The sequence below is a fragment of the Oreochromis aureus genome, linkage group 3 (assembly GCF_013358895.1).
Source record: "Oreochromis aureus strain Israel breed Guangdong linkage group 3, ZZ_aureus, whole genome shotgun sequence".
Taxonomy (NCBI): Eukaryota; Metazoa; Chordata; class Actinopteri; order Cichliformes; family Cichlidae; genus Oreochromis; species Oreochromis aureus.
In genome coordinates this window covers 19,767,072-19,822,897 of record NC_052944.1, presented here as the reverse complement: position 1 = coordinate 19,822,897, position 55,826 = coordinate 19,767,072, and the positions used below count along the sequence as shown (strand labels likewise).

The 55,826-nt window shown below is 38.1% G+C and overlaps 1 protein-coding gene and 2 long non-coding RNA genes across 5 annotated transcripts; 2 read left to right on the top strand and 1 right to left on the bottom strand.

The window, feature by feature from the left end:
- Nucleotides 1–9,663: 9,663 nt before the first annotated feature.
- LOC120438934 lies at nt 9,664–12,021 on the top strand. The gene is made up of 4 exons (XR_005612263.1): nt 9,664–9,893; nt 11,239–11,319; nt 11,487–11,549; nt 11,707–12,021. It is a non-coding gene; the product is annotated as an uncharacterized LOC120438934 (long non-coding RNA).
- An 8,308-nt stretch (nt 12,022–20,329) lies between these two features.
- Nucleotides 20,330–25,806, top strand: LOC120438930. Of its 2 annotated transcripts, none has more exons than XR_005612258.1 (5): nt 20,330–20,459; nt 22,552–22,663; nt 23,431–23,581; nt 24,017–24,074; nt 25,069–25,806. It is a non-coding gene; the product is annotated as an uncharacterized LOC120438930 (long non-coding RNA). The 2 variants fall into 2 exon arrangements; XR_005612259.1 differs by lacking the exon at nt 20,330–20,459 and adding an exon at nt 22,349–22,465.
- A 16,857-nt stretch (nt 25,807–42,663) lies between these two features.
- Nucleotides 42,664–50,913, bottom strand: LOC116313895 (mucin-2-like). Of its 2 annotated transcripts, XM_039609534.1 has the most exons (7): nt 50,809–50,913; nt 50,492–50,551; nt 47,287–48,822; nt 44,852–46,281; nt 43,808–43,872; nt 43,569–43,717; nt 42,664–43,477 (listed from the first exon to the last, which is right to left on the bottom strand). In XM_039609534.1, exons 2-7 carry the CDS (start codon nt 50,532–50,534, stop codon nt 43,335–43,337), a joined length of 3,366 nt encoding a protein of 1,121 aa, XP_039465468.1. In that variant the 5' UTR covers nt 50,535–50,551; nt 50,809–50,913; the 3' UTR covers nt 42,664–43,334. The 2 variants fall into 2 exon arrangements, with proteins under 2 accessions (XP_039465468.1, XP_039465467.1); XM_039609533.1 differs by having other exon boundaries at nt 44,852–48,822.
- Between the last annotated feature and the right edge of the window lie 4,913 nt (nt 50,914–55,826).

Below are 55,826 nucleotides of genomic sequence, written 5' to 3'. Positions count from 1 at the left end.
TTTAAATACACTGGGAGGTAACGAGGAGAATGAGACACAGAAGGAGAGCACAGCTGGGAGAAATCAGGACTGACGAGACAAGGAAGCAAAGCAGGACACATTCACATAAGACATGGACCTTCAAAGTAAAACAGGAAGTATGACACAGAGACACGAACTTGGCACAGTGGAGACAGCAACTAAGAAACACAGAGACATAAACCATAAGACAGAGGACTCTAAGAACCGAAAGACACAGAGGGAAACTCAACATGCAGACAGACTACACAGAACAGAGGGGACACAGAGAAACACAAAGGGCAAGGGATCGAAACTAGAAATGATACAACTCACAAGAACAATACTACAAAAATCATAAAGAATTAAACATGCTGGGTCAGGGGACCCAGGACCCTGACAGTTAGAGGAGGAAAATACCTAAAATTGTAATATAAAGATAAGAGCTCAGGTCAGAGCATTTGTTGTCTTGTTGTGCAGTAATGACAGTTAAAGGTGGGACATTGCCAGTATTGTACAATGTGAAGCAAAAACCAATGTTTCATATTCTTTTAAGATACTTGTGAGTGGAACTTAAGGAATGTGTCTGGTACATGTTTTCTTAATTGAAAGCTGACAACAAGACACGAACATTTTTTTCCTTGCCATTTTCCTTGCCTCGAGCAGAGGTGGAGTTCAGCCACACGCGGGCAGATGTTCCTTATCTGAAACAGGAGAGGAATTTCTCTTCCGGAATGGAAACCACGCCGGCCAGAAGAACAAGGAGGGGTCTCCTGTCGCAGACCTGTCTCCTCCTGACAGCGCGTCACCGCACAGTCCCGCCCCACTCCACACCAACTCGTAGCACCGCCAGATGCAGGCAGAGGGGCACCCCTGCCCTGCTGTGAATTGCGGCCATCGCCATCCACTGTTGCTGTTACTGCCGTTGGGACTGGATCATCGAACGACTAGTGGCACCCCACAGTCAGGCAGCAGGTCCTCCAACACATGTGCGGGCTTACACGCATTTCTTTTTCTCCAGCTCACACTTCGTGCGTCTCTCCTCTTGTCTCTGCGCTCACTATCCCCTTTAACAGGTCAGTCTGGGGAACGCCCCCACCTCACAGGTGCCTACAATTGTCTGCTTAGTCCACAGTGGATTAGAAGAATATTGTGCAACAATACTAAAATACACAATATAAATATGAGGATAAAACCATGCAATATAAATATCAATAAACAAACATGCAATATAAATATCACAATAAAATCATGCAAATATAATCAACACTGTGTACCAATACACAGATTGATAAAACATAAAAACACAAATTTCCACTGCGTGATATCAACAATATATATTTTTGAATTGTATAGCTCTTGGGACTTATAAGAAGTATCCACTGTACTTGTAAATCAAATGTGTAGTTGTGAACTGAGTTTTGTAACCTTGTAAACCAAAATATCAGAAAATTTTATGTTTGTGCATCTATAGATGAGACTTGGTGTGTGTGTGTGTGTGTGTGTGTGTGTGTGTGTGTGTGTGTGTGTGTGTGTGTAAAAAAAGATGTGTTTGTAAAAAATATTTAAAGTTACAAATTTTATTTGTTAAGATCTGGTTACAGATAAAACGCAAAAAACTATTTGTAAAACTCTGTGCTTAATTTCCCTAGCTGTGTGTGAATTTCAACTTGCAAGTATGAATTTTGACCCAATTTTTCTTCCTTTCAGCTGATTGGTCAATGTCATGTCAATCATAAATTTATAATTCCAATCAGAGAACAGATGGGTTTAGCTGTCAGAGGGGTGCTTTACTTGACTCTTCAAGTGGGGTGATCGAGCAGAGGTGGAGGTTGTTACGACCCTAGCTCCTCCCCTGAAGTTACCCTTGTGTGTGTGTGTGACCTGCCATATCCTGCCTTAGGTGTCACATTTTTGTATAGCTGACTCCAATCACCAATTAGAACTACTTAACAGGGAAAGGGGGGCACAGAGAAATACTTTTCTTTCTTATTCTCATTTAAAATGTCTCGCTTTTAAAAAAATAATTATCTGAGTCTTACAACAAACGATTGATAGATTGATACATATATACCATCAGAACAGTGTACATCACTGTCACAACAGTGTTTATTTTCATTCAAAGGCTTTATGATTTTTCCTATAATGGTGGGCCGGTCTCTAGTCAAAATGCCTGGGACGATTTTTTTGTCCCAGTCCAGCCCTGGATGCAGCTCATCTGCAGTCTGGTGTTACCTACATCTTCCTATTCAGAAGGCAGAATTTCCAAGTTCTGAGTACAATCGAAAGCACAACGACTGCAGTTTTTGTGTTGGATGTAAAAAGCAGGCTAGAATCATGGGGCGGTCAACGACGGTCCAGGCGTGGGATTTCTCTCGTGGAAATGTGTACATTATTTTTTCCTTTCTATTGGTAGGTGGCACAGTGCACTTGTGGCAAGTAAGCAAGCTAGAAGACTGGCAGTCTGGCTGGGTATCCAGTTAGGGAAGCAACACATTAACAAGAGAATTCTGAGTAAAACCAAAGTTACTTTCCCTAGTAACTAGTTACTCTGAAAGTAACGAGTAACTTGAAGTAACTGAGTTACTTTTGATAGAAGTAACTAGTAATGTAACTAAGTTACTAATTTAAAGTAACTTACCCAACACTGGTCATAACACCACTTACAGTTGATCGTGTAAATATCGTGTTATATAAATAAAACTGTATTGTATTCTTTCAAAAATATTTTTTATAAGCACACTGGATGGCTAGGTACTTGATTTTATATACCTGTTGCAATGGGATCGAAAACATTTGAACTGATGTCGGCCAACAGTGAGATCAGTTGATCTGAAAGGATTGCAGCTGAGTCAGTTTGCCAGACCTGCTGGAAATAATTTAGTTCTTGATTGGTGGCTTCAGTATTTCATAACATCTGTTCCACTGTTGCAGACTGAGTTACTGAACCTCATTATGTGGGTTTGAATTAGCCAAGGAATGGACAAATTATGGTATCACCAATCAAAGCTTGCATAAACTATCTAACAATAAGGTTCAGGAATGATTGAATAGCATAAACACTTGAACATAAACCTAAAGAAAGGCCTTTTTCTTGGATAAAACAAATCATCCTTTATTAACAGGTACTATTGATTCATGAATGATGTTTGAGATCTAGTATGCCATGTAAGAAGCTGTTTTTGCATTTATTTTTAGAATCGAGCAGATACGCAAAGCGCCACTTTCATTATTGTTTATAACAAGGTGCGGTTCTTTCTTGTGAAACAGCTTCATACCAGTGAACAATCATGAAGTTGAATGGCATCTACCACATTGTTTTCACACCATTTATAATTCATTCAGATCAATTGCTCACCTTTTAGCATGTTATTTAGGGACAGCTGACATATAATAAAATTTCCTACAAAGAATTGTGTTAATTAGAAATATTGCTACATGTACACTTTAACTAAATCCACTCTACTGCTGGAATGGAGAAACTTTTTGACATATGAAAAAGAATTCTTGTGAAATATTAAAAATATGAGTGAAAAATTATTGAAAATATCATTTGAGAAACAAATTCTAAACATTCATAACAACATTTTGAGAAACAAACAAATACTATTTATTACTATTATTTTCTATGGCAACAGAAACATAAGTGTTGTAAGGTGATTGATGTCACATTCTCAGACTATTTTTCACAGCAACATCTGTAAAAGACTAATAATAAAACAGGAAGCCTCTATCAGTACAGGTCTTTTGAAGATGAAAAATGCACGAGGAGTGTCCAGCACACCTACGTATTTTGACCAAGTGTGTTTTGAAGGGCAACAAAGGGGAAAATGTCATCACACCCAACTGTGATTGAGTGAAATTTTCAGTCTGTTGAAATTCTAAGCACACCAACAGTCAGTGATACCACACAGTAATCCCTATGCACTTTGCAATCAATTAATATTGATGGACATTTTAATCTCTGACTTTTTAAAATGAAGTTATTCTGTATTATCTGCGGAACATATGACAAAAACTATTTTAAAAAAAATAAACAGCTACTTTTTCACTTTTTTAATTTGCATGGTGCAGAATTTCTCAAATTAACATGTTAATAACTTTTCAAATAAACACCTTGAGTTTGCTGACATGAAACAAAAATTTATGCATATACAAAACTAAACCTAATAAACTAATGTTGTTTACAAGATTACAGTTACAATTTGTTCGAAACACAAATGTCTTAACTCTTCTATGTTTTCTGATGTGCTATAAATATACTACTCACCATAAACTGGACTATATGGATTTAGAGCTTTGTGACCAATGTTTTGCCACAGAAATGGTAAAACAAACAAACACAACATCCTTTTAATACTTTGACTTTCTCATTTAGCCACAATGAAATACACACACACACACACACACACACACACACACACACACACACACACACACACACACACACCCCTTCTCTTATAGTATTGCTTGCACAATTGATGTGTGGTGCTTCAGCTATTAATCTTGTACAAACACAGAACAAAACACTAACAAAAACATAAATGCTGTAAAGGTCATTGTCCTTGTCAATGCACATTCTGGAATGCTGTTTCAAAATAAGTCATTACACAACAGGTTTATTAATCTGAGCTGTTTAATGTTGAACATCATTCAGTCTACAACTTTTAGCTTTATTTTCTACAGAATGTATGAAAAAAAGCTATGAAGATAATTTACACTTTGTCACAGGTTTGTTGCACAGTTTTCAGAATTGAATTTTATGCCTTTTTAAGAAAGTAAAAACATGTCAACAACATATGTGAGAGATTATGAGAGACAGCCCCAAGAATGCAATGAAGCACAAAATACTCTCTCTCTTACTCAGGTTCCTGCCAGTAAATAAATATCACAATAACAGAAAGTTGATGCTCTGCGTCTGCTGAGTTCATCTCTAGTGCTGCAGCTCACCCTGCTGGATAATGCAACACCTGTCAAATGGATTTTTACAATCACACTGTTCCCTATCAGTATTTTTGTCAGTATTCTTTCATGTGTACGGGGGCTTTGGCCCAGAATCAAATATCTCAAACAGTGTTGTTAATGTTTGTTAATGACAAAAAAAAAAAATCTCCACAGTATGTTTTCAAGTGAAATATTTTAGCAGTTCAAGAATGGATTTCCACTGAGTTTGACAGCTAATGAATTCTACAACTGACATACAAAATAGACTGGTATAATGCTTAAATACATACACCATCTCTACTATCCTAAGTATACTGCCTAAGCAAAAAAACAGTAGCATTTAGACTCTTAGGGTCAATTTTTGTAACGTAAAAAGTGCAGGGGCAGCACTTGGACTGATTTTTTGGACTTCATATGGAAGACATTATTGCATTTTCATGATAAAATAATAATTTTGGAGCAGGAAAGAAAACACAATGTGAATTCACTAAATAGAATATAATTTTTAGGGATTAAATTTCAATTTTACGTTCTTTCCAAACAAGTGCTTGCAGGAACCTTCAGCATAAGCAGGCCACTCTGGCGGATGCTGTAAACAGTTGGAGGTGAGTGGAGGAAGACAGGACAAATGGACAGGACATGTGGAAGAGAGCCAGAGATTAATAATAACTAACATTAAATGCAGAGGTGTGTAAACACATAGTGAGTGAAGAAGAAATACTAAAGTGCAAATAATAAAGTACATCATGGAAATCGCACAGGAGCCTGGACCTATTGCAATGTAACTAAGGGAGGATTCAGGGTCACCTGATCCAGTCCTAACTATGCTTTAGCAAAAAGGAAAGCCTAATCTTAAAAGTAGAGACAGTGTCCGTCTCTAAAATCCAAACTGGAAGCTGGTTCCATAGAAGAGGGGCCTGAAAACTGAAGGCTCTGCCTGCCATTGTACTTTTAAATACTCTAGGACAGGCATGTCCAAAGTCCAGCCGGCAGGTTCAAATTTGCCTCTGTCATAAAATCAATAATATGCGACCCATCAGCACTGCTGACCGTGCAAAAAAACTATATTCCTCCAGAACATGGCAGTAGACTTATGGCTACACTATCGACATGTGACCTTTGACACTTTTTCAGGCTGTTTCTAAAATGGCAAGTGTAACTACAAAATGGAAAGTTGACAACGAGGGCCACCACCTCCAGGACAAGTGGAAATTGTTGTATTTTTTCACTAAAATATGAAACAGCTGTGTCTGCCTAATTTGCCAAGAGACTGTGGCTGTTTTCAAAGAGTTCAATATTAAGAAGCACTACCAAACAAAACATGCTAACTACAACAAGCTAACTAGGAAGGAACGTGATGAAAAATTGAAGCAACTGGAGCAGCGCTTTTTCACAAGAGGTTGTGAGTCAAATGAAAATGCCACAAAGGCAAGCTACGAGGTGGCAATGCTGATTGCCAAGCACTGCAAACCTTTTTCTGAGGGTGAATGTATTAAAGACTGTGTGATGAAAATGGTGAGAAATTTTGTCCTGAGAAGAAGCAAGAGTTTGCCAATGTTTGCCTGGCTCGTAACACTGTGGTGTGAAGAACTGAAAACGTTTCATCTAATATTAACAGAGAGTTAGAAGCAAAAAGAGTCGAGTTTTTTTTTTTTCGTTAGCCTGCGACGAAAGTACAGATGCATCTGCCACTGCTCAGTTACTGATTTTTGAGAGGAATGAAATGAATGTAAGTGAAGAGCTACTTGACCTCTACAGCCTTAAGGACTAAACAAAAGGAAGAGATTTATTTGCTGCTGATTGTTCTCCCGTAGATGACATGAAACTATTGTGAAATAAAGTCACTGGTATTATTACAGATGGCACACCTGCCATGGCTGGGGAGCGAAATGGATTAACAACCCTAGTCTGCAACAAAGTCAGCAAAGAAGGAGGCAAAGCTATAAAACTTCACTGTATTATTCACCAACAAGGACTCTGTGCTAAACATATGAAATAGGATCATGTTATGAAACTGGTGGCTATTAATTATATCCGCTCCAAAGCCCTGTGCCACCGACAGTTTCAACAGTTTCTATTTAACATCCAGGCTGAATATGGAGATGTTGTGTACAGCACGTCATGTGCACAATGACGTGAGATAGCTGAGTTGGGGGTCTGCATTGCAGCACTTCTACTCTCTTAAGGAGGAAATTGGACAATTCTTAGGACAACCAATGCCAAAACTATCTGATCATGTTTGGCTGGCTGATTTAGGATTTTTAGTAGACATAACATGACATCTGAACCAAGGTTATTATCATTAACTAAAACTAACGAAATAACGAAAACTAGAAGTGAAAAAACATTTTCGTTAACGGAAATAAAACTAAAAACGAAAAAAGGAAAACTAACTAAAACTGTAATGAGTGTTCACAAAACTAACTAAAATTAACTGAATTTATAGCAAAAATGTGTTTAGTTTTCGTTGATGTGTGCGTGTCACACAATAGTCAAGGGTGAAAATGAAGTGTAGTTTCCAGGTTTTTTTCTTGCTGTGTCTCATTATGCCAGCAGGTGGCAGTACATTAGTCGAGTGTCTGTCTTGGTGCTCCGTCCACGCGCAGAATCATGTCAGAAAAAGTCTGGAGAAAGCGCCAGAGTCCAATTTGGGATTACTTTGAATATGACTGTGTTTTGGATAAAGCAAGTGTCTTGTAGTGGAACGAGACAAATTATGAGGGACATTTCTAAAGGGAAGAAAATCCCACAAACCTTAAAGTGCACTTGAAAAGCTCACACAAGAAGGCTAACCTAGCTTACCTTGAGAAGGTAAGGGAGCACACTCCACCCTCATCCCCAGAAACAGAAGCTAACACCAGGCAAGGCAGCGTGATGCATCCCGAGACAACAGGACTGGGATATCTACATAACTGTGTGAGTCAATTGCCTTCAAAAGGTTTATCAATTCACTTGAACCAAAATTACGAACACCCGGTGCTGCAAGAGTTAATAGTCTCATTGCGGCCAAGATATACATTTTATAGTTGCCTGGTATCAATGGTTGTTCATCTGCCCTAATTTATTTATTTATTTATTTAAAGAACCCATAGGTGGGAATGTGAGTTGTCTGTCTCTGCGTGTTAACCCTGCGACAGAGAGGCGACCTGTCCAGGGTGCAGGGTATGGTAGCTGGAATAGCAACATCCCTAAGGATAAGCAGAAGAGAATGACTGATATGATGAAACTGGGATTTTGTTACACTTAATTATTGCAAACACAACTAAAACTATAACTGAAACTAATCAAAACTAAACGGAAACTAAGGATTTTCAAAAAAATAAAAACTAAACTAAACTAGCAAACAATTGGTAAAAACTAATTAAAACTAATATAAAATTGAAAATCTGAAGTCAAAACTAAATACAAATGAAAACTAATGAAAATTGCAAAACTATTGAAACCCTGATCTGAACGTGCTGAACACGAGCCTTCAGGGGCAAAATGCAGTCGTAAGCCAACTACTGTATATTCACACATCAAAGCCTTGGGGACCAAACTGCTACTTTTCCAAAGGCACCTGTCACAAACGCAGCCCAATACTACACATTTCCCATCGCTGCAGGAAATAATGACAGGTAAATGAGGAGGTATGCAGCAGACATCTCTTCTCTGGCTGAGGAGTTTCAACAGCGCTTTTGGGATTTTGCAGCTATTGAAAAGGAGATCATGCTTTTTTCCTCTCCTTTGTCCGTGGACCCTGATGATGCTCCTGACCATCTGACATCAAGTATCACAGTCAGCACCAACAGTTCCCTCTTGTTGACTTTTACTGCCAGCTGGATAAAAGCAGATACCAGGAGATTCGAGCTAAGAAAATGCTGAGCTTGTTTGGCTCAATATACTTGTGCGAGAAGACATTCAATTCAATTCAATTCAAATCAATTCAATTTAATTCAATTCAATTTTATTTATATAGCCCCAAATCACAACAACAGTCGACCTCAAGGCGCTTTATATTGCTTTATATTGTACAGTAGATAACTCAATGCATTATGGGAATCCCCCGGCAGCCTACGTCCATTGCAGTATAACTAAGGGAGGATTCAGGGTCACCTGGTCCAACACTAACTATATGCTTTAGCAAAAAGGAATGTTTTAAGCCTAATCATAAAAGTAGAGATATTGTCTGTCTCCCGAATACAAACGGGAAGCCGGAAGTTCCAAGGAAGAGGGGCCTGAAAACTGAAGGCTCTCCCTCCCATTCTACCTTTAAATACTCTAGAAACAACAAATAAGCCTGCAGTCTGAGAGTGAAGTGCTCTAATAGGGTGATATGGTACTATAAGGTCATTAAGATGAGATGGGGCCTGATTATTCAAGACCTTGGATGTGAGGAGCAGGATTTGAAATTGTGGATTTAACAGGGAGCCAATGAAGAGAAGCCAAAATACACTGCATTCCAAATGATTATGTAAATATTATTTAAGTGTCATAAAGATTAAATATGTTGTTTTTAAATGAAACTCATGGATGGCATTGTGTCTCAAGGTTCTTTGGATCACTGAAATCAATCTCGGACACGGACTGTGATAATTAGTTTGCCAGGTGAGCCCAATTAAACGAAAAACTACTAAAGAAGGATGGTCCACATTATTAAGCAGACCACCATTTCCAGGCAATATGGAAAAGAAAAAGGATCTCTCTGCTGCTGAAAAGTTTGAAATGGTTAAATGTCTTGGACAAGGAATGAAAACCTTAGATATATCACAGAAACTTCATCGTACTGGTAAAAGATTTGTGGCTGAGTCACAGCACACACGGGTTACATGCAGATAAAGGCACAATGAGGAAGGTTTCTGCCACACAAATATATCGGATTAGGAGCCACATGAACGTCAAGGTGTGGAATCCTCCAGAGACTTGGAGTTATGCATATGCATATGCATATGTGCCATTCTTTTTTAAGATCGGTGAGCAAAGTGTTTTAATTTTTCATTGTTTATCTTCACTTTTCATGAGTTCATTGTAAGCAAAACATTCCAGTATTTATTGGGAAATTGTTTACAATGTTTTGTGGAAAACTTTATTTTATTTACTGGAAAAGAAAACATTTGAAACCGACGCACAGATTATTATGTGTTTTACTGTTATTTTCAGTTTGTAACATGGGTAACATTACAAATAGTACATCTTAGGTGATAGCGAATTGTGAACTGTGATTAAATGGGAACTTAATATGTTCTATGACACTGTTGTTGACAGGTCAGGGTTTTGTTTTTTTTTCCTTTGATGCATTTGAATGGGTCTAATATGGCAAGCCAATCCCACTGATGGACCAGTAGATTTTGTTCCTGTGCTGCATGGCAGAATGTGGTAGGCCAGCTGCAACAAAAAAAAACCACGCCAATTTGAACTTGCTGTCCCCTTGCACACACTCCCCTGGACTTTTGGATGTTGTACTATGAGGACTTTTACAGACTCTAGACATCATCCATACACAGGAAGTGGCAAGTTGGACTTGTTCCTCCAATTTATGGGTTTTGGTACAATCAGTTAACAAAGTCTACGCAATGTCAAATGGATGTTGTCCTTTGGACTTTTGTCATTGAAATTGTATTTCATTTTGAATTGGAAACCTGAATTGTGCATTTAGAAGGGTGCACCCAGGCAAGATTTTTAAGGTGATTACTGTGATTGTGCTACAAGGTTGTCCCTTAGAAGAAACAGTGGTACCAAAAAGAGAAACTTATTTGAAATATTTTTATTGGTTGTTTTGTTACAAATTTTCTTTTCTTTTAATGAGGAAAATATACAAGCCGGCATTTCCAAAAATTCATAGCTGTCCGAGTCTCATTCACTTCACTTCTTCTATACGTAGCCGAACCTTCTGGTCCAAATCATTTGAGCTTCTTTGCCTCAGATTTTGGTGAAGCACATCTTGACCTAAGGGTCTTTTTAGTGTCGAGAGGGTTACATGTCCTTTTATTAACTCCACAAGTAGAGCTGGTCATTAGACGCACCCTAACTGGGTAAGGGTGTCATAGGTCTGTAGTGCTGTCCTCCGTTTTAGGGAACATATTACGTTTTAAAGTAAGTTACAGGGCTTTTCCCTGCCTTTCTGGATGACTTATATTTTACTAAAAACTATCTGTTATACATATCCACACAATTATGGATTGTTATTACAATATGATGAAAAAACTGTGTATTTAAAAAAAAAAATACATAAAGAAACAGATTATATTAGATTTAGATTTGATTTTTTATGTGTATATAATTTTTTTTAATTATTACTCATTATATAACATTGTCTAGACATGCCCTGTAAGGACATGAAGAGGAAACGGTGACAAAAGGAGCTATGCGCCTCACACAGCTGGATTAAAAAGAGCACAGGTAAGAATAACACATGTACCAGTTGGTGCAAGTATAAAAACAATAATAAATGCAATGTTTTTGTTCTATAACATTTTTCTATTATTACTTTACTATGGATTAGGTGCAAGAGTTGAGTATGGATAATTAAATACTTAATACAATAGCAAATTGTGCCTTTTTCTCAGATGGACAGCAAGTGGAGAGTGATAGATGAGATGAGGAGATGGAAGCAGGAAGACAGGCAAAGAGTGAGTCACAGGCAGAGCCTTGTTCATTTCCCACAGTTTTTTTTAATCTGTGCCTTACGGCTCCAAGTGCTGTCACCAATCGTTGCATTTTATTATTATCTCATAACACTTCTTTAATAAGCTACATTCTCTCCTATGGACTTTTTAATGTGTACAGTCTCAGATCAACACAGCCCTGCCCTCCAGCATTCTCAGCAGCAGGAGCAGCAGTGACCACTCAACAGCAACATTGTACCCCATCAGGTAAAACGTAGGCTGTGTTTGCTTCACATTGTCCCCACCTGATGACAGTAATGAAGACTGTGTCCAAATTCATTTGAAGGATGCTTCAAATGCCGTATTTGTCACAGCGACGCGACAAAGCCTGTCCAAATTCGAAGAGTCCTCCAAATGTGGTGACAAATGCGTCCTTCATTTCCTCGAATTTTAAAGATGGGTAGGCTGTATCCTTCGTGTTCTACCATATCCCAGGATTCATTGCAGGCCATACAGGAGATTTTTGTCTGATAACGATGGCGGACGAAGTGTGAGTTAATGCGGCAAAGGCAAACAAATGTAAGTATATGAAAATCTGGTGGTACAAAAGTTAAATTTTATATAGCGGTTGTGTTGTTAAGCTTTGGGCATCTACATAGACATGTTTTCTTTTATTAAATTAATTTTAAACTAGCTTGTATGGTGGGTCCTGCATTTTTTTTATGTATTGATGCTTACATACAGGATATAAAGGAAGACACAGTAACAGTTTTCATCAACCAAACTTATTAATCATAAACTGAAAAAAGTATAGATGCTAACCTATAACCAACATTTTACATAATTAGGATTGACTATAACACGAGTAGAAAGAAAACCAAGTTGGTTGCCTGAAAATGAACCAGCCTTCCAGGAAGAAAGAGGGCCTTCTTTGAAGGAAAGCATCTTATATAGGTTCTCCAACAGGCATGTTCTTTATGAGATGGGAGGAGCTGTGAATTAGCACCTGAAAAGGAGGATGCAAGACAGGTCCACTAACCAACACTAACAAGACCAGAGTCTTCACATTAGATTCAGTCACAGAAAACCATCTTTATGCGTTTTAGGGGTTAGAAAAATGCCTAAATAACCAAAACAATAAAACATAACCAAGCCTGACATATTTAGGTTGTGAGACGTTATTGCAAAAAGTTAATTAAGGAAATGACACAATGGAGACCAGTATTGCTTTTGCTTTTGTTACAGCTCCTGACTTCAAAGTTCCCTTTCTCTTTACCCACCCGTACTGTTAAACATCACAGGAGACATTGTTAATTTCTCATAAATTTTGTATTTTTGTAACTTATCTTGTCATTGTAACTTATCTTACAGAAAATGTGCAAATTAAAAGTGAGAACAAGGTGCATCTACTAAAAATCGTGAATACATTCAAATCTCAGTGACGACCTCAAAGTCAAGGTCAGAGGTCAGGTTTTCTGATAATCTTGTGAATGCAATAACTTGAAAAAGAAGTCACCTGGCATTTTCAAATTGATACAATAGGTACATCTACTAAAAATCTCAGATGTGACCTACCACTTTGTGGCAGAATTGCTGTTGTTCCTAGTTACTTCTATTACGTTACAAGCAACTACCGGGACCACACTGACATGAGCGACCTATTCTTTCACAAATGTTTAGAGAAGCAGTCTGCATACCTAGGGGCTTGAATTTTATATATTTGTTGCCATGGAAGTGACTGGAACAACTGAAATGTGGCATCAGAATGAAATTTGTTCCACTTCTGCAGGTTCAATTATCAAACCTAATTACAAAGGTCTGAATCAGGCAGGGAATGAACAAATTAAGAGATCACCAATCAAAGCTTACATAAACTACCTAACAATAGCATAAACACTTGAACAAACAGAATGAAAGTGCTTTTGTCTGGATAAAACTAATCATCCTTTATTAATAGGCACTATTTATCTATGAATGATGTTTGAGATCTAGTATGTAATGTAAGCTGCCGTTTTCACATTTACTTATAGATGTATGCGTCATTTTCTATTTATAAAACATGTGACATAACATCATACCAGCGAGCAGTCATGTAGTCGAAGGGCATCCACTGCACTGTTTTCACACCATTTCTTATCCACTCAGATTAAATGTTGACCTTTCAGTGTGTTACTTGAAAACAGCTGACATATATTGTTAGAAGGATACTGATGAAAGGTATTAATTTTTACTTACCAGTCTTCCAGGTTGTGTGTGTGGAAATATTCTGCAAGCAAACATGCAAGTTTTTGTTTATTACCAGTGTGGTTATAGTTATAGTGTATCAATTAGCATTTGATACACTAATTAATTAATTACACTTAATTCCTTACATGTAGAGTGTTTTAGTCAAAGCACAGTACTTTGAAATCTGAGACAAATCTGAGAAATCTGGAGACAAGCATGCCTTTGAACATGAAGAAAATGTCTCTAAGATTGAATTATTGCTGCATCACAGTCATAACAAATATTTATTCTGAACCATCACTAATGTAACAAGTGATAAATCTTCATTCTCTGTTATTATTTTTCTTTTTCTTTTTTTTTTAAAGAACAAAAGAATTGTTGCAAAATAATACAAATATGAGGGAAAATTTGAAGAAAACAGTTTTTGGAAACCTAACTGTAAATAATAATGTTAAAAACTTCTAAAAGTAAATAAATACTTATCAGTGTGGAAAATCTTCACTTGTAACAGAAGCGTAAAGGTCATTGTCTGCATCAACGTACATGCCACTGAGGCCACATTCCTAGACTGCTTTTCAAAGTGGCTTCATTAAGAGACTAATAATGCAACAGGAAACCTCCATACATACATTCATGAACTGGCTGTGAAGCAGGCAGGATTGGACCCAAATGCAGATTTACAGACAGGACTTGAACTCGAAAACAAAGATTTATTGCAGAAAACACTAAACTAAACTAAACTGGAATACAGGAACCTAAACTGAGCATACAGAGAAACACACAGGGAAAAACACCCATTAGGGAGAACCTGACGGAGGACAGGGGGAGACACAGACATAAATACACACAAGGGCAAACGAGGGATAAAACTACAGGAGGGAACACAGCTGAATGTGATCTAACTAACAAGACGGGGAAACAAAACTGATAGTCTCCTGTCTGGTGTGCATCATGTTCAAAGTAAAACAGGAAGCACTAAAACGCAGACTCATTAACACAACATGAAACAGGAGCTGTGAGGAAATAATGAGGGGGACGCGGAAACAGCTAAGGGAGTTGAGACACAGAGAGAGAGAAAGAGAGCAAGGGAGCAAGGAACTGAGAAGGCGAGATAGCAAAAGAGAGAGAGTGACATGACGGGCTGGGAAAACATGGATAAACATGACAGACAGGGGAGACAGAATGAACAGGAGAAGGGGGAACATGGGAACAGAAAAGGGAAACAAGACAGAAGGACACACACACGCACACAAACACACAGAGAGACATACAGAGGACAAAAACACAAGGGGCGACTAAATGGACAAGAAACTAAACAGGGAATATAAGAAACTCAAAATAGACTAAATGTAAGACTACTAATGAACCTAAACTAAACCACCAAAGGTCAACGGAATTATACAAAAGGTAAATAATAACAGAAAACTCTTAAGTACAAAGAAACTAAACTATACCAATGGAGTCTGGGAAACATAAATCACTCCTCAAGATCAAAACAATAATAAGTAAGCAAGATTCAAAAGTCCACAAACACAAAACACTGGGTCAATGATCCACAGTCATGACATTTAGAAGCAAAATAATTTGTTTTTATAACAGGTGACTAAAAGAAAGCAGCATTAAAAACATTAATAATGTCATAAAATATTAACCTTCCCTTTTTGAACTAATCTTTTTTTTTTAAGTCTTTCTATTCTGTCATGAACTTTCAGTATTTAAACTATTTGTTTCCAAAAGAGGTGAACAAGACAAAGAGATATAAAGAAAACAATTACTGTTGAAATTAAAAATATGATTGAGAATGTAATGCAACCAGTATTATTCAATAATACATAACATTTTCTGTGGTAACAAAAACATAAAAGGTCATTGTCTATGTCACTAGATGTCAGTGATGCCACAGTCTCAGACTGTTTTCAAACCATTTTAGTAAAAGACTAATTTTCATGGTCCTGTATGTGGCCCAGTGTTTTGTGTTTAATTTATCTTTCTTTATTATTTGTTATTCATGGTTTTTAGTTCTCTTGAGGTTAGATTTTGTTGTTCTAGCTTCTAGTTTCAGTCAGTGTGCCTTCCCTGTGTCCGTGTTATGTCTTCTCTTTGCCTTTTTTTCCTGTTCCACAGTTCATGCCTCTGTCAAGTCCGCGTCTCTTTGTTAGACTTCCTGTTTTACTTTGACAGTGTGTCTGTTGACATTGTATTCCTGTTTGCTTCCTTTGTCTTGTTAGTTCTGATTAACTCTCAGCTGTGCTGTCCACCTGTGTCTCATTCCCTCGTTATCCCTCTGTGTTTATAAGCCCTGTGTTTTCCTCTGCTCTTTGTCACGTCGTACCCTCACCGTGCTGTGTTTTCGCCTCCGTGTTTCTGGTAACGTTCTAGTTCTCTGCTTAGTTTTGTTTTCTAGTTTCCCCAGTTTTTCTAGTCAGTGCTACATGCTTTAGTTTCCTTGTTTTCATGTTCAAATTCTCCAGTAAATAAAGCTGCGCTTTGAGTTTCATTTTTCCGTCTGTGAGTCCTGCATTTGGGTCCTGTCTCCTGCCTGCCACACAGCACACCCTGACACTAATAATAGAACAGAAAGCCTCTATCAGTATCTAAATAGCTTTTGCGTGTCCTGTACATGTTACGCATGTTTTGAAGGTCATCAAAGGGAAAAAGTCATGATTGTTGGTGTGATTAGAATTGCAGAATACTAATACTGCACTACTGTTCCTGCAGAAATAACAAGAAAGGCTATGAAAATAAACACTTAAAAAGAAAGTTAAGACACTGTACTACTGATAGTTTAAGACAGAGGTTCCCAAAGTGTGGGGCGCAGAGCCATTGCAGGGGGGGCGTGGTATGAAAAGAAAAAAAAAAAAAAAAGAAAGCTTGGACACTGCTAACATAATGGACAGGTTTTTGACGGGGCTCCCACACAAACGCAAAGCAGGAGATGAAGCATCGCTGAATATGTTTCCAAACCACTTCCTTCCAAGCCAAAGACTAGAAAATATGGTGAAGCATATCTTCCCTTTGGCTTCACCTGCACAAGTGCCAAGGTAGGTCTCCCCTGCAAAATTAGTTTTCCCTGCGTCGAACATTTTTCTTGTAAAACAAAGGGGGGCCTGGCAAAAAAAGTTTGGGAACTACTGGTTTAAGATGTCTGATATAGAACAAATGTTTCACATATATTGTACAAACAAACCTTAAACAGAAGCACTCTTTTTAGAGCAGCTCCCTCTCTGGGCAGTATTTACTTTTTGTGTCATTCGCGAATGAGCCGGCTTTAAGAGCCAATTCTTTGTGGAATCGAGAAGAGCTGACTCCTGTCAGGAAAGGGCCGGCGTTCTTCTAAGAATGCATGCAGGTAGGGCCAATATTTTATTTTAGTGGACATTATGTGAAAGATTGTGGGTGGCAGATGCTACAAAGACAGCAAGTGGCCACCCACCATCCATATATGACTTCCATAATGGGAGGACTTAGCATCTAGCATCTAGACATTGCTTGAGGCTGTGAACACTGCTATTCTCTTGTGATGTGAAGCAGTTAAGAATGATTCCTCGAGTAAAACTTGAGGAACATGACATGCATCTGTTTAAAGAGACATCTATGAATAGATACCAATGAAAAGCAGAAGTATTCAAAAGAGAAAAAACACAGGTCTTTAAAAATTAATTGCTCATTTTAAAGACTGCACTATTTTAATAGTTTAACTGAATAACATGTCAAAAAAGCTCAATCCCAATATATATATCAAAATCAAATATATGAAAAAAAAGCTCAGTCCTCTTATTGCATTTACAAATCATATGAAAATCATAAATGTTTTAAAGAAAACAAGCATAAAGAAGTAAATTGTCCAAGTGTAGTGTGGTCAAGTAAAGTGAGGTACACATCAGGGGCGTGCAGAGATGTTTAAAGGGGTGGGTGCTCAAAGTTAATTAGAACTAGGCTGAATAACAACAACTCACATTCATCAGGAATCTAATATGGAATCACATCATACTATATCACTGTCATTAGGTGGGGACGATGCAAAGCAAACACAGCCAATGTTTTACCTGATGGGTACAATGTTGCTGTTGAAGGGTTGCTGCTGCTCCTGCAGCTGAGATTGCTGGAGGGCAGGACTGTGTTGATCTGGACTGTAGACATTAAAAAGTCCATAGGAGAGATGGTAGCTCATCAAAGAATTGTTATGAGATAATAACAAATTGCAAAGATTGGTGACAGCACTTGGAACCGTAAGACATGTCTGTGGGAAATAAACTAGGCTCTGCCTGTTCCTCCTTCCATCTCCTCATCTCATCTCTCACTCTCCACCTGCTGTTCATCTGAGAACAAGGCACAATCTGCTACTGCGTTAATCTATTATTTAATTATCCACACTTAACAACTCTTGCACCTAATCCGTAATAAAGTAATGATATAAAAATGTTATAAAACCAAAATTGTGTTTATTATTATTTTTATACTTGAATCCCTGTGCAATGCAACAACTGGTACATGTGTTATTGTTACCTGTGCTCTTTTTAATCCAGCTGGTGAGGGATCCACTGCCTTTAACAGCCTCACCCAGTTCCTTTTGCCACTGTTTCCTCCTCGTGCCCTTACAGGGCATGTCTGGACAATGTTATATCATGAGTAATAATTTTTTAAAAATCCATACACGTAAGACACACACACATGCACATACAGTGACATTTTATACCTTTTCCAGAATACTGTATATACTATGGCTATGCTGATCCAGAATCCTTCCCTTATTATTTATTCCTAGTGCTATAATAATAAAGTAATCAGAATAAAAAATAAAGTAATAAATACAAAATAATGTATTTTATGATGATTCTGTAGAGATACAATAATTTTGCTGCTGTAAAATCTGCATTTTGTCATATTTGAAATATAGATATAATCTGTTTAATGTGTTTTCTTTAAAACACAGTGTGGTTTTTTTTTAAATATCGTAATTATAATAATCAGTTATGTATAAATGCATATTAGATAGTTTTTACTTGTGGAGTTAATAAAAGGAGAAGTAATGTTTTGTCGTGCTGTTGCACACACAGCATGCTCATTTGTTTCAATTCGTCAGTTGCCACAATACAACTTACCAATGTTTATATAATAGCCTAACACATCAGGAAAGGGGCAGGTGCTCAAGGCTACTTAATAGCACCCTCTATGAGTGAATTCATATCTCCTACCTGAAGAAAGAAATAATGGTAATCAACTTATTTCAGATCAAGATTCAAATCAGAGTAAAGTTAGGATTAACCAGGGAAAGGACAAAATAACAAGTTCATATACCAAGCGAACATAAACTGCCTAACAATTTAAGTACAAGAAAGATTCAATTACATAATACATACTTAAACAAAACATGTTAATGTGTGTTTCACATGCATGTGACTAATGGTTGAAAACAGGGTGTTAAAAAAACTTCAAAACAGAAATCAATTATTAATCAAATGGCATCCACAACATTGTATTTATAGATTTACTAATCCACTTTAATTTCACCAGATACCATGTCTGTCTACTTGTCAGCACATTTTCACAATAAACTCCTCATAATTGCAATCCCTGTGAAGTTCATGCAGAAAATCTGACTTGAATCTCCAGTTGGCCACTCCCAAGTGAAATACAGCACAGCTTATAACTTTTGTTTTGTTTTGTTTTTGTGACCTGTTGTCACCTACCGCCCTAACTGTCTCCGTTTAGGAATGAAACTCTGCCAGCTCCACCCTACAAACTCGACGTCCCAGAAGTTCTTCTTTTATTTTTGCACTGCTTATTAGAAAAAGTCCATCACTGTGAGTTTACAAGAAAGTGTTATATAATGGCCTTTGCAATCCAGGTGGACACAGTGAAGGAGAATAAAACAGCAGTGTTTAAGTGTTCGGACACAACACTTTCAATTTAGATAGTGTAACTGAGGCATTAACACTTTATATGACTAAAATTTTACAAATATTTATAACTTTTATAAAACCTACAAGGTTGTGATTTTTTGTAAATATTTATGAGATTTAGTATGATTTCAAACGTAGTATGATTTCAAACAATATGTAAAGCATTCTCTTTTATGTTCATGTTTGTTTTTGTTTATTTATTTATTTATGCCAGGAAACCACAATAGCTGCATATTCAACACATTCTCACTCGCAACTCGTCAAATGTGTGACGCATGGTGAGGCTCCCTCTGCTTCACTTATCGACGTGCAAGGTACCCCCCTCGCGTCAAGAATTGACGTGCAGGGTCCTCTTATTGAATTCTACAGAGCTCCCTAAACGTTGTTTATTGACGACGAGAGATTGCCACGAAAGAGCCTGTTGTCCGTATACAATCACATTGTAGTGACGTATACAGAAATTATATAATGTAAACAACTACCTGAGAAACAGCAAATACAGCATATAAATTAATTATAGGCCATTACTTTTGTATCGTTTATTGCATTTATGGAGGGAGTGATGTATGCTGGGTAATGACACAGCTAGCCACTGGGTGACTTTATTCGCCTGCTTCAAATGTTATCAGTCCATACAATGGGCGTTATTAGCAGAAATCAGTCCCATAGATATGTGCCATCTCCACCTGCTAGATTGTTCAGAAGGTTGTTATCATCCATCCAGATGGAGGATCACTGACAGGAGCGTGGAAAGACTCCAGAATCCACTCTGGCTGGAATCCGGTGAATACAGCAGTGTTTACAGGTAAGGCCATTTAAAAGGACAGCATTTATAGAATGACTATTAAAAGTCAGCGAGTGTCAATAATGTTAATGTGGTTATGTTAGTAATACACCGAGTGCTAATATAACAGCTTTAAGATGCATTTGTAGATATTATTACGCATTTTACCGTCTTTATGGTGCTAGCTTAAAGTTACGGTGTAAACGTTAGCTTATATTGTAGTAAAGTTGTTACTGTTTAAACGATGTTAGGACAGAAAAATTAGCTTCTGTCATGACTAATGAAGTTACTAGTCAATAAAGTTTCCAGTAAAGTGATTAATCGCAGCCACAGATTGACAGTAAATATCTCGATTAGCTTCAATGCATCTGTAATAAATATGTGCAAATTTCAGTGCTTCGTTTAAAATGTATGATACTTATACTGACCCAGGGTCAGTGTAAAATACAGTCCTAGCTGTGTGAACAAAGTCTGGCTCCTTTAATCCTGCATGACAAGCCTCAGGTTATTATTACTCTTTCCTGCTGACACACCTGTCACACCTGAGAGTCAGCTAGAAACTTACAGAGACGTGGACATCATGCAAAGACTGCCAGACTCTGTAATACTGACTCAGGTTAACACTAAACTTTAAACAGTACCTCTGTGTCTCTGTGTGTGCTGAACATCTAAAATCAGCATTTCAGTCAGGCTGCATTGAGTGTGGGACTTTTCTCTGTTAAAAACAGGTTGAAGATGGCTCAGAAACATTTGAAGATTAAAATTTAGCATTATGGCTGCTGGTGGTTTGTAAAGCCTCTACTCAGCTGTAATTTTGTTACTAATTTATGTTTGTTGTTGTTTAACACAGATTTCAGAAGAGCAAAGATGAGCACTGTTGGTTAATCCTTAATAGTTTATCTGGATTGGAAATCAAAAAAATCCAGATTCTTCTTCCACAGAAGTTTCATTTGTCAGTGTGGGACTGCTGAGTCACCTGAAGAACTCATTCATTCTTGAGAGGAATAGAAATATTTTACTGCTATTATTTGCTGCTATTTTTATAATCATCATTACCATTTCATGTTAATAGTGATGTTGCATTTAGATGCATTTAGATGTTCAAATATATGGTTATAGCCTTTATTACAGGTCCAAAGAAGAACCATTTTAAATGGTTGAGTTGAATCTATAATTTAAATGTTATTAATGCTTTTATGATCTCTGTGTAGAGGGCAGAGACAGGAAAATACACTCTGTGCCAAAATGAGACAGGAAACGAAACGCGTCTGCAGAGCATACTTTTGCAGAAGTGAAACTGAAGCCAGAGTTTAAGTGCAAGGGTGTTTAGTATGCACACTGCGGATTAAGCCTTAGGCAGTTGTGGTAGATTGAAACAGTTGTTTATATATTTCACATATAAGTCAAGATCATTACACACAGGATGGCCTTAGCCTGGTTGGTTGCTTAAGTTGAGGTCAACTAAGGTTCAGAAAGCAGATGCAAACTCTGCACGTACAGACAGACAAAATAGTGAGAGGTCATGACACGTACGCAGTACACAGCATGCACGCGCCCTCGCACGTGTACGCACACACACATACACACCATGGTAGATCTACTTTGGTAGGGCAGAAATGCAGAATTGTGCCGACGTACTTAGAGGAAGTGCACCAGAGGGAAGCGACGGCGAAGACGAGCTGAGGGGAAGCACCTGGCGTTGACCCGAAGAAGATGTTCTGTTTTAGACTATGCTAAAGTTCATGGAACATGTTGTGGTTTAAGTGACGTAAGCTGTACTATTGTCTGTTTTGCAAAAGAGGGGGCGGTACTATTTTAACCCCATAAAACAGTTGTCTGAATATGATAAAGACAGTTCAACACTGATTGGGTTGTTGAACTCACACATGTGTTTATTAAAATGCCGTCTAATTGCACACGCCTGGATCTGTGGTTATTTATGGATTCTTCTCTCAACATTGAACCCTAACATTCTCCACGATGTTCATTTACAGAAATGTTTCACAGGAACTGATTCCTCCCAAAGGGTGAACTAGTGTGTTTCCATAGATTACCTCTGTATGAGTGTACTTTCTTAAATGAAGGCAAGTGTTTGTCCTCTTTTGTTCCTCAGGTACAGTACGTGATATTAAGGGCAGGTGGTCAACACTGGGGGAAGAAAAGAAGCAGAAGTCCTTCCAAGAGGGAGCTGCAGTGAGGACACAGCCTGGTCACTGAGGTCAGAGGTCAGAATCTGAAACAGCTCAGGTTTATATTCTAGGGGTTATAAAAAAACAGTCGAAATGTATTTATAAAGAAACCTTTAAATAATATTTTACATAATAGTCATAATTATGATTATTATTAGAAATTATTATTATTATTAGATTATTATATTATTAGAAATATCAAACATTTAAGTGGATTTTCTGTTACACGTATCATGTTAGCCCTGTTATAAACTGGCAGCCTCTCCTGTCTTTGTCCTGTATCAGTTTGGATAGGCTTCATCCTCCCACGACGCTGTATTGGATACATTGTATTCCAATTATGTAATCTGATCATTTACAAATTCAAGGTATCTAATCAAAATGTAAGTAATAATGATAACAATGGGAAACCAGAAATAAGTGTGACATAAATGTAAGTGTGTTAGCTGACATAGAGGACCTTTGTCTTTTGACCTTTGTTGTCAAGTTTGCAGGTATATCAGCACGAGACATTCTTACATAGAAGAGACTGTTAAAGTCTCTAACTCAGTGAAGCAGTATCGATCCAGTCTGCTTGGATAAATATAGTAAGCTGATGTATGTGCATTTATTGACACATTTTCTTAAGTGCTTATCCAGTTCAGGTTCACAGTGGAGCTGCAGCTGGATATGTTCAATAAATAAACCTTACAAAAGTTAACAATAAACCTGCATCTCTGTACTTTGTTGTCCACAGGATGAGAAAATCAAACTGGAAGACTGTGGAACATGTTAATAAATGTTTATGCCTGTGTCTTTCACAGGAGGCGCTGAAAGGTTTCCCTAATAGTTCCTGGTGAATCAAAGCAGAACCATAAAGGACTGCATGATGGCCTTACCCCTGAGCAGTCATCCTGTTAAAGGAGGAACCAGTTAGAAGCTGTTTTCAAAGTAGCTGAGCAGATTTCATCTCAAGTAAGCGATTAACTGTTTGTTCGTTTGTTCTGCCACTTAAAGGACATTTAAAGACGCCTTTTGAGTGTCCAGTTGAATTAATTCTACTGGCTTTCATGGTCATTTGTGATTATGGGCATATTTTTCATGTTCATCCAGCTATTTAGTAAATTCTATCTATTTAGAATTATCTGTCAGCTATAACATATAATATAAATATAAAAATATCTAAATATCTCCTGCCCTTTATATTTTAATGATGTAAGACCAGACGTCTGTTATCGTATTACATAAGCATTCCTGACATACCAATGAGATGCTGTACAGTACAATCCTACTGACACAGCAGAGGGATAACGACGTCTATTCAACATCGTTACATGACACATTCGAGCTGCATGATGCAGACAAAGTGACTAAATATATCTTTTTTGTGGTTTATTGTCTTCAAACCAGCAGACAAAGCCGATGGCAGAAGATGTCGGAGAAGAACTTCAGGCCGTGGACTGACAAGGTATTTTTTTTTTCTTATTATCAAAAGACATTTGGAGTTACGGCTTCTACAACTGGTTGTGCTGAAGTAAAGCTTACAGTTTAAGAAATCACAGTGTTGATATTCAGCACAAGAGAAAAGCTCACTTGTTTGAGTTTATTTACAATCATAGTTTTTATAAATTCTGACTGTAAACAGCTTTTACAGCTTTGATATTTTTTGACACTCGATATCAGGTGATGGGATTTAATTGAAAGGTTTCTGTGTCCCAATGAGCCATTTACACTGACCAGTGTTTCACTTTAACTTTAACACATTCATTATTTAGATCCAACATTTCTAAGAGAAATAACTGAATGTAAAAAATGGCAGCCCTCAGGCCAAGTTTAATTGATAGAGATAAATGCATGCATTATGAAATTTATGTATCCCAGATAATTGTTATTCATCTAGTCATGGCAGAACCACCCCTTCCTCCCAAGTTAACTGCAACCCAAAATAACTAGTGGGGCTATTTACACTCTCGCAACCAGTGTGGGGTAGAAAGAGCAACCAAAAACCTATCAGCCTGCACAGCCACAGATGTGCTAGAAGCTATAAGAGTTAGAAGCTCTGCTTATGGAGAAACCATTGGAGAAACTTTCTAAGCCTAACAGGGGACACGTACTCCTGCCCAAATAACATGATATAACCCCACATACAGCCCAGACATAAAGTGAACCAAGTCATTTAGTTAAAGACAGCACCGCACCAGATGCATGTAATCAGCCTGCTCCAACCTGACGTTTCTTCCTCCTGAATTAAATGAATGAATGGATGAAAGTTAAATGACTACAAACCTAAAGCCACTAGTTCCCACACTGGAGTTCCCCGACACTGTGTGTTAACTGTATTTAGCTTGTATCAACAGTTGTAACAGGCTAAGCTACCTGAGACACTGCATTGAATTATTGTTTCTATCCTAATGATTTCAGCTGACTGGTTTCAGCTCAGATGTTCTGGTTTTTCCTTTCAGTAGATCAAAGCAGCTTGTGCTCTTTCTGCTTCCATTTTGATGGCAAGAAGAAGAAGAAGAAGAATGCTTCAGTGAAGTGGCGCTCATGGTCTCAGTGAACAGTCATGCTCACACACTGGTTTTAAAAGCAACAGGTCTGTTCACCACAACAATCGAGATGTGTAATATTAGTGCATGGTATGGTTCGTTCTTGAACATCAGTTCTGTTTTCTACTTTGACCACTTAGACCAAAAATGTGTTGTTTTCAGATTCTGTCTTTTAAATCTATAAAGCACCTGTTCATTTTTTATTAAAATTAGTTTAACATAAATGTTAGTGTTTCCTTTTTGATCTTTTAATGCTTACACTACACTGTACACGTCTACATAAGAGACATTTCTGTTACCTATTTATGAGACTGGGCTGCTTGACCACGATTTGGAAGTGGATGCAAAATCACACGGAGCGTGCTATCGTTTCTTTTTTAATGTGATGGACTGAACACAGGTGGTGTCTGACTAAGCAAAGATTAATCTGATCCCATTTCTACCCGTCTCTACTGTTTCAACTGACATTTGCTCAACTGTAATTGTCAGGATATATATTTATTCCAGCTCTCATAGGGTAAAGGAATGACTCAGACTTGTCAAATGTTCTTTGATTAGATACTGTTGCGGGTCCGAAATTGAGGACGAGAGTAAAACAATGATGGTCCAGAAGAGGTCAGTCAAACAATTGATTTTAATGAATGCACGCAGCGTGGGGAGATGTAAACTGCAAACCATCAGTTGTAAATCCCCAACCCAAAATACACTTCAGATTGTTTTTATATTGTCAGGGTATTATAACGCCCCCTCTTGCGTTTACAAGCACATAATTTGCATCTTAAGAACATTCTTTGCCCCTTGTACAGACAATGATCTATTCTAAGAGATAAATGCAGACACAGAAGTTCCCCTTTCTGGCATCCTCTTTCAAATATGGTGATGATCTCAGGCCTTTGAGGTCCCCATGGACTTGTCCTCCTCTTTGCGTCACCTGTTGCTAGGCAAACTCAAATGCAACAAGAAGCTGAAGACATTCAGGCCTTTGCTCAGCTACTATTTTACTGTAGCAATATACTCAGCATATAAGGTTTTAAGATTATAGATTTAACTCAACGATTTAAAGTGGTTATAACTGCACCTGTAATAAACATGTTAATATTTGATTATGATAACCCCTGTAATACAAATTATAACATAATGCCAGCAACTTCAATAAATGCTTGGATGAAATGATAATTAATGCAATGATAAAGATGATGGTTATGTAAAATAATCCCTGTAATTCCACAATACACAATATGAAGTTCATAATTTTCTTACAAATAAACCTATAATCACAAACATGAACAGCTGTGCTTATTTCTGAGACATGAATGTTTGTAAACAACTTTGTTTTTTTAATGTGTTCATATTTAGACAGTTTACATTTGTAGGCTGAAACTGTAATGGTGAACCTGAGGTGATGGTCAACAGAAGGCAAATATATATAAATATAAAACAATATTGAAGTAATGTCTTTACCCTCTGCAGCGTGTGGACGCTGTGCACGCAATCACCTTATTCACTGTAGTAAACGTGCACCGCTAGCTCACGTGACTGACTGTCTCCATGGTTACATCGTATATTATTAGCTATGTAAACAGCTTCCAAAGATACCGCCATAGCTCTCCGCAGCTGTAACACTTTCACGTTTTTGATAGCTATGAATAAAGAATATGTTTTTAAGGTCATGCTAGGCGATTGCTCTGGTGCTCGCTGTGGACTGAGGTGGACCGCGCGTCCGATTCCTGTCATTAGCTGTCCGCCGTAGGAATGCTGCGTTCCATTTAGAAGTAGCGACAGTCTGCTGTTACTCGAACTCAAACCCCGCTTTGTTCTTTAATTATAGGGCTTAATAGCCGTTCATGACACGCAAGCACACAAACACATAAAACACTTTGCCTCACCATGACAATGCAACTTTACTAAAATCTCTAAAGTATATGATATAAGATAGAAAAATGAAGCAACCAGAGATTTAATGGTGAAGACTCTGTGTTCTGTAGTTCACGTTTTACAGTCCTGAATGACTCTCTGCACATCCAAATAATTTATTGAAGAGGAGTTTAGAATGCACTTTACATTTACACTGTTGCTGTTTAATTTTTTACATTGATACCGTGTTATGTCATGAACAAGGTTTACCTGCTGGGGGTTTGATGGATCAGCTGGACAATACAGTCCAAATACAGACAAACCTAATTCATCATATGCAAGAATCCTAGTTGGATTTTTGTTTTCACTCATATTTTGAACCAAATATTGAAAACAACTCTGACAGACTGGATACCTGGTCAGGGTGTACATTACCTTTCACTCAAGCATCCCAGGACAGAGCTCTGCTCCACCATGAGCCTGGGTGGATACGTAGTTATAATATAAAATGACTGATACTGAATGTGAATATTTCATGAAAATTGAATTATAATACGAATTCCTAGGTGTTTGTTATATCCAGCAAGAGTAATATTGATTACATATGTCTGAATCCCTATCCCTAACCCTAACCCTAGCTCAACAGACCACAATGCCCTGGACTGTCAGCATTATTATATGCTGTGAACATAAGTAACTTTGATCACAGTTTATGTTGTAAAAGAGAAGGAATATTGAAAAAAGATCAACATTGTGATATTATTTCTTCCAAACTGACCAGAAACATGCTTGACAGACTCTCACAGCACAGGATCAGACTCACTGTGCATGACGGCTCGAGCCAATAATGTTTGTTAGATTGTCAGTTGTTTAGTATGCTTCTGTACAGTTAGGGTCACCATCTCTATTTCAGTATAATTAATATGTGGAAAACACTAAAAGTTGTCTTCCAATATTGTAACATAATTAGAAAACTTTGACTTTGTAAGTACATATTGTTACAGTCCTAATGCCAATATGATTCTTCATAACTCCTGCTTTGAAATACTGAACTTCAAAATTTACCTCATGAAAGATAATTTACAGTGGCACTCTGTCAGGATAATTCCGGCTATAAGATCACTGTATTAATCTGAATCCTTCTGAAATGTGGTGTGAATGAATGCTGATGCAACTCACTGTGGGAAAGCTGTTAATAAAATGAATCTGTGACACATGAAACACATTCACAGAGGAAGAGGACACAAAGGGAGGACACGCAGAGGCTGTGTTAAAGTCAGAAATCCAAATCTTTAGTCAAAAACAGGCGGCGGTTACAAACAGGAAGACAAGCAGTCCATTAAACAGTCTACAGGGTCAAACATACAGTGAATTCAAACAGCAGTAAAAAATAACTGGACAATGAAGAACTTAAAGCAATGTGTAACACAATCAAAGGAAGCAACGCAGTATATTTACTGAATTATCATCAATTGCAAAAGAGAAAAACGACGATTTCTAAGGTTTATTTTCTTAAATGCAGTTAGAGTGTGGCTGGTAAAGATGGAAACATACAGAATGTAAACTGTGTGAGTTTGGTGAACTTTGTTAGTAACAAATGAGGTAAAAAAAAACCCAGACAAAACACAGAAAGAGGGTCTCAGTATTCATTAACAATTAGAAAGCATCTAAACATTCTGGTCATGGATTTTTACAGTCTTCGTTCCATTCGCTGTGATCATTATAATCATCATGATCAATGGCGAGGTCCTGAAGTGGGCGGTGCTGTCTCTGGTGATGTCACCATGAAGGAACAGTGTCTGGCACGTGTTGCTGAAACATCCCAGTAGTACACTGGTGTAGTTTCCTCTCCAGCTGTTTAGCATTTGACACTTCAACATTAAGGGGAAGAAGAAGAAACAGTGTTAGGTCAGCTGACCACATGGTTTCTACAATAACTGACAGCAAGTAACCAGGCCGTTACAAATGGATGGCATGTGTTTAGAGTTACTGTAGTTAGGTAACTCTACTTACCAAAATCAGAAGCACACAGATGACAGATCAGATGCTGAATGTTGCAGGAACTGCTCATGTGTGGTGGTCATTCAATGCTGCTCCTGCAGGTTAGACAGTCCAAGACTGATATACTGCCCATCTGAGAGTTTGAAAGCACACATGCAAAGATTTATTTTTGTGCTACAGTCAAAGTTGGATGTTCGTTTTTGTCCTTTAAAAATGTTTGTGTATTTGAAAGCACTAACATTTAAGGATGACTCGGATCATCTCTCTCTAAGAGTATCTCCTTTAAAGGGGAGACAAGTGTATCCACTGAGCCACGTCACTTTACCTGGATGATGACTCCTCTCTCACTCACTTAGAAACACTCCTAATATAACCAAGCAAATAAATAATATTGAAGATTTACTTACATCATTACAAAAACAGCAAAAGCATCTCCTTTTGATTCCATTTCTCCATTCCTGCTAAACATCAGGCAACAAATATCCCAGTAAATCACAGTAAAATGTAAAGCACATATTTTCTCTGCTTTGTCTAACCTCTGCAGAGCCCCTCTGTCAAGAAAAACATATCTGTAAGCATAAAACAAATATACATTTCATAACACTGCACTGGACAAACCTTGGTCAGTTGATTTCCTTTGTGCAGTGCAGATGAGCATCAGTCAGCAAGTCAAGGTGGTGAGATGGACCGGTGCCCTTTGTGACTCTGCTAGTTCTTCTGAGGAAACACCACCGTCTTTCCACACCGTCTCCATCTGTGAGCACAAACTGCCGCTCTGCCAGCATGTAGGAAATCAGATATCACACACACAGGGGTGAAGAAACATTAGAGCTCAACTTTGGATACTTTAGATCTAAACAGATCAAACTAGCTCTTAGGTTCAGCAATCAGTGAACAGACAAACAATGATACCATACTGATTCTGTATGAATACAATATGGTATTTTCAATACAGGTTTCAAATTAATTTATTAAAACTAATAGATATATGTATATATATATTTTTTGATAAATTAGTTTGCTAAATTATAAGAATATATTTTGGTATCACTGTTGGGGTTGTATACTGTTGATCTAAAGTGGAATTAGCCTGTGGAAACAGCAATTTTCCATTTTAGAGCATTTTGAAATTGTTAAAAGAGTTGGTCGTATATGGGCAATTTGAAAAGGCCTTTATTTTGGAAGGCAACATCAGAATGACTTGATATTGATATGGTATCAGTGTGGGGTTGTACACTGTTGATCTAAGGAGGAATTACCCTGTGGAAACAGCAATTTTCCATTTTAGAGCATTTTGAAATCACTGAAAGTTAGGTCAATTATGGACAATTTGAAAAGGCTTTTATTTTGGAAGGCAACATCAGAATAACTTGATATTGATATGGTATCACTGTGGGGTTGTATACTGTTGATCTAAAGTGGAATTACCCTGTGGAAACAGCAATTTTCCATTTTAGAGCATTTTGAAATCATTAAGAGTCGGTCAAATATGGGCAATTTCAAATTGCTGTGGTTGGATAGTGTTGATACAAAATGCAACTACTCTTTGGAAATGTGACTTTTGCTTTCAAGAGCATTCTGAAGTCATTGAAAGAGTAGTTCAAAAATTAAAATTCACAGGGCTTTTACTTTGAAATCCAAAATAAGATGGCCTTGATATTGACAGGGCGCTAATAGTGAACAAGCCTAAATTATATGTTATTATGTTCTTAAAATATTTGATAATTCACTTGAAGTTGGCTTTTATTTTGAAATCCGGTTTCCACATCCATTCGCGTAATACTTTGAATAGACGGGGAACAGAAAACAAACTGGAGGCTGGCTTGACTGCAATGCTGGAATTGGAGGCTGGCTTGACACCAGTAAATCTCGACGCGAGGGGGGTACCCGGCGCGTCGATAAGTGAAGCAGAGGGAGCCTGACCATGCATCACACATTTGACGAGTTAGGAGTGAGAATGCGTTAACTAGAGTGAAAAGGAGATGGAAGATATGTGACATGATCAAAGGAAGCATACATCTTTGTTTATTAGAGAGTATGAGTTTTTAAAGACTTTTTTTACTGCACCACGTAATACAGAACTTTTGTGAGTAATATATTTTATAGTGCTCTCAGCGTTATTAGCATTAACGCGTTAAAACAAGCTAATTCGCGTTAACAAGTTAACACAGATTGTATGAGGGTTACTCTGCCTTAATGCGGCTTAAATGTGCCAACGCTGTCATCACAACTAATGCAATTAAAAATGAACCCATCTGGAGCACAGACTGACTCAAAATCCGTGAAATGTCTCTATTAATGGATTTCGTACGGTGGCCCTGAGAGGCCAAACGGACTGCAACTTCAGAAAACACCTGCAAAAAGAAAAATGCTGCAAAAAGAAAAACGCTGGAAAAAGAAAAACCCTACACTGCAACTTCAAGAAAAACGCTGCACTGCAACTTCAGAAAACACCTGCAAAAAGAAAAACGCTGCAAAAAGAAAAATGCCTGCAAAAAGAAAAATGCCTGCAAAAAGAAAAACGCTGCAAAAAGAAAAATGCTGCAAAAGCACACAATACACAACGGAAATGTTTCTGGGGAGACAATAACCCGACGGACCAGTTGCACGAACCAAAACATGCTAACAAGTGCGCTGGGACTGGGAGACACTTCAAAGAAGTGGAGGAGAGGCAAATGTGTTGTATGTATATTCCAGATATCTGTAGTATTATTAGAATCATATTATTACATGTTTTGGTAAATACCAAATATAAAGTCTACCTTTTTTTTCAAAGGCCTTGGCACCTTGATCATCATATCTGGTGCTCTAACTGGTTCAGATATGCACTATAAACACTATATATAACTTCCAAAAGACTGTAACTACCCCACAGTTATCATAGCTGGAAATGTGGTTATTGAGTCAGCAGAGCATTTCTAATCTTTGTGCGCTATGCCTCAGCACTAGAAAACCACCCTATGCAACTTTAGATGATCTGTCACTTTGTAGCTGAGTTGCTGTGCTTCCTAAAATCTTCCACTTTGTCATAACACCACTTACGATTGATTATGTAAAATCTAGGAAGGAAGAAATTTGACAAACTGACATGTTGCAAAGGTGGCATCATATTGCTGTACCATGCTCAAATTGAATGAGCTCTTTAGAATGACCCATTCTCCACAAATATCTTTTAAAAAACAAACTGGATGGCTAGGTGCTTGATTTTATATACCTTGCAATGGGACTGAAAACATTTGAACTGATGCACCTGTATAGGAATTTTTTTTATTTATGTTTTAATCACATTATTTTATTGTACGATGCCTTGGTTCCACTGAATTTTAACATGTCTCACACTCATACAGTTAGACAGATGGTGGGGGTCTGGTAAGGAAGTGGGGGAAGCAGACAACTCCACAGGAAGAATCTTTTGTCTCTTCAGGGACTCTGGGAGGTAGCAAGGCCGTGTGAACCTTTAGGTGTGAAACAGCTGTGTACTGCCTTTTGTTCCTGAAGGAGGTTTTTAACTGAGAGCCTTGCTAGGCTCAAGGTGAGACCGCTCACCGCTTGTCTGCAGACTTTATTCTATTTTGGGGCGATCGTGGCTCAAGAGTTGGGAGTTCGCCTTGTAATTGGAAGGTTGCCAGCTCGAGCCCCGGCTCCGACAGTCTCGGTCGTTGTGTCCTTGGGCAAGACCCGTTGCCTACTGGTGGTGGTCAGAGGGCCCGGTGGCGCCAGTATCCGGCAGCCTCGCCTCTGTCAGTGCGCCCCAGGGTGGTTGTGGCTACAATGTAGCTTGCCATCACCTGTGTGTGAATGGGTGGATGACTGGATGTGTAAAGCGCTTTGGGGTAATTAGGGACTAGTAAAGCGCTATACAAATACAGGCCATTTGCCATTTTAGAATCGAGCAGGTACATGTGCGTCACTTTCATTATTGTTTATAACCAGGTGGGGTTTTTTCTTGTGAAATAGCTTAATACCAGTGAACAATCATGAAGTTGAATGGCATCTACCACATTTGTTTCACACCATTTATAATCCACTCAGATTAACTCCTCACCGTTTAGCATGTTATTTAGGGACAGCTGAAATATAATTAAATTTTCTACAAAGAAACGTGTTATTGGAAACATGGCTACATGTACACTTTAATTAAAACCACTTAAACTACTAGAATGGAAAAAATTTTGACTTATAAAAAAGAATTCTTGTGGGAAAATGATTGAAAACAGCATTTGAGAAACTAATTCTAAACATTAATGACAATATTTTGATAGATAAACAAATACTATTTATTACTATTATTATACTATTATTCTCTATGGCAACAGATACATAAGTGCTGTAAAGCACATGGTCTACGTCAACTACATGCCATTGATCCCACATTCTCAGCCTATTTTTCAGAGTGGCTTCAGTAAAAGACTAATAATGAAACAGGAAGCCTCCATCAGTACATATCTCTTTAAGATGAAAAATGCATGGGGAGTGTCTGGCACACCCACACATTTTTACCAGGTGTGTTTTGAAGGGCGACAAATGGGAAAATGTCATCACACCCAAATGTGATTGTTGGTGTAATTAGAATTTCAACAGACTGAAAATTTCAAAAAGCAGACAGGCAGTCACACCTCATGCACAATTGAGTTTATTCATTTTAATATGTGTTGATGGACATTGCTCAGTCTCTGACTTTTTAAAATGAACTTATTACTGTATCAGCTGTATAAGCAGTTTAAAAAACAACTGTTCAATTTCACTTTAATGTGCATGCTGCAGGATTTCTCAAATCAAATGTGCTATAAATATACTATTCACCGTAAACTGGCCTATATCCACAACCATGGTAAAAAACAAACACAACATACCTTGTCTATCTCATTTAGCCATAATGAAATGCACACACGCACACACACACACACCTTCTCTTATAGTATTGCACAGTTGATCTGTGGTACAAGCCATTAACCTTGTACAAACAAATAAATGTTGTCTTTTTGTCATTGCACATTTGATTGATGTCTCACTCTCAGACTGTGTTTCAAAGCTACTGATTACACAATAGGTTTATTAATTTGAGCTATTTAATAGTGAACATCATCCAGTCTATAATTTTTAGCTTTAATTTCTACAGAATGTATAATAAAAAAAAAAAACTATAAAGGTAAATTATGCTTTGTCACAGGTTTGTTGCACAGTTTTCAGAATCAAATCTTATGCCTTTATAAGAAAGGTAAAACATGTCAACAACATGGTATGAGACTTAGCCCCCAGAATATCAATGCAACATAAAATATTCTCTCTTACTCAGGTTCCTGCCAATAACAGGTACCAATAGCAGGAACCTGAGTAGCACAATAACAGAAAATTATTGGTCCGTGTCTGCTGAGTTCATCTTTGGTGCTTCAGCTCACCCTGCTGGATAACGCAACACTTGTCAAACTGATTTTTACAATCACACTGTTTCCCATCGGATTTGTGTGTCCCAGGAATCCCAGGGGCTTCGTTGTCCACGGGGTCTGCCCCCTGGTAGGGTCTCCCATGGCAAATTGATCCTGGGTGAGAGACCAGACAAAGAGCAATTCAGAATTCAGAAGACCCCTTTCAGAAGAACACATAGGGAACAGTTCACCCTGCCCGGGATAGGGTTACTGGGGCCCCACCCTGGAATCAAGACCAGGGAGGGTGTCCGAGGGCGAGCCTTAGTCCATAGGGCCCCTGGTGAGAGGCGACGGGCTGGGGTGGGTATCCTAGTATCCTCTCAGCTTGCTGGCTGAATGTTGGGGTTTCTCCAACCTCAGGAAGTGGTGTGTGATGCACACACAAGCTTTTAAACCCCGCCCCCTGAAAAAAGAAGTCAGGGATTTTTTGCCAGAAATCTGTGTTCACTGGAATTCCTGAAATTAAGATTTAAATTTTAATTTATACTTTTTAAAGTGTAATATTGCATTAGTTATTAGATTCGTATTATTATTAATTGATGCATGCTGATTGCCACTCCATTAGAAAAATAACAATTATTTTACAATAAGACTATCTTTTAACATTTAGCTACTCTAAAATTTGTATGATTGTCCCAGACATAAAGCAGTATTTACTTTAAATACTAAATAAATATAAAGCTCAGATTAAATTAAATGGAAAATAAGGACTAAATTATAATTATTCAAAATAAATAAAGGTGGTTTCTGTAGTTGACTGGACTTCAGGATTTGAGCAAAGACTGTGTTCCTCTTCCAGCTCTGTCTTAATTAAAGTATCACATCCTTCCCAGTGGTCTGTTTCCAATTATTTGTCAACTGACATTTTGTATACTTCTGAATTAATATGAATATTTATGGAGAGAAATTTGTCTCCAAAGAGCTGCAAGTGCATATGATGTAATCCACAAAAGAAAAATAAGATTTACAAATGTGTGCAATGACTTTTTGAACTTTTGAGTACTCACGTGTGTGCTTCAATCCACAATTCACAAACACAAATTAAAAACCTTTCTGTGCATGCAAATGTCTAAAACTATGCATAGCATCTCTCTCGCTCACAATACCTTAGAACGTGCGCACAGATCATACTGCATGCCCACATGGGGTTTTGGGGCAAATTTAACACTCCCAGCATCTCACAGATCCACAAATGTAAGCTGCCCAATGTAACACTGGGACATCCTGGCTCTTCCTACGTTTTCCTTCGTTAAAAATAAAATAAAATAAAATGAACTGAAAAACATAATGATATTAATATTAGCTGAAAAATTTTAAATTTGAAGGTAAATTTAGACACAAGAGCTTCCAATCAAAGAGATCAGTGAGTTTATTAACTGTTAGAAACTAGCTTCTACAAGCTACCACATAAAACTGTGGTTGGGGCTATACTGCTTGATCTAACTAAAGCTATGACAGGGCAAGAGGGGTTCACTCTGGACAGGTCTCCAATCTGATGTAGGCCTAACACAGTGAGACAACCATCCACACATACAGTCAATTTAGAATCGTCAGTTAACGTAACTCCACTAACTGTGGGAGGAAGTTGGAGTACACAGAGAGATCCCACCCAGACATGGGGAGAACACAGGAAGGCCAGATGGGGGATTCAAACTCGGGACTTTCTTGCTGTGATGCAGTAGAGCTAAACAAAAAGTCAAATTTGCTTTACAGTGCTAACAGTTGCCACTTTAAGAGGCCTTTCTTTGTATAGTTTGCATGTTCTCCTTGTAATTGTTGAGTCATCTCCAGGAGATATTTTGGGTTAATTAGTGGTATAGAGCAGCCGTCCCCAACCTTTTTTGCGCCACTGACCAGTTTTAGGTTTAAGAGCCTCAACTCTTGCGGCCCAGTACAAAACGACTCACGGGGGGTGGACCGCTGGTAGTTTGGGGCAGCCATGCTGGACTTGTATATAATTTTGTTTTAGAAAATTACCTCAGAGAGCCACATTTGCATTGTTATGAAACCATTAACATTAGCTCATAACATGTGCTAACACCACTACAGCTGCTAACACTTCTATCTGTCTTGCTAGTCAACACATAACTTAAGAGCTAATGCTTGCTCTGTCTTAATACTGGATCAGTGGTTTTCTTTGTTTTTGATAAAGCATCTCAATTATACATTTTCCCAAAAAGAAAGATGCACCCAGCTTCATTCTTATTAAGCGAACCCTTAATTTTGTTTCCTTGTCTGAGAGACACACTGGATCCTGCTAAAATAAATTCTATTACTTTTTGCCCTCTCCTAGTTTTGTGGCCTCCTCATGGAGTTCTCCACCCATCTCTCCTTTTCTTTTCTAAGCATCAAAAGTCAGACAAAAAGTGTGCTCCCCAACAGTTCTCAGTCAAACATAAAATTGCTGCTATGTATCTCCCAGACCAAATTCACAGCCTTTACATTAAAGAATTTTGCAGATTTAGCAGTAAATGAGCCCCCACTTGTTATGCCTGGCTCGTTCAGGCCATAGTGTCAGGGACCTGGGTCTGAGGGACCTGGGTCGCCCATTATTAGATGGGAGGAGCTGCTGCTGCCTCCTTTTCAGGAGCTTAGCACTTGAAAATGATGGAGCAAAAACAAGTCCATCAACACAACAGTAAAAAGACCAGAGTCTTCACATTAGATTTAATCACAGGAATCTATCTTTATGCACTTCAGGGGTTGGAAAACAACCTTGTGACAGTTACAATGTTCTCCATTTGTCCCATATGTGTTGACCGTTTTTTTGCACATTATGCACATTATTCTGTTTCTAGTTACTTGCTATGTATTGCTATTTGTCAAGTAACATTGTTGCACTAACTATCCCGGGTGTATAAGGAAGTGACTCATTCGCAGGATTTGTGGAGTGTTTTGATGGTGAGAGATAGCAAACCACTGATCATTCTACTGAGAGATATGGAGCCAGTGAGGAAAAGGGGCAGTTCTGTTGTGTGGGAGTATATTGAGTTGATTTTGGTCAATTTTGGTTGAGTTTGTGTTCTGGTTGTTTGTCTTTGTTTTGTGCGTGTTTATTTTATCTGAAAAAATTAAAAACTTAAAATGTCAAAAATCTGCTTTTTATAATATGAATATCATTAAATAAAATTAGGAAGACTTCCATTTGACTCTTTACATTAAATGTAATAAAAATATATTTTATTTTTAAAATAATCTTAAAATGTTATTCTACAAAATGTGCAGCAATTTAATTTGTTTATTCTTTTTAGCTGATAGCTTGTGGGACCCAGGAAGACCATATACCTGCTTCTCTACCAGTTTCTGTGCACTCCAGCCTCTTCTGTTCCATGTGAGGGATTTTTCTTAAAAGCGGGAGGAATTATCCCTATGAAAAGAAACAGACTCGGCCATCGCACAGTGGAACAAATTCCCTTTTTAATAAAAATGAAAAACGGTTACCTTAAATGCATCATGTTTTAAATTTGTAAGTACATTAGCATTTTCCCTTTCCAGCTCACAATCAATTCTACCCCCAGTTCAAAAATATCTATAAGAAAATTGGCCTAATTTAATATTATTTATAAACATACCTGTCCAGCTGTCCAGTGATTAATTGCATAAGTACATGGAGACAGGACCTTACAGCAAAAGCATGCTCCATAATGTGTTGTACATTAACATATGTATATTATATCTTGTATTTATGAACATCAAGACGTCACAAGCAAAAAAAGACCACACCATGGCACATGTTTAAACAAGGAAAGTTTATTGATCAAAATTATTTACTAAACAAGCAAACAATTTTTTCACTCAAAAAAATGCATGTTCAAAGCAACACAATGGTGGCCCAGTATCAAACAGAATTCCACTCTGTAGACTGGGCAATCATAATGGAGCAGTTAATTTTATTTTGTAGATTCAAGCTGCTCTTCATAGTTTTGGCCTCCAGATGTCACCAGAGAGGACCGTGTTGAAAAGCTTCGAGTAATGAACCGTTTTTCAATACAAGCTTCAATGCTTGATGATGTCACATATGACATCAGCAGGTCTAACCAAGTGGAAGGGTTTCTTTTTCCATAGAAATGCTTCCTTTTGTTTTTTTCAAGGTCTGAAGGGGTTTGTTGAATCTTTTTCTTTTTTCGTAAATAGAGCCGTTTAGTTGCGTAAATGTGCCAATTAGAAGTGTGAGGAGGTTTTGTGTCTTTTTTAATCATCAGTGTAGAGTCTTAGATCCCTCAGTTCAAGTGAGTTGTACTGGCTGGGCTAAATGAAGGGAAATTGATGGCCCTATTTAAAGCCAGTCTCTGCCAGATTCAGATGAGAGAGAGAGGTGAGCTGTGTTACCAGATCCATGTACTGTTGAGTTTTGTTAATTGAGTTACTTTAGGGGGAATTTACACATTAAATAGAGTTCATTGTAAATAAATTGCTCACCTCTGGAAACCTGAAATGTCTGCATAGTCTGCTTCCCTACCATCTTCCTTGACGCTCGAGTCTAACTACACCACAAACCTAAATAACCAAAACAATAATATGTGACCTACCTGATATATTCAGGTTGTGAGACGTTATTGCAAAAGTTGCAGGAGTTGACACAACCGAGACCAGTGGATGTTGCTTTTGCCTTTTGTTACAGCTCCTGACCTCAAAGTTCCCTGACCCCCTTTCTCTTTACCCACCTCAACTGTAAAACATCACAGGAGACATTGTAAATTTTGCATACATTTTGTTTTCTTGTGATTGTAACTTATCTTACAGAAATTAAAAGAAATCTCACAGGATACAGATATAGATAATTATAAAACTTTGTATAAATTAGAGAAGTGACAGTGCTGGTTATAGGAAACCTGTGGATCAATTCTTTACACTATTACATATAATTTGTGATATATACTAAGTATGAACTATATGAAGTGAAACCCAATTTATACAATAATTTAGAAATAATGAAGAGTTGTGGATGATTTTCCTAAAAGTTTAAAACAACAATGTGTTTGTTTATTTATTTTTGTCTTTTTTCGTATCCAAAAGCGGAACAGTCTCGAGAACAAGGCAACATCGGATTTTGAAATTGGTATCATAGGTGCATCTACTAAAAATTTTGAATACATTCAAATCTCAGTGACCTTGACCTCAAAGTCAAGGTCAGATGTCAGGTTTTCTGATAATCTTGTGAATGCAATAACTCCAGAAAGAAGTCACCTAGCATTTTCAAACTGATACAATAGGTACATAGAATAGAATGCCTTTATTGTCACTATACAGTTGTATAATGAGATACAGAGCATCTCCTACTCAGTGTAAACATGCTGGGGGGGTTACATCTACTGAAAATCTCAGACAAGGCCTACCACTTTGTGGCAGAGTTGCTGTCGTTCCTAGTTGCTTTTATGTTAGAAGCAACTAGCATGACCACACTGGAATGAGTGACCTGTTCTTTCACAAATATTTGGAGAAACAGTCTGAATACCTAGTTGCTTGATTTTATACACATGTGGCCATGGAAGTGACTGGAACACCTGAAATCAAAAATTTTCATGGGTGAATAAGTAATTGGGTCAAAATAGCGTATCAGATAGGAATAAAAGTGGAAACTGTGCATCCATAGAGCAACAAACCAATGCCAAGCACCAAGGATTTACTTCTTGTCACAATATAGGCTGGGAAAGGTCAAATGCTCTACACAATAAAGCTCTTGCTAGCCCCAATATCTTGAAATTTTTTTAGCATGTATCTTTTCCTTTCCATCCAAAGATATAAGACTCATATGAGACAAAAGGTGCATGCATCTCATTAATACAAGTAGGTGACTATATATTTTTGACAGTAGAACAGTTGACTTCCCATACACAGAGGAATCTACAGATATGCAGGTAAGCTTCATTATACTGTGTTGTGGGGTGTTTTTCTCTTTCAGTAGTCACACAGAGTTAACTCTCATTTACTAAGGGAAGCCTAATTATTGGACATTCTTCTTTGTCTCTTGTTCAGTGTCTCTTGTTTTTACAGCAGTGGCAGATTTTAGTATCATCAAACTTTCCAGTCATACCCAGAACATCTCACAGCACTGAGTAGACTCACAAGACCCCTGGAGATCTATTACATCTACACCTAAAATTCTCCCTTTGTTTCCTTTCTGGGTTCTGGGTCCTCATCATGTGTCCGAAAATATTAATTGTCCATAACAGCAGTTTCAGGAGCTGTCTTCACCATAATTTCTTTAATATATGTAAACAAGTGAGTAGGCAGAGTCCCCATGGAGCATGGACAACACAGAGAAAAAAAAACAACCTTGGGTGGAAAAGAGCAATAAAAAGCAGTTACTGCTTATGAACGTCCTGTTACTACCTGTCAGGAAACTCAACAATGCTCCAGCCAGACAGAAAAAGATGCAGCTATCCAGCCAAAACCATCGCCACTGCTGTATAATGAATAACAAATTTATTAATTATAAACTGAAAAAACCCCAAAAGAACAAGACTAACGTCTTCTTATCAGAGTCAATCACAGAAGTCCACCTTTATACAGTATAGGTGATGAAAACCAGTCATGATGTCTTTGCGTATATCTTGGTGAATTCAGCTGGCTAAATCAACAAAGAGCAGTAGCACAGGTCAGATGGTCAGGGCTGAGCTGAGCAGCATGGAACTGAAAAGCTACCAGTCATGGTCCCCGTGCCTCTTCAGCTGACTCATGATGGCCACAGGTTTTGTTTTGTTTTTTGATCTCTCTCTCACTCCCTCCTGCTTGCCTGGGCGAAGCTCATTGTGGGCTCTCACTCTTGGCCCACACACCTTGAACCTCCCGTGTTTGTGCTCTGATCTCTCTACTAGAAAACTTCCTCTGTGTATTTAGCCTGTTGGATCTGATCATGCTCTCTGTGTATAGATTTCCCCAGAACTGGTGGTGGACCCTCCCCTGTGATCCCTGAGTTTGGCAGCTTTATTGGAAATTAGGTTGAAAGTTGCTGAAGAGGAATGTGTGACCAGAAGAGGGGCGGCGGTGATTGTGCTTAAGAGGAGAGTGTGTGTGTGGATTCCCTCCCCTCTTACCCCTGGACCCCAGCCCCACTCACTGTATATATTTATAGCACAGTGGTTTCATGTTTTGTAAATAAACTGTCACCTTTTGCTTGCCAAAACTTTGTCTGTACGCAAGTCCATCGGTTAGCAATGACACTACCAAGCTAAAACACTATAACTCAAACATGCACTCTTCCATAACGCTGCCTGTGTGCCTGGTCCTTTGTATCTCAGCATGAAAGACCATTTGGCCATTTGACCGGAGTGCACAGGGCAGTGCTGTTATGCGCCATATTTTTTTTTCCTTTTTTTGTTACTGTGGTAAAATGGATTATTGTCTGAAGGCCAAGAAAAATTCCCAACAGATTTGCTTTCCAGAGTGGAACTTTTGCTATACTGGTCCATTTGATTGTCATAGTTTATTTGGTCTTTATTATTTATTTTTACTTTAAGTTATTATAATCAGAACTGGGCTCTGGGGTGAGAAAGCGAAATAATAAGAAAAGAGAAGTTGGGAAGAGTTAACAGAAGCAGAGAGAAAGAAAAATAGAGGAGAAGAGGGATAGAGGGAAAAGACACTGAAAATCAGCTTCACCGGCTGCTGAAAAAAGAAACAAGCAAAAGGAAAATAGCACATTAATGAAACTACAGCAACAACCAACATAAGCATAGATAACAGAAAATGATAAATACTGAATATTACTGAGCAGTACACAAGACTGACAACGCATGAAATATACGAACAGACACATATACAAATACTCAGCACTCGCCCAATGTGGAGACAAACAGAAATGAACACTGTACACACACTCACTCCCCAAACATACTGTGTACCCTCAGGTCCAGGTACTATCACCCCCAGAGGGGCAATCCACCCCCACACCCAGGAAATATTGCCCTTTTCCCAGGGGTGGAGAGACAAGCAGACAGCCCCTGGTCCAGCAGCAGCAGGGAGGCCCAGCATTCCAGATTCCGACCAGACGGCCAACTCCTCCTCCCAGGGAGGAGGAATAGAGGTGTGAAAACCCAATACCTCTCTCCGCCTGCCATATGTGGTGTTGTCGCAAACACAGGAGTGGCATGGTGCTTTCGCCCAGAAAAATACAAAATGCAGTTTGAGAACAGGAGCTTTCATGAAAGCTCAAGCAATTTTGAACAAAGGTCCTTGAACCCATTTCTCTTTACCCAGCTAAATTGCAAAACATCACAGGAGACAGTTTAAATTTCTCATAGATTCTGTATTGTGGCCATTGTGACTTTCTTACATAAAATGTAACAATTGAAAGACATGTCACAGAATATAAATCTTATTATAAATATACAATTATATAAAGAAGAAAAGTGCCAGTGCTGTGTTGGGGGGAGACGTGTAGATCTACTATTTACACTGTTATTATACCCACAACATATAATTTACAAGCATTTGGAAATTATAAAAAAGAGCTGTTGTTTCTATATATCTTTTCATGTTTAGTCTTTTTTCTAAATGAAAGAATAACAGTTAACAGAAATGTGGGCAGAGACACGCTTACAAGCAGGAAGGTCTCTGTAGGGTCTTTATCTTAACATTACAATATAACGTACCTTGAGATGACTGTTAGTGTGTTTTAGTTTCATATAAATAAAACTGAATTGAACAGCATAAACTACCAATCCTCTAAGATACAGAAGCACCTATATATTTTGTCCCTGTATCCTTAAGTCAGATTTTGTATTTATGATTCAATTAACAGGCTGCATTAAAGAAGTCTGTGTCATTTTGTTCATTTCAGGGTACCAAATCAAATCCATAACAAATCTATTCTTTCTCAATTAAATAATAATAAATAAAGAGTTGCAGTAAAAGAGATCATTTTCTGCTTGCCATTCATATGGAATAGCACAGATGCTATTGCTGGCTTGATAGAAGCCATAATAGCAGCATCAGGGGGAAAACAGTGCTGGAATTAATCTTGTGGCATACTCCACATGAAGCTGAAGTTGCAGTAGATGTAGTAGTTGGTACAACAGTTGTAGTAGTTGATGCAGCAGCTGTGGTAGAAAAAATTCACAAAACATTTTTAACCAAGTCACTCTAAAACATTTGAGACTTTTTGATCAAACATCATGAAATGTTACTTACGTGTGTCACTGACTTTGATGGAGGCCAATTCAATGTCAAAGTTTGTAACGTTTGGGGCTGTATTGATCAAAACATTTCTAATCTCAGTGTTGTTTGGTGCAGATGAGTTTACAAACTGAAGTTCCATGTTGTTTATGACTGATCCTTGACTGTAAATGCAGAGACAAAAATTACGGTTTAGAATATTTAGGGCTTTAGGTCAGTGCTCTTAATGTTATATGTCAAAATACTGAAATTACCTGAAGCTCAGAACATTCAAGGCAACAAATGATGAACCGAATGCGTTTTTGTAAACAGGTTCTAGCTGAGGACACAAAGGAGATTTAATTTCATTTCATTTCATTTTGTTACACACATTAAAACTATGTTTCTATTATATGTGACAAATTGTACAGTAAAATATGACAGGAGACTAATGAGCAACTGACCCCTACAGCGAGTAGCTATAGTGGCTCAGTCCAAAGATTGGCTTGCTATATTAATTTGACACTCTACCTGTTGCCCAATAGTTTAACATGTCTCCTTAGAGCAGAGATAGGCAATTCATATTTCACAAGGAGCCACATGAGAATATAGATTCAAACCCAAGACTGTCCTGCTGTGAGGCAGCAGTGATAACTACCATGCCATTGTGCTGCCCTTTCCAAATAAACATTGAAAACAAAATATTTTGTTGGAAAAAAATTCACAGATTTTAAATTTAAGTAGTTTAATAACTTCATTGGGTTTTTAAGTGTTTTAGCCATCTTCTAGTGAGAAAAATGTATTGTGTTTTGTCTTGAATAAGTGCTGTAAAGTTGTGAAAGACAGTTGACAAGAGAGTGAAAAAAGAGAATCTGTATCTGGATTTCTTTAACTACATCACTGAGAATGTTTGTTCAAATATGATGGTAGATTCAGTGAGAACCAATGTTTTAATAGCTTTTCTGCTTTTAGAGAAGAATAAAAATCCATCAATAATACTGACTTCAAGAGCTCTGCCAGCAGTAAAACAGACTGCAGTTCAATAAATCAATGAGCTGAACATTACTGGATGAATAAAAGTTGATTTAAAAAAAGGTACTGTTACTTTTAGAGCTTTGCTAGGCTCCCCACTTGACTGGTTATGATCCTTAAACACTGCATTCTTTCTAATTTCCAAAATCAACGCACACATCTTTTCCTCTTAATTCAGTGAGAAATGCTTAGAACTCCACATAAAACCCGGCAAAGAACTTCACATTCTGCATCAACTTTTAAAAAATGGCTATTTACCAAGATTTTTAAGAAAGGGAAAGACTTACCTGTCTCTTTATTAATGAAGATCGATTCTTAAAAGCTTCAGATGATGAATCCAACAAGTCCTTTGTAAAAGTGCTCTGAATGGATCTGAAAACAACAAATCTAGTTGCCAGGGATCTGGCGGTTGTGGCTACAGATGTGGTTGTTGTTGCTGTTGTTGTACTTATTGAACTGAGAGTGGAAGTTGTTGAAGCTGCTGTGATAGTTATTGGAGCAATTGTGGTAAGAGCTGGACCTGTTGTCGTGGTTGCTGTAGCAGCTGTATTAGTTGCAGATGAGATTATTATTGGAGTTGCAGTGGTGATTGTTTGAGCAGATGTTGTTGTTGCAGATGTTCTGGTGGTTGGACCAGCTGTTGTAGATGTTGTAGCTGGTGTAGTCATTGTTGTAGATGCTGTAGTAGTTGCTGTAGCTGGTGTGGTAGTAGCTGAAGTTGCTGTGGTGGTTTGAGATGCTATAGAAGTTTTTGGTACTGCTGTGGTAGCTATTATAGCTGGTGTAGTAGTGGTTGTTGGAGTTGATGTTGTAGTAGTTGCAGCTGCTGTAGTGGTGTTTACAGCTGATGTTGTCGATGATGTAGCTGGCATGGTAGCAGTTGTAGCTGCTGGAGTTGTTTGAGCCGCTGTAGTAGTTGTTGGTGCAGCTGTGGTACTTGTTGTTGCTGCTGTGGTGGTTGTCACAGCTGAGGTGGTCGATGTTGTCACTGGTGTGGTAGCAGTTGTAGCTGCAGTAGTGGTCTGAGATGCTGTACTAGTTGTTGGTGTTGCTGTAGTAGTTATTGTAGCTGCTGAGGTAGTAGTTGTTGGAGCTGATGTTGTAGTAGTTGCAGTTGCTGCGGTGGTTGTTGGAGCTGATGTTGTCGATGCTGTAGCTGGTGTGGTAGCAGTTGTAGCTACTGTAGTGGTTTGAGCTGCTGTAGCAGGTGTTGGTGCTGCTGTCATGGTAGTTGTTGAAGCTGATGTTGTGGTAGTTGCAGATGCTGTGGTGGTGTTTACAGCTGATGTTGTCGATGTTGTACCTGGCGTGGTAGCAGTTGCAGCTGCTGTAGTGGTTTGAGCTGCTGTAGTAGTTGTTAAAGCTGATGTTGTAGTAGTTGCAGCGGCTGTGGTGGTTGTTGGAGCTGATGTTGTCGATGTTGTAACTGGTGGGGTAGCAGTTGTAGCTGCTGTAGTGGTTTGAGTTGCTATTGTAGTTGTTAGAGCTGCTGTGGTTGTTGTTGTAGCTGCTGTTGTAGTCGTTGGTGCCGCTGTGGTAGTTGTTGGAGCTCCTGTTGTAGTAGTTTCAGATGCTGTGGTGGTTGTTACATCTGATGTTGTCAATGTTGTACCTGGCGTGGTAGCAGTTGTAGCTGCTGTAGTAGTTGTTGGAACTGATGTTGTGGTAGTTTCAGCTGCTGCTGCGGTTGTTACATCTAATGTTGTCGATGTTGTACCTGGTGTGGTAGCAGTTGTAGCTGCTGTAGTGGTTTGAGCTGCTGTAGTAGTTGTTAGAGCTGCTGTTGTAGTAGTTTCAGATGCTGTGGTGGTTGTTACATCTGATGTTGTCAATGTTGTACCTGGCGTGGTAACGGTTGTAGCTGCTGTAGTGGTTTGAGCTGCTGCAGTAGTTGTTAGAGCTGCTGTTGTAGTAGTTTCAGCAGCTGTGGTGGTTGTTACATCTGATGTTGTCGATGTTGTAATTGGCGTGGTAGCAGTTGTAGCTGCTGTAGTGGTTTGAACTGCTGTAGTAGTTGTTGGAACTGATGTTGTAGTAGTTTCAGCAGCTGTGGTGGTTGTTACATCTGATGTTGTCAATGTTGTACCTGGCGTGGTAACGGTTGCAGCTGCTGTAGTGGTTTGAGCTGCTGTAGTAGTTGTTGGAGCTGATGTTGTAGTAGTTGGAGCTGCTGCGGTGGTTGTTACATCTGATGTTGTCGATGTTGTACCTGGCGTGGTAGCAGTTGTAGCTGCTGTAGTGGTTTGAGCTGCTGTAGTTGTTGTTAGAGCTGATGTTGTAGTAGTTTCAGATGCTGTGGTGGTTGTTGTAGCTGGTGTTGCAGTAGTTCCAGATGCTGTGGTGGTTGTTACAGTTGATGTTGTCGATGTTGTACCTGGCGTGGTAGCAGTTGTAGCTGCTGTAGTGGTTTGAGTTGCTGTTGTAGTTGTTTGAGCTGCTGTGGTTGTTGTTGTAGCTGCTGTTGTAGTTAGAGCTGCTGTGGTTGTTGTTGTAGCTGCTGTTGTAGTTGTTTGTGCCGCTGTGGTAGTTGTTGGAGCTGCTGTTGTAGTAGTTTCAGATGCTGTGGTGGTTGTTACATCTGATGTTGTCAATGTTGTACCTGGTGTGGTAACGGTTGTTGCTGCTGTAGTGGTTTGAGCTGCTGTAGTAGTTGTTGGAACTGATGTTGTGGTAGTTTCAGCTGCTGCGGTGGTTGTTACATCTAATGTTGTCAATGTTGTACCTGGTGTGGTAGCAGTTGTAGCTGCTGTAGTGGTTTGAGCTGCTGTAGTAGTTGTTGGAGCTGATGTTGTAGTAGTTGCAGCTGCTGTGGTGGTTGTTACATCTGATGTTGTCGATGTTGTAACTGGTGTGGTAGCAGTTGTAGCTGCTGTAGTGGTTTGAGCTGCTGTAGTGGTTGTTGGTGCCGCTGTGGTACTTGTTGTGGCTGCCGTAGTGGTTGTTGTAACTAGTGTTGCAGTAGTTGTAGCGGCTGTGGTGGTTGTTGGAGCTGCTGTAGTGGTTTGAGCTGCTGTAGTAGTTGAAGCTGCTGCGGTGGTTGTTACATCTGATGTTGTCGATGTTGTACCTGGCGTGGTTTGAGCTGCTGTAGTAGTTGTTAGAGCTGCTGTTGTAGTAGTTTCAGATGCTGTGGTGGTTGTTGTAGCTGGTGTTGAAGTAGTTCCAGCGGCTGTCGTGGTTGTTACAGTTGATGTTGTCGATGTTGTACCTGGCGTGGTAGCAGTTGTAGCTTCTGTAGTGGTTTGAGTTGCTGTTGTAGTTGTTAGAGCTGCTGTGGTTGTTGTTGTAGCTGCTGTTGTAGTTGTTTGTGTCGCTGTGGTAGTTGTTGGAGCTGCTGTTGTAGTAGTTTCAGATGCTGTGGTGGTTGTTACATCTGATGTTGTCAATGTTGTACCTGGTGTGGTAACGGTTGTTGCTGCTGTAGTGGTTTGAGCTGCTGTAGTAGTTGTTGGAACTGATGTTGTGGTAGTTTCAGCTGCTGCGGTGGTTGTTACATCTAATGTTGTCGATGTTGTACCTGGTGTGGTAGCAGTTGTAGCTGCTGTAGTGGTTTGAGCTGCTGTAGTAGTTGTTAGAGCGGCTGTTGTAGTAGTTTCAGATGCTGTGGTGGTTGTTACATCTGATGTTGTCAATGTTGTACCTGGCGTGGTAGCAGTTGTAGCTGCTGTAGTGGTTTGAGCTGCTGTAGTAGTTGTTGGAGCTGATGTTGTAGTAGTTGCAGCTGCTGTGGTGGTTGTTACATCTGATGTTGTCAATGTTGTAACTGGTGTGGTAGCAGTTGTAGCTGCTGTAGTGGTTTGAGCTGCTGTAGTGGTTGTTGGTGCCGCTGTGGTACTTGTTGTAGCTGCCGTAGTGGTTGTTGTAACTAGTGTTGCAGTAGTTGCAGCGGCTGTGGTGGTTGTTGGAGCTGCTGTAGTGGTTTGAGCTGCTGCAGTAGTTGTTGGAACTGATGTTGTAGTAGTTTCAGCAGCTGTGGTGGTTGTTACATCTGATGTTGTCGATGTTGTACCTGGCGTGGTAGCAGTTGTAGCTTCTGTAGTGGTTTGAGTTGCTGTTGTAGTTGTTAGAGCTCCTGTGGTAGTTGTTGTAGCTGCTGTTGTAGTTGTTGGTGCCGCTGTGGTAGTTGTTGGAGCTGATACTGTCGTCGTTGGTGCTGCAGTTGTTTGAGTTGCTGTAGTAGTTGTTGGTTCTGATGTTGGAGTAGTTGTAGCTGTTGTGGTGGTTGTGTTTTGTCCCATCGTTATTGGAGTTTGCATTGCTGTGATTTTTAAATAACATTATAGACAATGATCATTATGTATACATAGATGTAGCATGTAGTTATGGTTTTTGAAATGTAAACATATAAAATAAATATTAATATGATGTTGTTACGACAAACATAAACCATATGAATCTCTACCGTCCATCTCTACCTTAAAACAAGTTCAGTGTCATCAATCCAATGCTCCAACAGTTTACCCAATTTTTTCAGCTTTTTATGTTTTTGATATAAATTGCAATTAATCTAAAATGATCTCCCCCAAATTATTTTGTTTTCCATATGTGCTTATAATCCTTTAGGTTTTGTTAAAAGACATTGCATTCATCTATATATTTAATAAAATTTAATAAAACTGTTTGTCCTTTGAGTCTTTCTTTTATATGTAATTGTTTGCTACCCATGTGTGTCTGAAATGGCATGATTAGCCAGTATTTAAGCTTGCTGGTTTTTTTTCTTGCTTTTTAGCTCAATTTTTCAATGTTTGTTCCCTTTTTTCTGAGTGGTTGTTTTATATGCAGCAGATTAAAAAAAGATTCATAAAGAAGAAAATAAATGAGGAAAACTTAATAAAGTGAAGTTTGGGTGAACTTTTAAGGATCATATCCCCATGTGACACACATGGCTGTCAAAAATGAATTATAGCATTTGAAAGGTCTCACTTCTATTCACATTGTGATAGAGGTCAGTCTTTACCTGTTTATCCTTCTGTGTCAAACAGTCTTCTAATATAATTATTTTTGACAATGACAATGATATTATTTCTCATGTTATAAATATTTGTATTCTCATTCTAGTTATGAGGGCTCAAATATTGGACAAGAATATCATTTATTAACAAGTGCAAAATTCCAGCCTAATCTTTTCATTTCAAGTTCTGGTAAGTCCAATAGTTTCAAAGGTCATTTTTGCATTGTTTCTTTGAATATGTTAAGGCTGTATAAAAGCTGATTATGATATGACCTTTTAACCTTTTTCAGAAGTGAATGATTTTAAATGGAATGCCCCATGTGTGCTGTGAGATTGATTATGAGAAATATTTATCTTGAGTCTCGCTGTTACAAATATTAAATGAATGTAAGACATCATTGGATATGGTTGTTTGACTAAAGTATAGGATACAAGATTTCAGTCTAAAAAGGGAAATTGTGCATTTAAACTAAAAACATGAGATTTGCAAGAAAACCTGATGAGATGGAATTTTTAAAACATTTCTCCTGGCTTCAATGAGTAAAAATCTATAAGAAACACTCTAAAAATCTTATGCAGTTTTTCAGTTGCAGACCTGTGTAATCACATGCTTCAGAGCTAAGAGAGAAAGATTCAGAGAGAAACTACAGTTTTTTTTTCTTTAAAGCAAAAACTGTCAAAAGGCATGTAAATCGCCCTCATCTCAGCTATACCAAACCCAAAAATTTACTAAACCCACTTTTTGAAGACATCTTACTAAGTAGAACTTACCTAGATTTACTTAATGCACTCAAGTGCCTAACCATAAAAAGTACTATAAAAAAGTACTATAAAATTCAACTTTAATGCAGTCTACATGTTGTCTGTAGCAATTATTTATGAGGTATGCCTTGTTGTGATAAGGCAGTTCATAATTCTTTCTGTTTTATTCTTTTATTTATCTTATCTACAATAAGTTTAGCACCACTTAGCTCACCTGTTAGAAGCAAGAACGTTGATATTATCAGTCCAACGCCCATTGTTTAATCAGTTAAATCTGTAAAAGAGACACATGTCAAGTCTATATGTATTAAAAAGACAAAAAACAAAACACTAGTTAAGAAGTAAAATAGAATTTCACAAAAATGCAAGACTCTTTTTATTATATACTGTACTCATCATTTTACATCTTAATGAAAAAATATGAATCCAAATTTTTAAACAATATAGATAAAATAATTACTTTGTTTAACAAGCTAAAATACAAAATAGTCATATTAACAGTAAATACAATATATGTTTCGTTGCACTTACCAAAACTGAGATCAGATGAAAAATGTATCAATTCTCCTTTTATTCTTCTGAATATGCTTCCCAAATTTCTTTTGTCTTACAACAGTGCAATTCACAACTCTTTGCTCTTTAACTCTTTTAATCATATGTTCACACCTCTCGTGGCCTTATATATTTCAGAAGCATGAGGGCTAATGACGTATGTGAGAGATGATAGACGAGGTTGTGACATCTTGATGATGAAGAATGTTACGTCACAGGATTCACAAGTTTCTCAACTGTCATCCTTACAGTTTCTTGCCTCAGGATAACAGCCTCTCCCTTTTTTTTCCTTGAGACATAAGTTACTCATTGATTTAATGGCAGACAAACAAATAGATTTCTACTGAGGTAAAAAGGAGTTGCTGGAAAAACAGCATATGTAACATGATCAAAACCATTTTTCTACGTGACTGTAAAGTTACGAAGTCAGTACCATCTAGTGCAAAATTACAATATGTAACAAATGGGACATCTGGGACACAAAAGAATTAAAAGGTATATGTAAAAGCAGAATAAGATCCAGCTCAGTATTTACTGGGGCTGCCAACTCTGAACAAATTTCCAGATAAAAGCAAATATAAACTACTATGTAAATTATTGTTCTTGGCAAGAAAATGTATTCTTTTTAATTGGATCAATGAAAAACCAACAACAATAACTCAGTGTAATAAAGAAATCTTTAGAGTCTTACCAGTGGAAAGACTGAGTGCAAAACTAGGAGGTAATGACGATATCTTTTGGGATATATGGCACCCTCTAATGGATTACTTATCTGATGATCTGAGGGAAATTCTAGTGAGAGGGGCAGCTCCACTCCAATTGCAGGTTGGGTTTGTCAGGACAAATGTATAAATGGGTGGTAGACCCAATTATTTACCATACTGTATTAGTTTTCCTTTGTCTCAGACTGCTTATTGTGTTGTTTCTTGTTTTGTTTTTTTTTTCTTCTTCTTTTTCTTTGTTGTTGTTGTTGTTGTTGTGGTTGTTGTATCAAAAAATCCAAATAAAGAGATAAATAATAAATGGGACATCTGTGTACTTTGCTTTCAATCTATATAGTGAAAAATACTGGTAAATGGTAAATGGTCTGTATTTGTATAACGCTTTACTTAGTCCCTAGCACCCCAAAGCGCTTTACACTACATTCAGTCATCCACACATTTACACACTGGTGATGGCAAGCTACATTGTAGCCACAGCTGCCCTGGGCCGCACTGACAGAGGCAAGGCTGCCAGACACTGGCGCCACCGGGCGCTCTGACCACCACCAGTAGGCAACGGGTGAAGTGTCTTGCCCAAGGACACAACGACCGAGACTGTCGGAGCTGGGGCTTGAACCGGCAACCTTCCGATTGCAGGACGAACTGCCAACTCTTGAGCCACGATTGCCATATTGAATGTTCGTATTTCCGTTCTAAAATTGTTTGTAGTAATGTATAAGAACTATTTCTTTAAAAAGTTGGCTCAGCAATACATTTTCTACCACACTGCTTTTATTCATTTGATATCACGTCTCTGCTTACTGCATTGATCTGAGTACCATTGAACATGAAGTTTTAGTATAATTTGAATCCTCTTATGTTATTGGTTGAATTATGTTCACTTTTTTTCTGAGCCAAGAGAAGGAAGCTTTGCAAAAGCTCATCATCCCTCTTTTCCAGATCTGCTTAACAATAAGAAATGATGATATATTCATACGTAACTGTTCTCTGATATTTATTCAATTAGAATATCACTGAAGAACAAACAAAGAAAGAACAAGAAATAAGAATACTCGTTCAGCTTAACATATACTTTCTCAATTACCCACGTTTTTTTTTAAGTTTCATTATGTCCAGTTGCTCTTTTAAAGTCTGCTTTTGACTACCAGAATAATTTAGATGGGATGTCTTATTAGATTTGACATTTAGAGGAGAGCTCGTCAAACCAGAATTTTCAGAATTTACCTCTCCATTAATGCCCTCAGATCAAGAGAAAATATGTTAAACAAGCTTTGCCGTGCGACTGTGTGGTGGGAAAAGAGGGTGTGATACTAATAGAATAGTTCTTTAATGATAGTGAATACAAAAACAGAGAGAAGGACTAACATAAAGACTGACAACGTGACGAGGAAACTGAGGCAAACTGAGGACTTAAATATAGAGAATAACGAGAGGAGGGGCAGCAGGGGGAATATGGATGTACTCTTCACAGAGAGGGAACCTGTACTCCCTACATGCCTCTTAAAGTTGCTAAGTTAAAGTTGCTGAGTCTCTCTGCCAGAACTATATTCTTGATTTGTGGTGTTATAATTTAATTAAATTTGAGTTATCAAACCGAATTATGTAGGTTTGAATCCACCAGGGAATGAACAAATTAAGAGATCACCGTTTAAAGCTCACATGAACAACCTAACAATAAGGCTCAGGTTTGATTTAATAGCAAACACAAAGAAAGACAAGAAATGTACAAATGAAGAGATCACTGATCTCTTAGCTCACATAAACTACCTAACAATAAGGTTAAGAATTGTTTTAATAGCAAAACACTTGAACAAACAGAAAGAAAGGCCTTTTGTCTGGATCATCCTTTATTAATAGGCACTATTTAGCTATGAATGATGTTTGAAATCTAGTATGTTATGTAAGCTGCTATTGTTACATTTGATATCTGTACAACAGAGGGACATGTGCGTCATTTTCATTGCTATTTAGAAACAAGGTGTGGCTCTTTCGTGTAACATGACTTCATACTCATGAAAAATCATGAGCTCGAATGGCATCCACTGCACTGTTTTCACACCATTTCTGATCAACTCTGATTAAACAATGACCTTTTAGTGTGTTACTTCTAGACAGCTGACATATATTGTTAGATGTAACAAAATTTTATAGAAGGACACCAATGAAATGTATTCATTTTTATTTACCAGTCTTGTAGGTTGTGTCTGTAGAGTTATTCTACAAGGAAACATGGAAGTTTTTTGTTCATTAGAAATATAGTTACAGTTACAATTAGCATTTGATACACTTTACTAATTAATTCCACTTAACTGCTTGCATGGAAAACAGAGTCTTTTAGTCAAAGCACAGTATTTCAGAGCATATGGAAGAAAAGTAAATCTGGAGATAAACATCCATTTGAACATAAAGAAAATATCTCTAAGTTTACATTTTTGCAGCAGCACAGTAATCGCAAATATTTATTCTGAATCTTATCTAATGTAATAATTTTCCATTAACAAAAAAACGAAAGAATTATTGTAAAATATTAAAAATATGACAGAAAATTTCAACATTTCTGTAAGTAAATAAATATTGATTATTGTTGAACATTTTTGTTATGACCTGAGTGCAGGCAGGCAGGAAAGGACCCAAATGCAGACTCAGACACGGAGTTGAAACGTAAACTCAAAAGCGGAGCTTTATTGCTGGAAACAAGAAAGAAGTAAACTTGAATACAAAAATAAACTAGACAGGGTTGGCAGGTAGAACACACAGACAGATATGAGTGAGATCACAACACTGACTTAGGCTACATTCACACAGCAGGCGAAAGCGCATCAAATCCGATTTTTTTGACCCTATGCGACCCATATCCGATCATGGTACAACAGTGTGAACAGCACAAATCTGATATTTTCAAACCCGACCCGGGTCACTTTCGTATGTGGTACTGAATGCAATACATTACTGATGTTTTAGAAAGCGACTGTTGTTTGAATGGTCATGTCACATTAAATCCGTCTTTTACGTAACTGACACAAGACAGACGCCCATTATCAGCGCCGGAGAAGCGCCTGAGAAGACATCGTGAATGCTTCCTGGCCATCCACTGTCGATGTTAGTGAAACTGTTGGGAAGACAGCGTTGGAGAAATGTAAACATTTTATTTGTACTGTATAATCTGCAGATTCTGACAGAAATCTGCAACTATCCTCTGAAGCACCGCTCCTCTCTAAAACAGCAATAAGGATAATTATTAGGCCGTATGTAAATAACGCAATAACTTTATAACTTAAAGCAAAATTGGGAAACGTAAAGTCTGAAGCAAGTCTTTATGTTAAGGGCCATCAGTCAAACAATACTGTTTGGTCTGGGTCTAAACAGAGCGTGTAGTGTGTGACGTCTTCTTTCGCGCATGCGGGCCTCTTTGAGGGTTCACACTAGAGCGCGTTTGCTATCACATTTTATTTGTAGTGTGAACAAGTAGGCAAAAAAATCAGATGTGATCAAAAAATCGGAATCGAGCATTAAGACCTGCAGTGTGAACGTAGCCAAAGAGAAACACGGGGCTTAAATACACTGAGGGATAACGAGGGAAATGAGACACAGCAGGACAGCACAGCTGGGAGTAATTAGGCAGGATGAGATAAGGGAAGCAAAACTAGAAACACTGACATGAGACACGGACATTCAAAGTAAAACAGGAAACACACTGACTGAACTCTAGACACGCAAATAGACAGAACATGTAGACCTCAAACGTGGGACAGAATGGCACAGAGCAGACACAACATTAAACACAGGGAAGCTATATAAAAAAAAAAAAAGCATTAAAACCTTAACAGCCATAACCAAACCTAGGGTAATAATAAAATAATCAAAACAGCACAACAAAGGACTCAGAACATAAACCATGATATAAAATACCAAAACACAAGAAACCCAAAATGCTGGGTCACAAAGACCCAGAACTGTGACGATTAACAGTGGTAACAGAAACAGAAATATAAAGGTCATTATCTGCGTCAATGTACATGCCACTGAGGCCGCATTCCCCGAGTGCTTTTCAAAGTGGTTTCAGTGAAAGACTGATAATGGAACAGGAAGCTTCCATCAATACATATCTTTCTAAGAAGAAAAATGCATGAGGAATGTCAAGCACACCAACACATTTTCATTCTTGCTAATGTGCAAATGTTTGGATCAAAACATAAAGAAAAGTAAGCATCTAAGTTCACTTTTTGTTCACTGACTTGAGAAAAATGTATTCATTGTATCTGTATGTGAAAAACC

Excerpts from the sequence above, each read along its gene's own strand:
- LOC116313895 (XM_039609533.1), bottom strand. The coding sequence starts at position 50,534 with ATGGGCGTTGGACTGATAATATCAACGTTCTTGCTTCTAACAG. Across the intron at positions 48,823-50,491 it reads AACGTTCTTGCTTCTAACAG|CAATGCAAACTCCAATAACG; the intron begins GTGAGCTAAGTG and ends TAAAAATCACAG. Across the intron at positions 43,873-44,851 it reads CTTCATTAATAAAGAGACAG|CTAGAACCTGTTTACAAAAA; the intron begins GTAAGTCTTTCC and ends TTGTGTCCTCAG.